This window comes from Poeciliopsis prolifica, unplaced genomic scaffold, assembly GCF_027474105.1.
Source record: "Poeciliopsis prolifica strain line A6 unplaced genomic scaffold, Auburn_PproV2 SCAFFOLD044, whole genome shotgun sequence".
NCBI lineage: Eukaryota > Metazoa > Chordata > Actinopteri > Cyprinodontiformes > Poeciliidae > Poeciliopsis > Poeciliopsis prolifica.
Window position 1 is genome coordinate 761,348 of NW_026562419.1, and position 72,089 is coordinate 833,436.

The following is a 72,089-nucleotide window of genomic DNA, read 5'->3' on the forward strand; positions in this document are numbered from 1 at the left end:
GATGGGGTCCTGTTGCTGCAGCTGCCTTCGTCACATATTCTCTTTTATTTATTTATTTTTTCAATCGGTTTTTGTTTTTCTTCCTGCAATTGGAGTTTCAGCAACTGATTCTCTAAATCCTTAGTGTCAGACTGTTCTTTTTTCTTATTTTTTTAACTTGTTCTGTGCCTTTAATCGGTAATGAAGAACGTGTCTCTCCCATCTCACATGTTCACACCTGTTCAGGGACACCTTTTACATTACAGTTAAGTTTGTGTGTGGGCCTTTAGGGTTAACTGTGGTTTGTTTGAGCCAGGTTTCTGCAGATTTATTTATCTGCAGAAACTCTTTGGGATCCATGTTACAATCCCATTCAAATTTAGTGATTAGGGTGATTGTTGCTAAGGAAACTGCTGTTTAATTGCTGGAGTCAAAGGTGTAATGACTAGGTGTACTGCAGTTGAATTATTTCCACTTCTCTCATGACCTGACATGCATCTGCTTATTATTGCTCTAAAATCACCCATAGCCAGAGTCATTCCTGATGTTAGCTGATCTAACTCTGCTCCCTCCTGCAGTGATACTGGGCTGGTTTTGACAGTGTCTCATCTGTTCAGCCTTATCACTCAAGTCCTGTAACCTCTGAGCAGACTTAAGAAAGGTGATGTTTAACTGTGACCAAACTATAGGGTCCTGTGCGGACATTCGAGGTTTGTCAGGGGTTTGATCTAATACCGTCCATTGTGGAGTTGTATTCACACTGGATGCGCCTGATGAGTCCTGCGAGGGGGCTGTCTCTGCCTCGACTGCCAAAGTCCCCTCTGTAATGTTAATTATGGCATATATGCCTCTTGGGGGCGAGTTACGTCTCCCGTGTATATGGGGGTGCAAGTGAAATCTGTGTATTCAGTCCGTGTTCAGAGCTGGTGGTAGCTTCCTGTTTTTTGTGTTCAAATGCATGAGAGATTCCCTGCCATGAAACTAATAGTTTTTCTCTCTGCCTGACCTCTGTCTCTGCTTTCTCTCTGTCTTTTTTGCAGCCTAGTCTAGTGAGAATTCCTGCTTCTGCTTCTTGCTGCATGGCTTCGATCAGTTTTCCCTTAGCATCATTTATCCCTTTTAGCAAGTATTTTCCCAATGGTTGTCTATCAAGTTTCCTCCTTTCTCCTGCACCAGAACTTCTATCCCTTTTTTCAGTTTTGCTTTTTCCTTCTTATTCTGATCTTCATTATGCTCCACCAAATAAGTTGTTAATGCGTCTGTTTGCTCACCGAGCGCAACCCAAGGCCCAGTGCCCCACTTTGAATCGTATTTCTCCTGTTCAAGCACACACTCCATTTTTTTTTTTTTTATTTTTTTAAGACTCAGAAATCACCTCTTTTCTCCTCCTTTTTTTTTTTTAACAATTCTGCTCGCACGGCAGCGAGAAAACCAACACAGCAGATAAAATCAAAAACCTTAACAAATCTCAATCTCTAAATGCCAACCATGGTTTCAAAACACATTGCAATGAACAGAAAACGCTACATTTAGAAGTGAAATGTCTGCTCAGTGGCAGAGGCTTACACACACAACAGACAGACACACACACAACTTCACATAGAAATGGATCCACGCTTTTACAGCTCTTATTTTTGCCCTCTTTTGTCAACCATTATTACTTTTTAACTTAACTTCATCTATAATACTTTAGAGGGTCAGATTGCGATCAACCTTAAACCTTTATCTTAAACCTTTATCTTAAACCTTTATCTTAAACCTTTATCTTAAACTTTTATCTTAAACTTTTATCTTAAACTTTTATCTGAAACCTTTATCTTAAACTTTTATCTTAAACCTTTGTCTTAAACTTTTATCTTAAACCTTTGTCTTAAACTTTTATCTTAAACCTTTATCTTAAACTTTTATCTTAAACCTTTGTCTTAAACTTTTATCTTAAACTTTTAAACAACTTTTAACTCAACTTCTATCTGAACTTTTAACTTAACTTTTCAACTTTAACTCAACTTTTTAATTAACTTTTATCTTCAACTTTTATCTTTAACTTTTATCTTCAACTTTTATCTTAACTTTTATCTTAACTTTTATCTTAACTTTTAACTTCAACTTTTATCTTCAACTTTTATCTTAACTTTTAACTTTTTTATCTTAACTTTTAACTTAACTTTTATCTTCAACTTTTATCTTCAACTTTTATCTTCAACTTTTATCTTCAACTTTTATCTTAACTTTTATCTTAACTTTTATCTTAACTTTTAACTTAACTTTTATCTTCAACTTTTATCTTCAACTTTTATCTTAACTTTTATCTTCAACTTTTATCTTAACTTTTATCTTCAACTTTTAAACTTAACTTTTATCTTCAACTTTTATCTTCAACTTTTATCTTAACTTTTATCTTAACTTTTATCTTAACTTTTAACTTAACTTTTATCTTCAACTTTTATCTTCAACTTTTATCTTAACTTTTAACTTAACTTTTATCTTCAACTTTTATCTTCAACTTTATCTTAACTTTTATCTTAACTTTTATCTTCAACTTTTATCTTCAACTTTTAACTTAACTTTTATCTTCAACTTTTATCTTCAACTTTTATCTTCAACTTTTAACTTAACTTTTATCTTCAACTTTTATCTTAACTTTTATCTTAACTTTTATCTTAACTTTTATCTTAACTTTTATCTTAACTTTTATCTTCAACTTTTATCTTCAACTTTTATCTTCAACTTTTAAACTTAACTTTTATCTTCAACTTTTATCTTAACTTTTATCTTCAACTTTTATCTTAACTTTTAACTTAACTTTTATCTTAACTTTTAACTTAACTTTTATCTTCAACTTTTATCTTAACTTTTATCTTAACTTTTATCTTCAACTTTTAAACTTAACTTTTATCTTCAACTTTTAACTTAACCTTTATCTTAACTTTTATCTTAACTTTTATCTTCAACTTTTATCTTAACTTTTAACTTATGCTGGACAGCTTTCACCGCTTCTTGCGTTTCTCAAGCTGACTCAGATTGGCTCACTGTTCTGTTTACGAGGGCAGTACTCCCCGGGGTAAAACCAGACAAAACCCAGCCTTTACCTTTGCCGCGTCCGGCAGAAGGGGGGACGGCCAGTTCCCACTGCTTCCAGCCAATCAACCTTTACATTCTTTCTTTTTTTATTTTCTTTTCTTATGCTCCTATGAATAATGAAACACTTTGACAAACCAGCGGAAAGCAGTACTATAATCAAATAACAACTTAGACAACTCAGTGAAAAGCAATATTGACAACGGCTGATAACTGGAATTTAGACAACCCAGGGAAACAGTACAATGGTGTGTATTAAGGAAAAAGCTTCCTCACCTTTTGTGGGCCCAACACCAGAGTACTTTATCCGGCAGGCTGCGCCCAAACGGCCAGTCCAATCTCTGCTCGTGTCTCAACACGCAACCATCCTCTGCTACCAATTGTTGTGAAAAACCATCATGTATTCTAAACCCGATAGACCAAAAGCGTGCAAGCGCACGAGCAGCAAATCAGCCAACACAAAGCAATCAGACTTTACGTTTTTTATTCTTTTTTAGCGCTAAAAAAAGAGACGCTTACCATCACAGACTAGAATTGAAAACCAGCGGCCCCGTGTCTATACAGAATGTGTTTAAAAACGGGAAGATTCGTTGCTTATGATCTAAGAACACGCCCAGTGGTCATCCGATGTCCTGCGTCACCTAAATCTCTATTTGCTTGGAGATGGGAGTGAGGAGATGATTCAGTTTCTGTATCTGTTACAAACACAAAGGCCTTTGTGTGAAAGTATGAGAGTGTAATGTGTGTAGAAGCATATGTGTGTATTTGACCTTGGTAAGCGCCTCAACACAATATATATTGTTGTTTAGTTGCCATGAGAGCGGGAGTTGATTCCAGATTTCAGGATCAGACTTCAATAGATATTCCAAATGTTTAATATTTTGTCAAATGTTTTTGAGATTGATTGATGTATTTTGTTGATGAATTATTCAGATCTTTTAGTGTTTTTTTTAAATCATAATCTATCTCTTCTGCCTTTGACCTTTCTCCTGATGATAACAAAATACATCAATCAATCTCAAAAACATCTGATAAAATATCAGTCAAATTCAAAAATACTCTTTTGACCCCAAATTGAAAATAAATGTTGAAGCTCATATGAATTCAAGTTTTTTAAAGAGTTATTGTTGTTTACATGTTGTCCATGTAAACCTATTCACACCAGTAGAGTCTAAAAAAATCAGCTTCAAAACATCAGGAAATGATGTAAAACACCACTAACGTGTATCTACATGTTTCAGTGGATCGGTGTAATAAATATCGACCTGAACAGGATAACTTATCTGCTCCTGCTGATTGGTTTAAAGGCTCACATTGATTTCCAATATCAGTCAGTGAGGCGGCGCACCTCGTTGTTTTGGTCTCAAACCGGATCCGGCTGCGTCTCTTCCATGTTTAAATTCTGCTCTGCTTTATCCTGCTGCTTTTTCTCCAGCAGTTTACCCCTTAATCCTCACATCTGACTCTCACGGTGGATTTCAATCCACAGTTTTCTCTCACTTTCCCCCTGATAAGGTTTGCTCAGCACTTTCACTTCAGTGCCGCTAAAATAGTGAACCATTTATAGTGAAACGATACACAGACCGGCAGCTTGTGCTCATTAAATGTGTGCAGCGATACGCTCCTATTTCATAAGATCTTGTTCTGTTTAGATATTTTGCATTTTAATTTATGCAATAAGTGAACCATTTATAGTGAAACGATACACAGATACAAAGAAGGCTGACAGGAATCTGCTAAGGAAAGACATTCAACAAATATTGTCTGGTCCGGGAATCAAACCCGTGACGGCCGTGTGGAGGATTGAAGGCCTCCAATCGTGGGTTGCGCTACTACAGCACGCCCCTGATGAAGAACATTTTCATTTTAGTTTTTGTTAAACTGAAGGGTTCATTGTGTGACCTCATATTTTGACTTTTTTGTCCAGATCTCCCACAATGCAGTGTGTGCAAAGAGGAGGAGGATCTAAATGAGCTCAGAAACCCGGAGAGAAACTTCACTTCAGATCAAGATCATCCAGAACCTCTGCAGATAAAACTGGAACAAGAGAAACCAGAACCACTGCAGATGAAACGAGAACAAGAGGAACCAGAACCTCTGCAGATGAAACGGGAACAAGAGGAACCAGAACCTCTGCAGATAAAACTGGAACAAGAGGAACCAGAACCTCTGCAGATGAAACGAGAACAAGAGGAACCAGAACCTCTGCAGATCAAAGAGGAAGAGGAGCAACTTTCCATCAGTCAGGATGAAGAGCATCTTGTGATGAAACAGGAAACTGATGACATTTTGAACAAACAGCAGAAAAACTCAACAGGGACTTCGGAACAAGAAACGAACATGAAAGCTCAACCAGACCAAAATCTATATTCTTGTAAAATTTGTGATGAAACCTTTTCTCAAAATAATTCCTTGATGAATCACATGAAAAGTCACACGGCTAAGAAACCTTTCAAATGTTCCACCTGTGGAAAAATTTACCCTTACAAGAGTCGTTTAAATGATCACATGAGAATTCATACAGGTGAAAAACCTTTCTCCTGTGAGACTTGTGGAAAAAGTTTCCAGAGGAAATCTCGGTTAGTTAATCACATCAGAATTCACACGGGTGAGAAACCTTTCTCATGTGAGACCTGTGGGAAAAGTTCCGGAGTAAACATAAATTAGTTAATCACATCAGAATTCACACGGGTGAGAAACCTTTCTCATGTGAGACCTGTGGAAAAAGTTTCACTCAAATGCAAAGTTTAACTGTTCACATGAGATCTCACACAGGTGAGAAACCTTTCTCATGTGGGATTTGTGGAAAAAGTTTCACTCAAAACACAACTTAACTTCTCACATCAGAATTCACACTGGTGAGAAGCCATTCTCCTGTGAGTCCTGTGGAAAATGTTTCCCTCATAAAGAAAGTTTAACTGTTCACATGAGATCTCACACGGGTGAGAAACCTTTCTCATGTGGGATTTGTGGAAAAAGTTTCACTCAAAAACAGTGCTTAACTTCTCACAACAGAATTCACACTGGTGAGAAGCCATTCTCATGTGTGATCTGTGGAAAACGTTTCACTCAAAAACAGCACTTAACTTCTCACAACAGAATTCACACTGGTGAGAAGTAGCTTGCATTGATTTATCAGCTGGCTGATTAATAAATGTTGATTTTAAATTTTGGGACATTGGTGAGCAGCAGATACATGCATGTGAAGCTGATCTGATTCCTCGATGTTATTGACCTCAGCCACTGTTCTGTTCTCCGCTGTGAGGTTTGACTATTAGACCAGCTCACCATGTCATGTCTGCACCCTTAGTGAAAAGCGAGGAAAATGTTTGTGTATAGATCCAGTTTAAGTCATCACATGAAGATTCACACGGGTTGGAAGCTTTTATTTTGTAGATTCGGTAGAAAAAGGTTCACTCTAAATAAATGTAACTGTTCACATGAGAACTTGCACAGGTTTGATGGCACAATGTGAACCTCAAGATTCTCAGTAAGTTGCTGTTTGGAAGTGGAGTAATTGCAACCGACTTAAATTCTTAAATGTAGCAGGTTTTGCTTACAAAGCATTTTAATCTGGATATTTAGCTGAAATTCTTAAAAATTTTATTCTGCCAGTTTTATATTTCCATTTTATTGAATGAGACTGAGGGAGAGATTGTCTAACAAACAATGAGTTTGAATGCTTTGAGATTTAGACTTCTGAAATTTTGGAGTCTTTATTGTGTTTTTATCCTTGTACATATTTTTATTTTAATGATTTGGAGAAATGGATGCATTTCTTTGACATGGTTTTAAATAAATTTTCTCCTTACAAAATGGTTTGATGATGTGGATTGAATTTCAGATAAAAAAAATCATTGAAACTTTTTCTATAATTTTAGATGATAAAGTATCATAATGATGGTCTTTTTCTATTTTTCTGTTTAGTCAAAGACTGTGACAGAATCGATTTACATAAACATAGAGACTGAAATAAAACCTGTTTGAAACAAATAGTAAATCAGGAAAACCTTCATATATAAACAGTTAACTTCTCACATGTCATTAATTTGATTTCAGCACCTCTGAGATCTAGAATTATAAGGCTGAGATATCAAGGTAAACAAAGAGAACCCAGTAGCTGCTGGTAGGGGCCCTCCAGACATTATTACAAAATATAAATAGAAACTGGTTTTATAACTTCAACATCAGACCTATGTTTTTATTCACAAGTGTACGTTAGAAAAATTAATTATTGCCCAAAATTTGACCGTTAGAGGTCACAGTTCAGCCCCGCTCTTCCTCGCCACGGACCCGGTGTCTGAACAACGTGGAGGCAGAAGGACTGGGAATCCTCATAATTAGACCAAGGGCAGCCAGACTCATTAGTTTTGCTAGGTGTTATATTTAGAGGCACAAGAAGGCCTCCTGACACAAAAGACTCAAGTTGAAAACAAAAATAAACTCAAAAAGGGCTCTGGGGGCATCAAGGGTAAAAGGGGCAGGGCTCAAGCCCTCTCCAGACCCCCTCTGCATGTGCCTGCATATGAATGCTTGTCTTTCTAAGTTACCATCCACTAAAATATCTGAAAATACAATTTAAATGATGTTAGAAAAGTGGCTCTGCAAACTCCGGCATTATTACTTCCTGCACCTCCTGGTTTTAGCTGTAGATTGTTGATCCACTTTTCTATTTTTTAGGTGAGTTTTTTCTAAATTAACTTCCTTGTGACCGACTACCTTCAAAACACAAAGATAAAGTTTTCTTTCTCTCTATTAGAATGGTTGGAACAACCACACATGGCACAGACTTAAGACATTTTGATGTTTAAGTCAAAATGCCTAAATGTGCTGCATTTACTTTCTGACCCCCACCTCCATGGTAAGGCATCGGTGCTACATCATCTGAAACCCAGCAATTTATGGGAAAAAGAATAATACACTGCTTTAAAATGTAAAATACTTTATTTCAAGTCATACATGTAAAAGTCAACAATGTAAAAGCTGAACTCAATAACTACATGACACAGAACTGCAAGACACCTGAAATCCACAGAAATTAAACCTTCCTGAAGACATTCCCCTCTTTAACTTCTGTATCTAATGGGACACTGATGGGAACCTTAAGTACAAATGTGACTGAGAAATAAAACAAAAAACTGATTTTAGAAAAACAAAGCTGGTAGACAAAAATGGACCTCAAGTCTATCTTAGTACAAGACATTCAGAGCATCGACTTGGCTTTGGATGAATGGATATTTTTGTGCAGAATTGGCATGGATTTAATTTATAAGTAAAGGTAAGATGGGGAAAAAAACATGTTTTTGTTTAGTTTTTTAATGAAATGTGCATTTTGTGGGCCACAGTCTGTATGTCTAAAGAATTCAGTAAAGTAGAAATGTTAGCTAATCTACCACAGCAATGATTTATTAATAAAACACTAAGACTAAAACAAACTACTGCAAAAAACTCAATGTTCTGTTCAGTGACCAAAATTCTATTTTTTTATGTTAAATCCTAAAACATGGCATTGTTATCAGTTGCTATTGCAACGAGTCTGCATGTAGCTTGGGTGATGCAGAGTGAGAAAGTGGTTTAGGTTTCTCCCTTTGCTGTGGATCATAACACGAAACAATACCTACATTTCTAAGTTTCACCTGGTTACTACAGCTATGGATGACGTGTAAAAGAACGGTCTTTCTGCCCTCCAGCGTTGTATGCATGAGCAAAATTTCTGAGTAACCAATAACATACATGGTGTCTGTATTTATACATCGTAAAGTCTCACCGCACGTCACTGTTTCACATCCATGAATCTTTATGTGTCTAAGTAATTGTTGTTTCATCCTGAAACTCTTTCCACAGGTCCCACATGAGAAAGGCTTCTCACCTGTATGAATTAAACCAGATTAAACCATGTTTTTGACTGTAACTTTTCCCACAGGTTGAACAAGTGAAAGGTTTTACTCCTGTGTGAATTCTCATGTGTCTTCAAATTACTGTTTAGAGAAAAGGTTTTATCACAAATTTTACAAGAATATATTTTTTGCCCTCTGTGAGTTTTCTTCTGCGGTTTTTGTTTTTCAGCATCAGTTCTGTCTTTCTGCTGTTTGGTTTTCTCATATCTCTCCTTTGGTTTCTGTTCTTCCTTTCTCTTTTCTCCTGGGTCTTCAGAATTGCTTCCTTCCTGATCCTGGTTCTCAGTTTCTGCAGAGCCATGAGAGATGAGTTGGTTCCTCTGTGGTTTTGTGTCATTGAGAATCTCCTCTTCTTCACACACACAACATTGTGGAAGATCTGGGAAATAGACAAAAAAAAAGTTTTTTAAATGTCAATCAAACAAGAAATCCACTTTGATGCCCTCAAACTCTTCTTCAAACGACCGTCTAACAAAGGAAAAGCTAAAGCGAGCCCGTGTGCTCTGTTTTCATCTTCCCCGCCTTCTTCTTCTTCTTCTTCGAGTGAGAGGAGGGGTGAGGAGGAGCGGAGGAAGAGTGAAAGCAAGAGTGATTGTATATCTTTTCTTTATCTTTTTCTTACTGTTTTTCTGGGTGTTTGGTTTACTTGTTTAATTGTTTTTTCTTGTGTTTAGTTTTATCACGTTTTAAGGGTTTTTGTTCGTTTGTTTGGGTGTGGCCGTCGGGCGTGCCTGGCTTGCCGGCGTCTGACGGCAACAATGGTGGGTGTTGTCGGTGGTGGGTCTTTTTCCACGCTGACACGGAAGAACGGCATCAAGGTGGGTGCTGGTTCTCCGTGCAGCGTGGAGGAAGTTTGTTTGGCGGTGGGTGAGATCATTGGGCACGGGAATATAAGTCGGCTGCACGTATGAATGGGCAGTGGTGTTGTTTGTGGAGAAGGTGGAACATGCACAGCAGGTGGTGGAAAAGGGTGTTTCGGTGAATGGGTTGTTTTTACAAGTTTCACCGCTCACGTTACCATCCACTAAGATAATGTTGTCAAACGTACCTCCTTTCATCAGTGATGAATTTTTGATTAAAGAACTGTCGAGACACGGAAAGGTGGTGTCGCCGGTGAAAAAAGTCCTTTCCGGGTGTAAATCACCGCTATTGAAACATGTTGTTTCTCACCGTAGACAGTTATTTATGATACTGAACAGAAAGGATGAGGAAATGAATTTGCGTTTCCACGTTAGAGTGGATGATTTTGACTATGTTTTGTTTGCCACATCAGGGCAGATGAAATGTTTTGGTTGTGGGCAGGAGGGCCACATCATAAAGATGTGCCCTGATAAGGCAGAACTGGCCAAGCCGGACTTGGCAAAGCAGCAGCCTGTTGCCGCTGAGCAGGGTAAAAAAAACAAATAGTGAGGAGGATGTTGTGGAGGGAGACACTGCTAATGTTGCGGCGGGAGAACCCGCCGCTGCTGCTGCTGGCGCGACTGCCGCTGCGGGGGAACCAGCGGTGGTAGAGGAGGATGTGACAGGAAACATTGTTAAAGAGGCGGTGGAGGACGGTGGTAATGGTGCGAGTATAGGAGAGGATGAGAGCACGGTGGTGTGTGGTGACGGGCTGAATGGTGGTGTGGGTGGAAGTGTAGGGAAGGAGAGTGATGGTGTGCAGAAAGAACAGGAGGATGTGAGGGGTGATGAGGAGCATCGAGTGTGTGGAGATCAGAGCGAGGGGGGAGAGGTTCAGGGGGAGAAACAGGTACAAAGAAAAGACGGTGTGGAGTCGTTATAGTGGCTGGAGTGGAGGGAGAAACAGGTGAGGTGGAGGAGGAAATGGAGCTGGAAGCTTGTGTTCCGGTGAAACGGCGCAGCAAGAGGAAAATGGGGCTGCTGTGCAGGCCCAGTAAGAAGGAAAGTAAGTCGGTTGTGGAGAAGAGAGAGGTATCGGACAGCAGTGATGAAGAGAGTTATTTCTCAGATACCAGTGAAGCTTCCGTATCTCAGACGAGTAGAGAACCGAGATACCCGGTTGAAACATTTAGAACCTTTTTAAAACAAACAAAAGGTCTCAGAGGGATAAAACTTGAGAGCTATTTCCCAAATTTAAGACTTTTCTATTTTCCGCAAGGCATCACATTAGACATAAAGAGGACTCAGGTTTCACAGACACAGAAATTTTTAGGTTAAAGAAAATAATGTCTAAAGCCAGAAAACAATTTTTATGATGTACAGTAGTTTTTTAATATCTATTTTAATGTTTCGGTGTGTTTGTTTTAGCCTTTTACCTAAGATGGATTCATTTAAAATAGCATCCTTGAATCTAAATGGGGGGAGGAGGCTGAAAAACGGGCATTGATTTATCAGATGATGAAACAAAAGAAAATTGATATCGTCTATCTACAGGAGACACATAGTGATTGTACAATAGAAACAGACTGGGGCAAGGAGTGGGAGGGAGAGGTGATTTTAAGTCATGGCACCTCCAAGAGTGCAGGGGTGGGTTTTCTTTTTCAAAAGCTTTCACCCCACTTTCTATAGAAATTGAACATGTGGTGCAAGGGAGATGTCTTTTAGAAGACAAAATTTGATTGTTTAAACATGTTTTTTATTAATATCTATGCTCCGATAGCCAATGCAGAGAAGAAATGTTTTTATGAGAAAATTGGGGAGAGGCTGGGTGATTGCGGGACCGAGAATTATGTTTTATAGGTGGGGATTTTAATTGTACTGAGAACGAGTTTTTAGATCGCAATCACGCAGAGCCACATCCGGCGGCCCAACGGGTCTTGAAGCAACTGGTCTCGTCTCATGGCCTGGTGGACGTATGGAGGAGGATGCATGCAGGCGCCAGGCAGTATACATGGTCCCACATTGTTGATAGTAAAATCTCTTTAGCTCGTTAGATCGTTTTTATTGTTTTAAACACCATTTTAACGTGTTTAAAACATGCCAGATTTTACCAGTGGCTTTCACAGACCATTCGTTGCTTTTAGGTAGTGTTTTTATCAGAAACATTTTACCTAGAAGCGCGTACTGGCATTTTAATTCTGCTTTAACTTATGATCAGAGCTTTAAGGAGGTTTTAACTTATTTTTCCACTGGTTTTAGGGAAAGGAAAGCTGATTTAGCTCTCTTAGACAGTGGTGGGACTATGGAAAGGTTCAAATAAAATGCTGAGTCAACAGCACACTGTCAATGTCACTCGTGACATTGCCGGATCTATCAGAGATCTGGAGATGAGTATAGTGGAATTAGAACGACTTAGTGACTCCACAGGAATCGAGAGTATTTTGAAGCTCTCAAAGCTAAAAAGCTAACTTTAGCAAACCTGCTGGAAAATAAAGTCCAAGGCGCATTGGTCAGATCCCGGATACAGGACATCACAGAGATGGATGCTCCCTCTGGCTTTTTCTTCAGCCTGGAGAGGAAACACGGACAGAGGAAAAATGATCCACTCCTTGCTGTCGGACACGGGGCAGCATTTGAGCGAACCGGGGCAGATAAGGAGGAGGGTGGAATTTTACCGTTCTCTGTTCCGCAGCGAACACAGAGAGAACGACGAACTGTTGGAGAGTTCTGTGAGGAACTACCTCAGGTCTCTGCGGAGACCAACCTGGAGTTGGAACGGCCTCTGAGCCTGCAGGAACTACACACAGCCCCTCCTTGGCATGAAGGGTCGGAAGTCTCCAGGCGTTGACGGGCTCACGGTCGAGTTCTACAAGGCCTATTGGGAGCTTCTGGCCCAAGACCGTGCTCGACGTATTCAACGAGAGTCTGTCTACCGGTTCGCTCCCCTTGTCTTGCCGCAGGGCAGTTATCACCCTGCTGCCTAAGAAGGGAAACTTGCAAGAGATTAAGAACTGGCGCCCCGTGTCCCTCCTTTGTACAGATTATAAAATCCTCTCCAAGGCCCTGGCCACTAGGCTAGGGAAAGCCATGGAGCAGGTCATCCACCGGGATCAGACCTATTGCGTCCCCGGCAGGTCCATGGTGGACAATGTCTACCTAATTCGGGATATTTGGAAGTCTCCGGTTCATTGGGTCTACAGACAGGCTTGATTTCATTAGATCAAGAAAAGGCTTTTGACCGCGTTGAACACGACTTCCTCTGGGAAATAATGAGGAGGTTTGGGTTCAGCGAGGGTCTTATCGCCAAGATCCAGGTGTTGTACGGTGACATTGAGAGTGTGCTGAAGATCAATGGCAGCCTGTGTGCTCCCTTTTAGAGTGTGTAGAGGCGTTCGACAGGGCGCGCTCTCGGGAATGCTCTATGCACTCTCCCTGGAACCCCTTTTAAAGAAGATGCGATCAGACATTCACGGCTTGGTTTTACCCGGTTTTAAAGACAAATTGGTTTTATCTGCTATGCTGACGATCTCGTGGTTTTTATTAAAGATCAAAGAGACGTCAGCGTTTTAACAGAAATCATAAGAAAGTTCTCCATGCTGTCTGCCGCCAAAGTAAATTGGGGAAAAGTGAAGCCCTGGCTGTTGGCGAGTGGCCGACGGACTCCCGGCTCTCCCCAAAGGCATGACCTGAGAAAAAGATGGCCTAAAATATAGGCGTGTATTTAGGCGAGAAAAGTTTTGTTGAAAAAAACTGGGAAAACCTAGAACAAAAAATATCAAACAAACTTGCGAAATGGAAATGGTTGCATGAAAAAATGTCGTACAGAGGAAGAGTGTTAGTGCTTAATAATCTGGTCGCATCACAACTCTGGCACAAGCTCATTGTACTAGATCCACCGTCAGGGCTGCTGGCAAGAATACAGACGGAAATGGTTAATTTTTTCTGGAACAATCGTCACTGGGTGCCACAGTCGTGCTGTTTTTATCCAGAGAAGAGGGGGGCCAGGGCCTTGTCCACCTGGCCGGTAGAGTCACTGTGTTAGGATACAGTTTTTACAAAAGTACCTGATAGGATCTCCTGTGTGGAAGGATGTAGGCAGTTGCATTCTAAGACGCGTGAATTCCTTGGGATTGATGCTGCTCTGTTTTTAACAAATTTTAGTCTTCTAAGGTTTAAAGGAACTCCGCAATTTTATCAGAGCGTTTTTAAATCATGTGCTTTTTAGATTGCGTAGTAGCGGAAATGACTGATTTCTGCATTGGCTATTAGAAGAACCCTTGGTGTACGGAGCAAGACTGGATGTTGAAGAGGACACGTTTCCTGGGGCTAACAGAGACGCTGTCTAGAGCCGGAATGGTGACCTTAAAGAGGCTGATTCGAGCGTCAGGAGCAGACTTTGGCGATGCCCAGAAGGTCGCTGCCGCACTGAAAGTAAGGTCTACAAGAATGATGGAACGTGTCCTGATGAGAATAAGAGAAAGATTGACTGGAAAAGAGAAGAGTTTTATTGCAGGCATAAGGATTGGAGAATGCCTGCCAAAAGAAACAGATCCTTTTCCTAAGGTTCTTCTGAGTCCAAGCTTTGAAGAGGACAGCGGTCCTCTGCTAAAGACCATGGACTCAGAAATGGATTTGTGCAAAGTGGCACCAAAGACTTTATATAAAAACTGTGTGAAAATTCTAAACAAGAGAACGCTTCGAAAGAGGGACGTCAGCGTGTGGGTTGAAAGACTGAAAGGACAACCAATCCACTGGAGGACAATGTACAAACGCCGATTAGAAAAAGATTGGCGACCTCCAGTGGAGGATACTCCATGGCGCTATAGCCACCAACGCGTTTTATCGGCGATTAGTCCTGGTTTTATAAATGAGTGTCCATTTTGTAGGTTGTCAGAGAGTGTTTTTCATGTTTTTATAGATTGCACACGTTTGATAGTCTTTTTAGTTTTATATCGACTGTTTTTAGTCTTTTTAAAATGATTTTTACCGATGCACTATTTATTAACGGAGTACGTCATAGTAAAGCGACTAGTCTTAAGTCAAGGCTTTTAAATTATTTATTAGCCGAGGCAAAATTAGCTATATATATAACTCGAAGAGACAAGATGCAGGATGGACCTCAAGTTGATGTTGTGGCTCTGTGGAAGGTAAACATCAAGGCGAGGCTGAAGTTGGAGTTTGCTTTCCACAGAGCCACTGGGAATGTGCAGGGGTTTTTAGAGTTATGGGGATGTGACAAAGTGTTGGCATCATTTCAGAAAATAATGAACTAATTTATACTGATGTTTTATTATAATGTATTTGTTTGACATAGGATTATTGTAAAACAACAAAAAAGGAAATGTTTTATTATTATTGTAAATAAATGTTTGGTAAAAAAAAAAAATAAAAAATCTTCTTCTTCTTCTTCTTCTTCTTCTTCTTCTTTTTTTCATGGCGGTTGGCAAGAAAACTTATTGATGTGAATTACCGCCATCTACTGGAATGGAGTGTGAAACGGGATGCTACATAAATATTCTCCCGCACCCAAATTATTATTATTATTATTAATATTATTATTATTATTATTAAAATATTCTTTCTACCAATTTCGTTTCTTAAGGTGATTTATTAAAGAACAAATATATTCAGAAATCTTCCCCGTGTTTCACTGGAACTGTACTGAAGAAACTGTGAACGATTCAAAAGTTCCGCTTTAATATACCACATTTTCTTTCATATTTTAATTTATTGAGCATGATTAGATCTGTTTAATTAGAACAAAGCACGTACAGTTATTATATCGACACATGAGGTTTTAGTTTGTAGGTTCTGATTCATTTTAAAGTTAAACAGATGAAGCCACATGTGGTTTAGAGTAATGTATTCAACTTGAACATTTGAAAATAAAATTAAAAAAACGTCTCACAATAGATAACTGACTTCAAACACATGTAACCGGATCCGATCTGCGTTGTTCTGGTTTTAATGATCAGGCCGTGGTTCACCTTTAAAAGGTTTATTCTGACAAGAATAACAGATAGAAAATAACCGTGTTACAGGCTGCCCGCTCCAAGCCCTACATAAACAAAAGTACATAACAGAAATTAACTTAATAAATTTATAATAAACTGGATGTATTTAGATACAAAATAAATAATACACACCTCTCCCACAGGACAACATGACAAAAGGATAGGGTCTAAGGGACACAAACATTTTAAAGACAATACCACAGAGGAAGAAACAAAGGGGAGGGGCTTCTGTTCTTAAAGTAACACAGTTAAAACAATAACAGAGATTTTCAGTCAGGTAGGAACCCATAAAATAACCAAAGAAAAAACATTTTGAGCAATTGTGACTTCCTCCCCAATACACAGCACACAGCGGAGACCAGTTGGGTAAATTTCTGTAATGAGTGTCAACAATAACAAAAACACAGTAAGCCTCCCTACTGGTTCGCCAAACTCTGGGTACACAGTGGAGTTCCTGACAGACTGTGTCCTACAATAATCATTACAAATGCATTTTTATAACAGGTGATCGTATAGTGGATTTTCATTGATAACAAAACTTTCAATAAAATTATACAATATTTCTCTTATAAATCAATAAAATCAGACAAATAAACATAGGCAGCAGTCAAATTTAACTAATTAACTATTTAACAGTAACTTCCAACTGAAACAGAGAACAAACAAAACTGACAGACAGGCAAATACAACAAACTGACAACATAATAAACACTGACAAACTTAACTGAAAAATAACTGACAACATAAATTTCTGACATTTAACATAATATAATTACCTGTAATGAGTGTCAACAATAACAAAAACACAGTAAACCTCCTACTGGTTCGCCAACTCTGGGTACTGCAACAAAACTCCACGTTAGTCTCAGAGCACAACCACCACTACTGTTCAGAAAGGAACTTGACTTGATGACCTACCACAGTGGAGTTCCTGACAGACTGTGTGGAATCTGCAGTTCTTCCTCCTTTTATAGGCAACCAGTAGGGGGCGACAAAAAAAAAACACTAATCACAGGACAACCATAAAACCCATACTAGCAGAATTTAAACTGAACCATTTCAACTATGTTACACAATTATAACAACAGACAAATTCAACCAGGTTACACACACGTTTATGAAATACAACTTTTTTGTTGTTGGTCTGATTCCATGTTATTGAACATGACTGTTTAAACATACTCCTGCATATGAAATCCATGGAAATGAATTCAGTCGCACAAACTGTAGAAAAATAGCTCTATGTAGGTGTAGTACCAGGTTCTTGTCATTAGGTGGCAGCATAAAGGGGCTTCTTGTGTCATATTTCTGATTTATAATGTTTTCATCATACATTGATAGTTTAAAAAAATATTCCACATATAAAAAAAATAGTAAATGTGTTAAAAAAACATAAAACTTAATAATTAATTAAAAAGACTTGAAAAAATTATACTGTGTTTCACTCGGGTCAACTGAGGAACTGAATGAATAGTAATGGAAAAAAGGAAATGAATAGAAAGAATTTACTCTAATTTGCTATCACTCTTAGTTACCAAGGTAATCAAACAGTTATTGTCATCATCAGTGTTTTTCCAGACTGATCTGAGCTGATCGTTCATCTCTTCCTCCATCTTAATGTTGATTTATTTCCACTCTGTGGATGTTTTTCTTCAGCAGGAGATCTGACTAAACCACAGGAGTCAAACTCCAGTCCTCAAGGTGACCTGCAGTGTTTAGATGAGCCACAGGTACAAAACACTGCAATGAAATCACCATAATTACCTCCTCCTTGTGTGGATCAGATCTGCAGAGCCTTAATGACCTAATTACTCTATTCAGGTGGTGCAGCAGAGGCTCAGCTAAAGGTTTCAGGGCATCAGCCCTCCAGGACTTTAAAAGAAGAGACTCAGCAGAAAATTTAAAGCCAAAACTAATAATCACTTCCAGTTTCTTCAGCACAGCAACAGTGAAACACGTGAACATAAAAACAGAGCAAATGTCTGGCTTTACTTTTCCTCTTGAAGACTATTTTTGTAGTTTAGTTAAATATTTCTGTCTTTCAGTGAAAATGTCTTCAGTTCAGCTCAGAGAGTTTATCAAGCAGCAGGAAACTCCTGCTGAAGAAACATTCACAGAGTGGAAAGAAATCACGTTAAGATGGAGGAAGAGATGGACGATCAGCGCAGACTGATGGATTTTACCCGGATACCCTAGATCATCTTGCAGCGGATGTACGAAACAGCTGCAGTAGCTGTCATTATTTTAATTGATTGTATACATTGATATTAATTTAATTGGTGAATCAATAAAACCAGAGCACACAGAGCATGCTCATTGCTCTGTGATAGTTCTGTGCTGCCTGGCTTCATGCAGCAGGAGAAAAAAGTGAGAACTGTCACAGTGTTTGGTTATTTCTGCTTGTTGCTCCTTGGTCTGTGTTCATGATGGAGCGTTGTTTACCACTAGTGCATTGCCTTAATTGCTATGTTTAATAGTGCAGACAGTGGTGGTTTCTGACATGAGAAATATGGGCAACCGCCCAGGGTGTTATCTTTTAGGGTTGGCATGAGACTTCCATAGATTGTAGCACAGAGCAAAGTAGAACAAAGAGTGTGAATTTATAATATTGGTTAAAATTGATTTGTTTTTATGGGAATGTGGATCTTTCAGACCAATTTGATTAGCACTTTTGCTAATATTTCACATTTTATTGTCATGTGGCGGCTGGTCTTGGTCTCTGCTTAGATGGTCTTGACTATAACACTATGTAAAGCTATTTAAAGGGCCGTTTCATTTAACTAAAAAGAAATGTCATAATACTAATGGTCAGATATTGACTTAGCAAGCAGAGTTAATAGAGATGGTTCAGTTTAAATATTTAGTACTTTACTGTAAGTTACAGTGTGGGACCATTATTTGATAAGCGCCATCATATTCTGTGTCCATAAGAATAGCAAAGTATGATGTAAACCTGCAACAGCGCCTCCTACAGTCACAATGTGCAGTGGTCACAGAATATGGTGTAACGTCCCTGTTGGTGAGAAGCGAATCTTGAAGGGAGTTAACGTCAGCTAGCCAGACTGCATATTTCCAAATGTTGGCACATTTGACGGCACTAAAGTTTAATTGACGGTAAATTTATTAACCACATACAGACATTGTTTATTCTAAATAAGGTAAATAATCTCTCTGAAAGACATTGGAAGAGATTTCATTTTGTAATGTTTGCTGATATATATATATATATTTTCCTCTCTTGGGTTTCTGTGGGCTCTAGTGTCCCTTATAAGAAAGAAGGCTGACAGGAATGTAGTAAGGAAAGACATGCGGCAAATATCGTCGGGTCCGGAAATCAAACCCGTGACGGCCGTGTGGAGGATTGAAGGCTCCAATCGTGGGTTGCGCTACTACAGCACGCCCCCTGATGAAGAATATTTTCATTTAGTTTTAATTAAAGGGTTCATTGTGTGACCTCACATTTGACTTTTTGTCCAGATCTCCCACAATGCAGTGTGTGCAAAGAGGAGGAGGATCTAATGAGCTCAGAAACCCAGAGAGAACTTCACTTCAGATCAAGATCATCCAGAACCTCTGCAGATAAAACTGGAACAAGAGGAACCAGAACCTCTGCATATGAAACTGGAACAAGAGGAACCAGAACCTCTGCAGATGAAACTGGATCAAGAAGAACCAGAACCTCTGCAGATAAAACTGGAAAAAGAGGAACCAGAACCTCTGCAGATAAAACTGGAACAAGAGGAACCAGAACCTCTGCAGATGAAACTGGATCAAGAAGAACCAGAACCTCTGCAGATAAAACTGGAAACAAGAGGAACCAGAACCTCTGCAGATGAAACTGGAACAAGAGAACCAGAACCTCTGCAGATGAAACTGGAACAAGAGGAACCAGAACCTCTGCAGATAAAACGGGATCAAGAGGAACCAGAACTTCTGCAGATCAAAGAGGAAGAGGAGCAACTTTGCATCAGTCAGGATGAAGAGCATCTTGTGATGAAACAGGAAACTGATGACATTTTGAACAAACAGCAGAAAAAACTCAACAGAGACTTCAGAACAAGAAACGCACATGAAAGCTCAACCAGACCAAAATCTATATTCTTGTCAAATTTGTGATAAAACCTTTTCTAGAAATAATTCTTTGATGAATCACAAGAAACTCACACGGATAAGAAACGTTTTAAATGTTCCACCTGTGGAAAACTTTACCCTCAAAAGAGTCGTTTAAATGATCACATGAGAACTCATACAGGTGAAAAACCGTTCACTTGTGCAGCTTGTGGAAAATGTTTCCATCTAACGACTCTTTAAACAGACACAAGAGAATTTTCTTTGGTGAGAATCTTACACATGCACAATCTGTGGAAAAAATGTTGTGTCTAAATGTCAGTTACTTGCTCATATGACGATTCATACAGGTGAGAAACCTTTCTCCTGTGAGACTTGTGGAAAAAGTTTCCAGAGGAAATCTCGGTTAGTTAGTCACATCAGAATTCACACGGGTGAGAAACCTTTCTCATGTGAGACCTGTGGGAAAAGTTTCCGGAGTAAACATAAAATAGTTGATCACATCAAATTCACACAGGTGAGAAACCTTTCTCATGTGAGACCTGTGGAAAAAGTTTCTCTCAAAAGCAAAATTTAACTGTTCACGTGAGATCTCACACAGGTGAGAAACCTTTCTCATGTGGGATTTGTGGAAGAAGTTTCACTCAAAAAAACAACTTAACTTCTCACAACAGAATTCCACACAGGTGAGAAGCCATTCTCATGTGAGGCCTGCGGAAAATGTTTCCCTCATAAAAACAGTTTAACTGTTCACATGAGATCTCACACAGGTGAGAAACCTTTCTCATGTGGGATTTGTGGAAAAGGTTTCACTCACAAACACAACTTAACTTCTCACAACAGAATTCACACAGGTGAGAAGCCATTCTCATGTGAGACCTGTGGAAAATGTTTCCTCATAAAAAAAGTTTAACGGTCACATGAGATCTCACACAGGTGAGAAACCTTTCTCATGTGGGATTTGTGGAAAAGGTTTCACTCACAAACAGAGCTTAACTTCTCACAACAGAATTCACACAGGTGAGAAGCCATTCTCATGTGAGGCCTGTGGAAAATGTTTCCCTCATAAAAAAGTTTAACTGTTCACATGAGATCTCACACAGGTGAGAACCTTTCTCATGTGGGATTTGTGGAAAAAGTTTCACTCAAAAACAGTGCTTAACATCTCACAACAGAATTCACACGGTGAGAAGTAGCTTGCATTGATTTATCAGCTGGCTGATTAATAAATGTTGATTTCCTTAATTTTGGGACATTGGTGAGCAGCAGATACATGCATGTGAAGCTGATCTGATTCCTCAATGTTATTGACCTCAGCCACTGTTCTGTTCTCCGCTGTGAGGTTTGACTATTAGACCAGCTCACCATGTCATGTCTGCACCCTTAGTGAAAAGCGAGGAAAATGTTTTGTGTATAGATCCAGTTTAAGTCATCACATGAAGATTCCACGGGTTGGAAGCTTTATTTTGTAGATTCATTAGAAAAAGGTTCACTCAAAACAAATGTAACTGTTCACATGAGAACTTGCACAGGTTTGATGGCACAATGTGAACCTCAAGATTCTCAGTAAGTTGCTGTTTGGAAGTGGAGTAATTGCAACCGACTTGGATTTTATTCTGGCAGTTTTATATTTCTATTTTATTTAATCAGACTGAGGGAGAGATTGTCTCTAAAGAAACGATGACTTTAAAGGATTTTAGAGTTAGACTTCTAAAATGTTGGAAACTTTATTGTGTTTTTATTCATTTGTAATAATTTATTTTATTTCAATGATTTGGAGAAATGGATGCATTTCTTTGACATGGTTTTAATTTTCCTGCTTAGAAAATGTATTGATGAGATGAATTGAATTTCAGATTGAAACTATTTATATAATATTAGAAAATAAACTATTATAATGATGATATTTTTCTTTTTTCCTGTTTAGTAGAAAACTGTGTGAAAGACTAGATTTACATAATTATAGAGGCTGGAATAAAACCTGTTTAAAACAAAAAGTAAATCAGGAAAACCTTCATATACATAAACAGCAGCAGTCCACAGAGATCATCTCTTCCTCAACGTTGCATACATTCTAATAAAGTCGATATTCTTTTCATTCAACACTTAACAGACTGAGTTCTATATTTATACAAATAAGAGAGAAAACAAAATGAGCCATAATTTAACAAAGAATGAACCTAAATAATCAAAACTTTAAAATTCAAAGCAAGTACAATTAATCATTTTAAACAACCTTCAGTACTTAAACTGGTGAGTTAGAAGTGAAGGAGTCATGGAACATAAACTATATTTTGATCTTATATAATAGTAAAGGTCAGGGTTTATCATTCTATTTATTTAATATTCCAGCTGGAACAATGTTCTTCCTGTGTATTTTCTTCTGAAGTATTTGGTGCATTACTGAGTAAGTGATCATAACACCTAATTCAATATTCAGTGTCTCCTCAGACTGACAAAAGTATAACAGTTATGTGAATATTCTGGTATTTTAAAGAGTATTACTGAAATTATTGATACCAATAAGGAGTTTGGTTTAGAGGCCAAATTTACCACAAGGGCCAATGTGATCGGTTTCATGACGACACTTAAAAAAGAATGAAACAAAACGACAGATCAATATTTATAATTTGATATAATTAATGAGCCAAAGAGCCTCTTGAGTCTCCAGAGATCCAGGTTGCAGAAACCTGGCAGATTGAACAGCAGCTAAAAGTGCAGCAATTTATTAAAGTAAAATTAGGAAGGTTAAATAAATCTACCTCTAAATATTAACTAAAGGCTTTAAATTTAAACCAACAGAACAATAAAAGCATCCTGGTTAACTTTATACTTATCTGAAATATCTTTATAAAAATAGACAATATATATGTTACTTTCACAGAATCAGGATTTTATTAGTTATTGCAAGAACAACAAAACATCATCAGTGTTTTCTCCAGACTGATCTATTGTAACTAAACCACAGGAGTCAAACTCCAGTCCTCAAGGTGACCTGCAGTGTTTAGATGAGCCACAGGTACAAAACACTGCAATGAAATCACCATAATTACCTCCTCCTTGTGTGGATCAGATCTGCAGAGCCTTAATGACCTAATTACTCTATTCAGGTGGTGCAGCAGAGGCTCAGCTAAAGGTTTCAGGGCATCAGCCCTCCAGGACTTTAAAAGAAGAGACTCAGCAGAAAATTTAAAGCCAAACTAATAATCACTTCCAGTTTCTTCAGCACAGCAACAGTGAAACACGTGAAAAATAAAAACAGAGCAAATGTCTGGCTTTACTTTTCCTCTTGAAGACTGTTTTGCAGTTTAGTTAAATATTTCTGTGTTTTCAGTAAAAATGTCTTCAGTTCAGCCTCAGAGAGTTTATCAAGCAGCAGGAAACTCCTGCTGAAGAAACATTCACAGAGTGGAAAGAAATCAACGTTAAGATGGAGGAAGAGATGGACGATCAGCGCAGACTGATGGATTTTACCCGGATACCCAAGATCATCTTGCACCGGATAGGTACGAAACAGCTGCAGTAGCTGTCATTATTTTAATTGATTGTATACATTGATATTGATTTAATTGGTGAATCAATAAAACCAGAGCACACAGAGCATGCTCATTGCTCTGTGATAGTTCTGTGCTGCCTGGCTTCATGCAGGAGGAGAAAAACTGAGAACTGTCACAGTGTTGGTTATTTCTGCTTGTTGCTCCTTGGTCTGTGTTCATGATGGAGCGTTGTTTACCACTAGTGCATTGTCTTAATTGCTATGTTTAACCTCCTGAGACCTGGGATTTTGTTTGATGTGCATTTTTTATGTCTCCTTACTATTTGGGATTAGTCTGACCTAATTTTAGTTGAAATTACATTTTAGCTTTCTATGTGCTCTTGAACTATGTCAAAACCATATGAGGACAATGGGTCTGTTTTTTGCATATAAATTTTTTCCTTTACCATTTGGGATCAAAAGGACCCAATTAGCCTAAAAATGAAATTTTAGCTTTCTACAATAAGTGGTTATCTCAAAACCAAATGTCCTCATACGAGGACATCGGTCTATCTGTGTGACGATAAGACCATTAAATCAATGTCATTATTTACATCTGTGTTTCACAGGATGTACATTTACGCTGCTTTCTGTCCAGACTTTCACAATGAAGACACCATTGGTTAACAAAGTACAAAGGTTTATTTTATACTGTCAAACACAAAAGTGCAGATAAAAGTGCAAAGTCTATGATCTTCATTATGAACATGTCATAGCGAACTCATCATTCTGTCTGATAAGTCTACCCCACCCGTCTTTGCATTGTACTCCTGTACAATATTTGGTCGTCTGATGGTTAAGTAGCATTTGTCCTACTTGGACCATCGCTGGCAGGTGTCCTCTGGCTCCTTAGCGTGGACAGCAGAGAGCATCAGGACAGGCTTGTTGTCAAACCATTTCACTACATTCAGTTTCCCATCTCCCCTGACAACTGATGCGGAGGACCGGAGGTACATCTGCCTTGCTGCTTCATGATCTTGTCACTTGGAAGCTTCTGCATTGGTTTTGGGATCCTGTTCTTCATGACTGTACCAGTTAGGTTCACCTAAAAACAAAACCAATTAGATCATCTCAAAGTGATGTAGCAAGGACAATTTTTTATGGCAGCCATCTTGACAGAAAACAGGGAAAACCTGCACCATTTTTGGAGGATGAGTCTTATTTTAAGTGTAATAAGACTTATTTTAAGTGTAATAAGACTTATTTTCACTAGAATTAGACATTTTGACTAGAAAAAACACAAATGCTCTTGGAAACATTTTACGTTTTTGCACTGAAGCTAGACTTGATGTCCTCAAACAAGTACGTCATGTTTACAGACGTTGTAGCTTGCTAATATTACTCAAATATCAAAATTAGCATGCCAGGTGGAGCTACAGACATTATTGTGCACAAATAAACTAGTTTCAATCATAAAATTAGATTAGGATTTTTACCTTGTCCATGTTTCTGTCGGGAGCTGCCGTAGAAGAAATTGGCCGTCATCCCCGCCATGCTGGTTTGTTTGTTTTTTTCAAATGAGTGTAATTTCATTGTGAGGCCACTAGGTGGTGCGGTCATGCCGCCCAGATGAGGACAATTGGTCAAAATTTGCATAAATTATGGTGCAGAACAGCAAAATGTAATGTCCTCATATGAGGATGCGGGGTCTGAGGAGGTTAAATATGGGAATCCTTTCCTCTTTCATCCAGTTTTCACTCTGCGCCGTTGTTGTTTTTTTTATTTTTAACCAGTGTTGTGAAAAACCATCATGCATTCTAAACCGATAGACCAAAAACGTGCAAGCGCACGAGCACAAATCAGCCAACACAAAGCAATCAGACTTTACGTTTTTTATTCTTTTTTAGCGCTAAAAAAAAAGAGACGCTTACCATCACAGACTAGAATTGAAAACCAGCGGCCCCGTGTCTATACAGAATGTTTAAAAACGGGAAGATTCGTTGCTTATGATCTAAGAACACGCCAGTGGTCATCCGATGTCCTGCGTCACCTAAATCTCTTTTGCTTGGAGATGGGAGTGAGGAGATGATTCAGTTTCTGTATCTGTTACAAATACAAAGGCCTTTGTGTGAAAGTATGAGAGTGTAATGTGTGTAGAAGCATATGTGTGTATTTGACCTTGGTAAGCGCCTCAACAACTCCCCCTTTCGGTCTCAAAGAGACCACACAAATTAAGAGGGCTCTCCATCCTGAGTAGACATTGCCCCTAAACATCCCCCGAGGCTCATTACCGATGTTGACCCGTCTTCAAACTTTGCTGTTGTCTTTCATGCCATTTCATTGTTGGGGGTAAAACAGATAGGGCTCCCCACGCCTCCGAAGGCGGCGGATCGAAATCACAATGTCCCTCTTACAGGCTAAACAATAACATTAAAAAATATAAATAAAATGTTAAAGGACGTTTAATTGTTAGAAGAAAATGTGAGTGTTAATGAACTATAAATGAGTGCATTTTTTTCAAATAATATGTGAATGTTAATAAACTGTGACATTAATAAAATGTTAAAAATGAGTAATAGTTATATAATTTAAAATCTATTAGTAAAATGTTAAAGAATGATAAATGTACAGTGACGAAATGTTAAGGTAATACTGTAAATCTCAACAAAATATAAGCCGAATAATAGTTACAAAAATGCAAAATGCCTAAAGTGTTAGGTAATAGATTCAATGAACCAAAAGTTAATAAGATAAACTTTAATATGAAGAAATGTTAGACAATACTTAAAAAGAGAAAATGCAAACAACGAAATGTGAAGATCTCAGGCTTCAGTATGGCGTTTCACATGTAAATTGGTACATCAATCACGCAAGGCTCCTACAGTCTCACATTTCGGCACACCCAGAAAAGATTAGACTTTATTCACTAAACACTGGAAAGTTGAAGTTCCACGGTCGTTTTACGTCCAGGGGGTCGGACTCCCCGGACTGCTCCTGCATGGTTTTTACTCAGGGCCTTGAGTCCTTCCAGCGTCTTGGTCACCGTTCCATCAGGCGCTGTGTGATTTGGGACAAAGACGCAACAGCGACCTCCAAAAATAGCACAAACCTTCAATTGCATCTGTAGTTAAATTACTTAAGCTCAGCACATTATAATGAATATAATTGATTCTGTCTACATGTTTGTTGGATGGTATCCATAGGAAAATACTCTCAAAACCTTCAACAACCTGGTCCCTAGTTTGTATTGGTCTGGAACTCCCCGGGGAACACCAATGCTGTCAATATAAGTGGATGAATTTGTGGTAAAATCAAATGCGCTGCGCTTTACTCGTGAGGAGATGCTGTCAATCAGGGGTTGTTGTTCTCCTACCATTATGGCATGGGCTCAAAGTCTGACCATAGCACAAACGCACAAACCCCAAACATCAGATCGAATCAAAGGAGCGGGCTCAGTATACATTCTAGGTCGTCCAGCTGCGCAGGCCACACAATTAGACATTTGGTATTGTTGCACTGTTGCAGTTAACCAGTTTAATCACAAATTGGTTCCTGTATAACCTGTTGCTAACATGATCACATCAGCAGGAGTCAATTTAAAGTAGTCAAAAGTTAGTACACCCCCAGTCTTTTTATCTAAAAAGGCAGTCCCAATTTCAGGTTCATTGTTTGGTTTTGTCAGGAGGTTTAATTTGAATCACTTTTAGGGGGTCTTCCCGGCTTGCCTCAGGTCCGAGCACAATGCTAGGGTTGCCATCATGTAGTGACTTCTGCACACCATGCAGTGATAAAAGGAGTGGATTCTCTGTGGGTGTTCTGGGACCTGGAAAGCTTTGTCCGGTGGTGAGCTCAAATGGTGTCAGTCCCGTTCTGGAGTTGATTGAACACCTGATGGACATCAGAGCCAGAGGTAATGCATCAACCTAATTCAATTTTGTTTGTGCACAAACCTTAGCCAATTTTGTTTTCCAGTTCTGGTTCATTGTTTCTGCTTTTCCTTGAGATTGTGGGCGGTACACTGTTCCAAACCTGTGTTTTAGACCGAGGTGGGCCTCCACTGTTTGCAGGTCCTTGTTTTTAAAGTGGGTTCCATTGTCCAACCTGATTTTCTCTGGGAAAGCCGTGCCTGGGATGTAATGGTTAATTAGACATTTTATCACTGCCTTCTGTCCTCCTTTGCTGCTGGCCAGGCTTCTGGCCACCCTGTGAAAGCAACACAACTCAAACCAGCAAATATCTTTTGCCTTACACTGTGTTCACCATGTCTGTGAAATCCAACACAATCTCTTTCCCTGCACATGTAAGTAGAGGAGACTGTCCCTGTTGGGGATATAAAGTTTTTTTAGGGTTGAACTGTGCACACATTACACAATTTTTCACAAAATGTTTCACCATGTCAAGCATGTAGGGTGCCACCATTCTTTAAGGTTGTGCATCATCTGTTTAGTCCCCACATGTCCAACAGCTCCTGTTTTTTTCCCAGGGGGCAGAATTAGCCTGCCAACTGGGCCCCTTCAGCATCTATTTGTTTCAGTGACGCCCCTGTGCTTCCACATGTTTTTCTCTTCAAGTGACGCCCCCTTTTGGCATCTTTTCACCTCTTCCAGTGTCAATTTGTCTTTTAATTCCTCCTCTGAGGAACACACCATGGCCAAATCTGTGTGTCTGAAACAACTGTCTCACCTCTGGTCCCATCAGAGGAGCTGCTTCCAGGTCTGGTCTTACCTTCTCTGTCTTTGCCACCAGCTCTGCACACTCGTGTGGTTCTCCTTCTGCAAAACAGTCTGCCATGTTTATGCCTGCATGTGTGAATGAAATGTTTGGAGCTTGGCTATCCCAACTGCATGTTGTGTGCAAGGGTGATGCCTTTTTCCCATGTCGTCCATCAGTACTTTTCTCTCTCCCCCTTTTTTCTGGAACAAAACTCCGTTAACAGCCAGTTTTGTTACAGAAACATCAAGGAAAAACAGCAAGGTGTAGTCCGGGAGGGACTACACCTGTATTTACAGTATTTACCGTACCTTTTTTCTCCACTGGGAGAATGGGAGTGTTCCAAACAGACTGTGAGGGTTCCAGCACGCCAGCCTCAATTAGCCCTGTTATTGTTTCTGTGATGCCCTGTTCAGCTGCGGGTTTGTGTGGATACTGAGGAATCCAGAGGGGTCTCTCAGAGTCCACCTGAAATGGAATAGGAGAACAGGAAACAAGCCCAACATCCGTAGGCGATTCTGCCCAGAGAGAAGCAGGCAGAGATGTTATCATTTGTTTTGCTAAAGGGTGTTCAAATTTTCTTTCTACCATGACGTCTGAAAGCTTGTTCATGATGGAGCTCTACTGTTTCAGACATTGAAAAACTGATCTTGTATGTGTCAAGAGAGGGGGAGAAAAACAAATCTAGCGCTGCGGTGACAATTCAGTCTGTGGCTGCCAGTGACCGTTTAACCACGCCGCCCAGTTCTTTAGCTTGATGCTCAGGGTGCAAAGAGAGAGATGTGAGGCACAGCTTCTTCAGACATTTGATACCACTCTGATTGTGTTCTGTAAGACAGGCAGCAGGAGCCACAAAAATATCTGAAATTTTTACCTCCCAGGTCGTTTTCCCCAAGAGGAAAAGAAAGCTTCCTGGTACCACTCGGAGTTGTCCCTGTCGTAGAAAAGGGTGACACGAGGGGGGCCAGGCGGTGAGACATAGGGACGTAGAGCCAGGATCCAGGGCTTCCAGGTCATGAACGTTGACATCAGGCTGCTGGAGGGTAAGGTCGTTAGGAGGCCCCAGTAGAGGTCAGCACAGTCAGACACCACTGGTTGAATGAGAAACTGTCCATCAGTGTGGAAATTTCCACCAGGAAGGGAGGTGCCATCCGGAAAAGCAACATTTAGTCCATCAGCAGAACACATGACTGTGGCTCGCATCTTTATCAGCAAGTCTCTCCCTAGCAAATTGATAGGAGCTAACAAAAAATGTTTCATTTGTTGCTTGCCCAACCTGAAGGTCAGAGGCGTAGTGAATGGCAGACTCTGTTCAGTCCCTGAGAAACCTGTTAAAGATACAGTTTGTGATGTCAGACAAAAAAGAGGGACGGAGTTCAGTGTGGAATGTGTGGCTCCGGTGTCAACAGTGCCCACGCTGTCCCTGGGGTTCTCAGGGGTGTGTCAGTAGGCACCCTGTGTGGGCTCCATGTCCCACTGAGAGTACTGTACGGGTCCATTTGGTGCGGGAATGACACCTGGATTGTGAAGTATAACACCTGGTTGACCTTGTGGTATGCCCCAGCATTGCCGGGCCCAATGTCCAGGGCAGCCACAGGAGTAACATACGTCATGCCCTTTAGACCATCCACCCCTTGCTCCACGGCCTCGTCCCAAGCCTCTCCGTCCACGACCAACCCCACGCCACCCTTCTCCATGAGGGGGTCCTCCATGCCTGTTTTGAGGATACATAAAAGGATAGAGAGAGAGAGGAGCAGGTCCTCCCACATATTGATTAGTGTTTTGCATGTAATTTGGAACCCCTCCCTGAATATGTGTACCTTGTGATGGGGGTCCTGTTGCTGCAGCTGCCTTCGTCACATATTCTCTTTTATTATTTATTTTTCAATCGGTTTTTGTTTTTCTTCCTGCAATTGGAGTTTCAGCAACTGATTCTCTAAATCCTTAGTGTCAGACTGTTCTTTTTTCTTATTTTTTTAACTTGTTCTGTGTGCCTTTAATCGGTAATGAAGAACGTGTCTCTCCCATCTGACATGTTCACACCTGTTCAGGGACACCTTTTACATTACAGTTAAGTTTGTGTGTGGGCCTTTAGGGTTAACTGTGGTTTGTTTGAGCCAGGTTTCTGCAGATTTATTTATCTGCAGAAACTCTTTGGGATCCATGTTACAATCCCATTCAAATTTAGTGATTAGGGTGATTGTTGCTAAGGAAACTGCTGTTTAATTGCTGGAGTCAAAGGTGTAATGACTAGGTGTACTGCAGTTGAATTATTTCCACTTCTCTCAGGACCTGACATGCATCTGCTTATTATTGCTCTAAAATCACCCATAGCCAGAGTCATTCCTGATGTTAGCTGATCTAACTCTGCTCCCTCCTGCAGTGATACTGGGCTGGTTTTGACAGTGTCTCATCTGTTCAGCCTTATCACTCAAGTCCTGTAACCTCTGAGCAGACTTAAGAAAGGTGATGTTTAACTGTGACCAAACTATAGGGTCCTGTGCGGACATTCGAGGTTTGTCAGGGGTTTGATCTAATACCGTCCATTGTGGAGTTGTATTCACACTGGATGCGCCTGATGAGTCCTGCGAGGGGCTGTCTCTGCCTCGACTGCCAAAGTCCCCTCTGTAATGTTAATTATGGCATATATGCCTCTTGGGGGCGAGTTACGTCTCCCGTGTATATGGGGGTGCAAGTGAAATCTGTGTATTCAGTCCGTGTTCAGAGCTGGTGGTAGCTTCCTGTTTTTTGTGTTCAAATGCATGAGAGATTCCCTGCCATGAAACTAATAGTTTTTCTCTCTGCCTGACCTCTGTCTCTGCTTTCTCTCTGTCTTTTTGCAGCCTAGTCTAGTGAGAATTCTGCTTCTGCTTCTTGCTGCATGGCTTCGATCAGTTTTTCCCTTAGCATCATTTATCCCTTTTAGCAAGTATTTTCCCAATGGTTGTCTATCAAGTTTCCTCCTTTCTCCTGCACCAGAACTTCTATCCCTTTTTTCAGTTTTGCTTTTTCCTTCTTATTCTGATCTTCATTATGCTCCACCAAATAAGTTGTTAATGCGTCTGTTTGCTCACCGAGCGCAACCCAAGGCCCAGTGCCCCACTTTGAATCGTATTTCTCCTGTTCAAGCACACACTCCATTTTTTTTTATTTTTATTTTTTTAAGACTCAGAAATCACCTCTTTTCTCCTCCTTTTTTTTTTTTAACAATTCTGCTCGCACGGCAGCGAGAAAACCAACACAGCAGATAAAATCAAAAACCTTAACAAATCTCAATCTCTAAATGCCAACCATGGTTTCAAAACACATTGCAATGAACAGAAAACGCTACATTTAGAAGTGAAATGTCTGCTCAGCGGCAGAGGCTTACACACACAACAGACAGACACACACACAACTTCACATAGAAATGGATCCACGCTTTTACAGCTCTTATTTTTGCCCTCTTTTGTCAACCATTATTACTTTTTAACTTAACTTCATCTATAATACTTTAGAGGGTCAGATTGCGATCAACCTTAAACCTTTATCTTAAACCTTTATCTTAAACCTTTATCTTAAACTTTTATCTTAAACTTTTATCTTAAACTTTTATCTGAAACCTTTATCTTAAACTTTTATCTTAAACTTTTAACTCAACTTTTAACTCAACTTTTATCTTGAACTTCTATCTGAACTTTTAACTTAACTTTTCAACTTTTAACTCAACTTTTTAATTAACTTTTATCTTCAACTTTTAACTTCAACTTTTATCTTCAACTTTTATCTTAACTTTTATCTTAACTTTTATCTTCAACTTTTATCTTCAACTTTTATCTTCAACTTTTATCTTCAACTTTTATCTTAACTTTTATCTTAACTTTTATCTTCAACTTTTATCTTCAACTTTTATCTTCAACTTTTATCTGAAACCTTTATCTTAAACTTTTATCTTAAACCTTTGTCTTAAACTTTTATCTTAAACCTTTATCTTAAACTTTTATCTTAAACCTTTGTCTTAAACTTTTATCTTAAACTTTTAAATCAACTTTTAACTCAACTTTTATCTTGAACTTCTATCTGAACTTTTAACTTAACTTTTCAACTTTTAACTCAACTTTTTAATTAACTTTTATCTTCAACTTTTAACTTCAACTTTTATCTTCAACTTTTATCTTAACTTTTATCTTAACTTTTATCTTCAACTTTTATCTTCAACTTTTATCTTCAACTTTTATCTTCAACTTTTATCTTCAACTTTTATCTTCAACTTTTATCTTAACTTTTATCTTCAACTTTTATCTTCAACTTTTATCTTCAACTTTTATCTTAACTTTTATCTTAACTTTTATCTTAACTTTTATCTTAACTTTTATCTTCAACTTTTAACTTAACTTTTATCTTCAACTTTTAACTTAACTTTTATCTTCAACTTTTAACTTAACTTTTAACTTAACTTTTATCTTCAACTTTTAACTTAACTTTTAACTTAACTTTTAACTTAACTTTTAACTTAACTTTTATCTTCAACTTTTATCTTAACATTTATCTTAACATTTATCTTAACTTTTATCTTCAACTTTTAAACTTAACTTTTATCTTCAACTTTTATCTTAACATTTATCTTAACTTTTATCTTAACATTTATCTTAACTTTTATCTTAACTTTTATCTTAACTTTTATCTTCAACTTTTATCTTAACTTTTATCTTAACTTTTAACTTTTTTATCTTAACTTTTAACTCAACTTTTAACTTAACTTTTAACTTAACTTTTATCTTCAACTTTTATCTTCAACTTTTAAACTTAACTTTTATCTTCAACTTTTAACTTAACCTTTATCTTAACTTTTAACTTAACTTTTATCTTCAACTTTTATCTTAACTTTTAACTTATGCTGGACAGCTTTCACCGCTTCTTGTGTTTCTCAAGCTGACTCAGATTGGCTCACTGTTCTGTTTACGAGGGCAGTACTCCCCGGGGTAAAACCAGACAAAACCCAGCCTTTACCTTTGCCGTGTCCGGCAGAAGGGGGGACGGCCAGTTCCCACTGCTTCCAGCCAATCAACCTTTACTTTCTTTCTTTTTTATTTTCTTTTTTTATGCTCCTATGAATAATGAAACACTTTGACAAACCAGCGGAAAGCAGTACTATAATCAAATAACAACTTAGACAACTCAGTGAAAAGCAATATTGACAACGGCTGATAACTGGAATTTAGACAACCCAGGGAAACAGTACAATGGTGTGTATTAAGGAAAAAGCTTCCTCACCTTTTGTGGGCCCAACACCAGAGTACTTTATCCGGCAGGCTGCGCCCAAACGGCCAGTCCAATCTCTGCTCGTGTCTCAACACGCAACCATCCTCTGCTACCAATTGTTGTGAAAAACCATCATGTATTCTAAACCCGATAGACCAAAAGCGTGCAAGCGCACGAGCAGCAAATCAGCCAACACAAAGCAATCAGACTTTACGTTTTTTATTCTTTTTTAGCGCTAAAAAAAGAGACGCTTACCATCACAGACTAGAATTGAAAACCAGCGGCCCCGTGTCTATACAGAATGTGTTTAAAAACAGGAACATTCGTTGCTTATGATCTAAGAACACGCCCAGTGGTCATCCGATGTCCTGCGTCACCTAAATCTCTATTTGCTTGGAGATGGGAGTGAGGAGATGATTCAGTTTCTGTATCTGTTACAAATACAAAGGCCTTTGTGTGAAAGTATGAGAGTGTAATGTGTGTAGAAGCATATGTGTGTATTTGACCTTGGTAAGCGCCTCAACACAATATATATTGTTGTTTAGTTGCCATGAGAGAGGGAGTTGATTCCAGATTTCAGGATCAGAGTTCAATAGATATTCCAAATGTTTAATATTTTATCAAATGTTTTTGAGATTGATTGATGTATTTTGTTGATGATTATTCAGATCTTTTAGTGTTTTTTTATCATAATCTATCTTCTGCCTTTGACCTTTCTCCTGATGATAACAAAATACATCAATCAATCTCAAAAACATCTGATAAAATATCAGTCAAATTCAAAAATACTCTTTTGACCCCAAATTGAAATTAAATGTTGAAGCTCATATGAATTCAGATTTTTTAAAGAGTTATTGTTGTTTAATGTTGTCCATGTAAACCTATTCACACCAGTAGAGTCTAAAAAAATCAACTTCAAAACATCAGGAAATGATGTAAAACACCACTAATGTGTATCTACATGTTTCAGTGGATCGGTGTAATAAATCGACCTGAACAGGATAACTTATCTGCTCCTGCTGATTGGTTTAAAGGCTCACATTGATTTCCAATATCAGTCAGTGAGGCGGCGCACCTCGTTGTTTGGGTCTCAAACCGGATCCGGCTGCATCTCTTCCATGTTTAAATTCTGCTCTGCTTTATCCTGCTGCTTTTTCTCCAGCAGTTTACCCCTTAATCCTCACATCTGACTCTCACGGTGGATTTCAATCCACAGTTTTCTCTCACTTTCCCCCTGATAAGGTTTGCTCAGCACTTTCACTTCAGTGCCGCTAAATAGTGAACCATTTATAGTGAAACGATACACAGACCGGCAGCTTGTGCTCATTAAATGTGTGCAGCGATACGCTCCTATTTCATAAGATCTTGTTCTGTTTAGATTTTTTGCATTTTAATTTATGCAATAAGTGAACCATTTATAGTGAAACAATACACAGATACAAAGAAGGCTGACAGGAATCTGCTAAGGAAAGACATTCAACAAATATCGTCGGGTCCGGGAATCAAACCCCTGACGGCCGTGTGGAGGATTGAAGGCCTCCAAACGTGGGTTGCGCTACTACAGCACGACCCCTGATGAAGAACATTTTCATTTTAGTTTTGTTAAACTGAAGGGTTCATTGTGTGACCTCATATTTTGACTTTTTTGTCCAGATCTCCCACAATGCAGTGTGTGCAAAGAGGAGGAGGATCTAAATGAGCTCAGAAACCCGGAGAGAAACTTCACTTCAGATCAAGATCATCCAGAACCTCTGCAGATAAAACTGGATCAAGAGGAACCAGAACCTCTGCAGATAAAACTGGAACAAGAGGAACCAGAACCTCTGCAGATAAAACTGGAACAAGAGGAACCAGAACCTCTGCAGATAAAACTGGAACAAGAGGAACCAGAACCTCTGCAGATGAAAGTGGATCAAGAGGAACCAGAACCAGAACCTCTGCAGATGAAACGGGAACAAGAGGAACCAGAACCTCTGCAGATAAAATGGGATCAAGAGCAACCAGAACCTCTGCAGATGAAACTGGATCAAGAGGAACCAGAACCTCTGCAGATAAAACAGGAACAAGAGGAACCAGAACCTCTGCAGATGAAATGGGAACAACAGGAACCAGAACCTCTGCAGATGAAACTGGATCAAGAGGAGCCAGAACCTCTGCAGATGAAACAGGAACAAGAGGAGCCAGAACCTCTGCAGATGAAATGGGAACAACAGGAACCAGAACCTCTGCAGATGAAACTGGATCAAGAGGAACCAGAACCTCTGCAGATGAAACTGGATCAAGAGGAACCAGAACCTCTGCAGATTAAACAGGAACAAGAGGAACCAGAACCTCTGCAGATCAAAGAGGAAGAGGAGCAACTTTCCATCAGTCAGATGAAGAGAATCTTGTGATGAAACAGGAAACTGATGACATTTTGAACAAACAGCAGAAAAACTCAACAGAGACTTCAGAACAAGAAACGCACATGAAAGCTCAACCAGACCAAAATCTATATTCTTGTAAAATTTGTGATGAAACCTTTTCTCAAAATAGTTCCTTGATGAATCACAAGAAAACTCACACGGCTAAGAAACATTTCAAATGTTCCACCTGTGGAAAAAGTTACCCTTACAAGAGTCGTTTAAATGATCACATGAGAATTCATACAGGTGAAAAACCGTTCACTTGTCCAGATTGTGGAAAAGGTTTCCGTCTAAACGACTCTTTAAACAGACACAAGAGAATTCACTCGGGTGAGAAACCTTACACCTGCAAAACCTGTGGGAAAAGTTTTTTGTTTAAATCTCAGTTACTTGCTCATATGACGATTCATACAGGTGAGAAACCTTTCTCATGCGAGACCTGTGGAAGAAGATTTCTGAGGAAATCTCAGTTAGTTAATCACATCAGAATTCACACAGGTGAGAAACCTTTCTCATGTGAGACCTGTGAAAAAAGTTTCACTCAAAAGCAAAGCTTAACTGCTCACATGAGATCTCACACGGGTGAGAAGCCTTTCTCATGTGGGATTTGTGGAAAAAGTTTCACTCAAAAACAGCACTTAACTTCTCACAACAGAATTCACACTGGTGAGAAGCCATTCTCATGTGAGGCCTGTGGAAAATGTTTCCCTCATAAAAAAAGTTTAACTGTTCACATGAGATCTCACACAGGTGAGAAACCTTTCTCATGTGGGATTTGTGGAAAAAGTTTCACTCAAAACAGAGCTTAACTTCTCACATGAGAATTCACACTGGTGAGAAGCCATTCTCATGTGAGGCCTGTGGAAAATGTTTCCCTCATAAAAAAAGTTTAACTGTTCACATGAGATCTCACACAGGTGAGAAACCTTTCTCATGTGGGATTGTGGAAAAGGTTTCTCTCACAAACACAACTTAACTTCTCACATCAGAATTCACACAGGTGAGAAGTAGCTTGCATTGATTTATCAGCTGGCTGATTCATAAATGTTGATTTCCTTAATTTTGGGACATTGGTGAGCAGCAGATACATGCATGTGAAGCTGATCTGATTCCTCAACGTTATTGACCTCAGCCACTGTTCTGTTCTCCGCTGTGAGGTTTGACTATTAGACCAGCTCACCATGTCATGTCTGCACCCTTAGTGAAAAGCGAGCAAAATGTTTTGTGTATAGATCCAGTTTAAGTCATCACATGAAGATTCACACGGGTTGGAAGCTTTTATTTTGTAGATTCAGTAGAAAAAGGTTCACTCTAAATAAATGTAACTGTTCACATGAGAACTTGCACAGGTTTGATGGCACAATGTGAACCTCAAGATTCTCAGTAAGTTGCTGTTTGGAAGTGGAGTAATTGCAACCGACTTAAATTCTTAAATGTAGCAGGTTTTGCTTACAAAGCATTTTAATCTGGATATTTAGCTGAAATTCTAAAAAATTAATTTTATTCTTCCAGTTTTATATTTCCATTTTACTGAATGAGACTGAGGGAGAGATCGTCTAACAAACAATGAGTTTGAATGCTTTGAGATTTAGACTTCTGAAATTTTGGAGTCTTTATTGTGTTTTTATCCTTTGTACATATTTTTATTTTAATGATTTGGAGAAATGGATGCATTTCTTTGACATGGTTTTAAATAAATTTTCTGCTTACAAAATGGTTTGATGATGTGGATTGAATTTCAGATAAAAAAAATCATTGAAACTTTTCTATAATTTTAGATGATAAAGTATCATAATGATGGTCTTTTTCTATTTTTCTGTTTAGTCAAAGACTGTGACAGAATCGATTTACATAAACATAGAGACTGAAATAAAACCTGTTTGAAACAAATAGTAAATCAGGAAAACCTTCATATATAAACAGTTAACTTCTCACATGTCATTAATTTGATTTCAGCACCTCTGAGATCTAGAATTATAAGGCTGAGATATCAAGGTAAACAAAGAGAACCCAGTAGCTGCTGGTAGGGGCCCTCCAGACATTATTACAAATATAAATAGAAACTGGTTTTATAACTTCAACATCAGACCTATGTTTTTATTCACAAGTGTACGTTAGAAAAAAATGAATTATTGCCCAAAATTTGACCGTTAGAGGTCACAGTTCAGCCCCGCTCTTCCTCGCCACGGACCCGGTGTCTGAACAACGTGGAGGCAGAAGGACTGGGAATCCTCATAATTAGACCAAGGGCAGCCAGACTCATTAGTTTTGCTAGGTGTTATATTTAGAGGCACAAGAAGGCCTCCTGACACAAAAGACTCAAGTTGAAAACAAAATAAACCCAAAAAGGGCTCTGGGGGCATCAAGGGTAAAAGGGGCAGGGCTCAAGCCCTCTCCAGACCCCCTCTGCATGTGCCTGCATATGAATGCTTGTCTTTCTAAGTTACCATCCAATAAAATATCTGAAAATACAATTTAAACGATGTTAGAAAAGTGGCTCTGCAAACTCCCGCATTATTACTTCCTGCACCTCCTGGTTTTAGCTGTAGATTGTTGATCCACTTTTCTATTTTTTAGGTGTTTTTTTCTAAATTAACTTCCTTGTGACCGACTACCTTCAAAACACAAAGATAAAGTTTTTCTTTCTCTCTTTTAGAATGGTTGGAACAACCACACATGGCACAGACTTAAGACATTTTGATGTTTAAGTCAAAATGCCTAAATGTGCTGCATTTACTTTCTGACCCCCACCTCCATGGTAAGGCATCGGTGCTACATCATCTGAAACCCAGCAATTTATGGGAAAAAAGAATAATACACTGCTTTAAAATGTAAAATACTTTATTTCAAGTCATACATGTAAAAGTCAACAATGTAAAAGCTGAACTCAATAACTACATGACACAGAACTGCAAGACACCTGAAATCCACAGAAATTAAACCTTCCTGAAGACATTCCCCTCTTTAACTTCAGTATCTAATGGGACACTGATGGGAACCTTAAGTACAAATGTGACTGAGAAATAAAACAAAAAACTGATTTTAGAAAAACAAAGCTGGTAGACAAAAATGGACCTCAAGTCTATCTTAGTACAAGACATTCAGAGCATCGACTTGGCTTTGGATGAACCGATATTTTTGTGCAGAATTGTTATGGATTTAATTATAAGTAAAGGTAAGATGGGAAAAACATGTTTTTGTTTAGTTTTTTTTAAAGAAATGTGCATTTTGTGGGCCACAGTCTGTATGTCTAAAGAATTCAGTAAAGTAGAAATGTTAGCTAATCTACCACAGCAATGATTTATTAATAAAACACTAAGACTAAAACAAACTACTGCAAAAAACTCAATGTTCTGTTCTGTGACCAAAATTCTTTATTTTTTATGTTAAATCCTAAAACATGGCATTGTTATCAGTTGCTATTGCAACGAGTCTGCATGTAGCTTGGGTGATGCAGAGTGAGAAAGTGGTTTAGGTTTCTCCCTTTGCTGTGGATCATAACACGAAACAATACCTACATTTCTAAGTTTCACCTGGTTACTACAGCTATGGATGACGTGTAAAAGAACGGTCTTTCTGCCCTCCAGCGTTGTATGCATGAGCAAAATTTCTGAGTAACCAATAACATACATGGTGTCTGTATTTATACATCGTAAAGTCTCACCGCACGTCACTGTTTTGCATCCATATGAATCTTTGTGTTTAAGTAATTGTTGTTTCATCCTGAAACTCTTTCCACAGGTCCCACATGAGAAAGGCTTCTCACCTGTATGAATTCTCATATGCCGAGTTAAAGTCCCTCTGACACTGAAACTCTTTCCACAGGTCTCACACCAGAAAGGCTTCTCACCTGTGTGACTTCTCATATGCCGAGTTAAAGTAACTCTGTCACTGAAACTCTTTCCACAGGTTGAACAAATGAAAGGCTTCTCACCTGTGTGAATTCTCATATGCCTAGTTAAAGTCGTTTTTTGTCTGTAACTCTTTCCACAAGTCCCACATGAGAAAGGCTTCTCACCTGTATGAATTCTCATATGCGCAGTTAAATTCGCTTTTACACTGAAACTCTTTCCACAGGTTGAACAAGTGAAAGGCTTCTCACCTGTGTGAATTCTCATATGCCTAGTTAAAGTCGTTTTTTGTCTGTAACTCTTTCCACAAGTCCCACATGAGAAAGGATTTTCACCTGTGTGATTATCATATGCTGAGTTAAAGCCGTTTTCATTGAAACTCTTTCCACAGGTCCCACAAGTGAAAGGCTTCTCACCTGTGTGAATTCTCATATGTTTAGTTAAAGTCCCTCTTTCATTGAAACTCTTTCCACAGGTTGAACAAGTGAAAGGTTTTACTCCTGTGTGAATTCTCATGTGTGTCTTCAAGTTACTGTTTCCAGAAAAGGTTTTATCACAAATTTTACAAGAATGTATTTTTTGCCCTTTGTGAGTTTTCTTCTGCGGTTTTTGTTTTTCAGCATCAGTTCTGTCTTTCTGCTGTTTGGTTTTCTCATATCTCTCCTTTGGTTTCTGTTCTTCCATTCTCTTTTTTGGGTCTTCAGAATTGCTTCCTTCCTGATCCTGGTTCTCAGTTTCTGCAGAGCCATGAGAGATGAGTTGGTTCCTCTGTGGTTTTGTGTCATTGAGAATCTCCTCTTCTTCACACACACAACATTGTGGAAGATCTGGGAAATAGACAAAAAAAAAAAAAGTTTTTTAAATGTCAATCAAACAAGAAATCCACTTTGATGCCTTCATGTATCGAAACAGGATTTTCTTAGGTTATTCTAAAATTACAATCTTACAAGAATGAACATTAACTCAACTAAGAAGTTAATGTTCTATGTTCTAGAACATAGGATGTTCTAGAATGGAACTATGACCAGAACTAGTTTCATTCTGGTCATTGCTCCATTCTAATGACCAGACTGGAACTAGACCTGAGTGAAAATGATGAATCTCCAGGTGAGCAAATAAGATGGCAATAGCTTAATCTAGTAGCTTCCTGACAAATATTACATAAAATCTTCTTCCTCCATGTAGAGAGAGGAAGAAGACGCCTACATGGAGGACGAGTCAGATGTTCAGGTCACCTGACTTTTGGACGTGTACCCTGACCACACACACGGTGTCGCAATCCGACTGGGAGATTGTGGACCAACGCTGGTGGTGATGCGGGCTGTGTGCCTGTAATGGGCGCAGGGGAAGTGCACCCATTATATGTCACCAGATATATATCACATTAAAGAGTGACATAAAATGCCTAAAGGGAAACCATAAAGTAATTTTTAATCTCACCCGCTGATATTGTCAGACATTGCTCCGCTCACACACTCAACACAAACGTTCAAAAGCACAACTAAATCTCAGCCTTTACTTTCCTGGATTCACAGCAGAATTGGTAGCATTGGGTGATTGTTGTTAATCGCACACATGCAGAAAATAATGGCAAAATGAACCAATGGAAAATATTTAGACTTAGAGAGTCTTAGACTTAGACTTGACTTTATTGATCCCTTGGGAAGACTCCCTCAGGAAATTATAGTTACCAGCATGAATATTGGACAATTTGGAAGATTAAATATGAAAGATGAAAATGTACAATGATAAAATTATTTAACGAGTTTATTTAAGACACAAGTTAGTTAATAAGTCATTTACTAAGTTTACATTATGAAAATGGAAATTTAGCAGCCAGACAAGACAGTTACTAAATATGCTTTTGATTGTTGTGATCATTATTATCACCTGGATCCACTTCCTGTCGTGTCACCATAAAATAATTCCCCAATGAAAGTGGAGGGCGGGGCTTTGGGCAGGTCTAACACTGACCTTCTTTAACTTAAATTTGAGCCGTTATTCTGTCAGAATAGCTGACATGCATTGAGTACAAATGAGCATTAAGAGGCGCTGTCAGCTCAGCATATGTGACAAGATACAAGAGAAAGTCAATAAATATTTTCTAGTGATAACTGGATGGATAGTAGCGTTGCTGTAAACAACTATTTCAGTAATTGAGTAATCTATTAATTATTCTTATGATTAATCAACTAATCAGATTAAAAATGTATAAAATAAAATTGGTAAATCTGCTATAACACCAGTGTTAATATCAGATATCAATATCAATCCAATTTTTCATATTGGAGCATCCCTAACAGTCATTTCTTTGTAGTTTAGAAAACTGACCTGTAACAATAACATCAAATAACATAACATTGGAAGATGCACATTCTAGGCTAAACAATCACAGAGAAGTTTGATAGGGGAATTAAAAAACTGTGTCGGCGATATTCAGGGTGCACAGTGGGTCAGGAGAGGAACCGCAGACCCGTCAGAACCTAAAGAACCAACATCAGTCTCTTCATCCCTCAGTGATAGAGACTGAGAAATAATATGAATGGCAATTTACAGAACAAATCATACAAATAGGTTAATAAATATTGCGAAGAGAAACCGACTCAGAGACAGTGCAATAATATTAGCCTGCATGATCTTTTCCTCTCAGGTTAGGGCTCTGCTTTGCTGCACAAGCATCAGCCTTTTCCCTGAAATAAGCTTCTAGCTATTTTTATTACTTATTAGCCATGTTTAGGACCCTGAATGCAGGAAGTCAATGTAAGACCACATTGTAATGATGCCCCACATGCTACTAGCAGCATTTAGGCTAACATTAGCATTTTGGCTCATTTTAGATTATACACTAATTTTAACAAACTGAATGGAGGAAGTCCATATTAGTCAACATGTTTGTGACTTTCCACAGGCTATTGACTATAATTCAGTTTAGCTTAGTATTGATGCTGATTGTTAGAATCAGAGCGCTGGGTCCAAACTGGGGCCACACTTTAGCAGGCCCTGGTTACATTTCTCCAGGGATTTTCTATTTTTACTTAATTTACTTTAAATACGTTTACAAACACAACGATTATTTATCTGTAAAAACTCTCTTTAACCTCACTAATCAGTAAACCGTGAAGCTGTTTCGTACCTATCCGGTGCAAGATGATCTTGGGTATCCGGGTAAAATCCATCAGTCTGCGCTGATCGTCCATCTCTTCCTCCATCTTAACGTTGATTTCTTTCCACTCTGTGAATGTTTCTTCAGCAGGAGTTTCCTGCTGCTTGATAAACTCTCTGAGGCTGAACTGAAGACATTTTTACATTAAACACGGAAAAAATTAGCTAAACCTCAAACTCTTCTCCAAACGACCGTCTAACAAAGGAAAAGCTAAAGCGAGCCCGCGTGCTCTGTTTTCATCTTCCCCGCCTTCTTCTTCTTCTTCTTCTTTTTTTCATGGCGGTTGGCAAGAAACTTATTGATGTGAATTACCGCCATCTACTGGAATAGAGTGTGAAACGGGATGCTACATAAATATTCTCCCGCACCCAAATTATTATTATTATTATTATTATTATTATTATTATTATTATTATTATTATTATTATTATTATTATTAAAATATTCTTTCTACCAATTTCGTTTTCTTAAGGTGATTTATTAAAGAACAAAATATTCAGAAATCTTCCCCGTGTTTCACTGGAGCTGTACTGAAGAAACTGTGAACGATTCAAAAGTTCCTCTTTAATATACCACATTTTCTTTCATATTTTAATTTATTGAGCATGATTAGATCTGTTTAATTAGAACAAAGCACGTACAGTTATTATATCGACACATGAGGTTTTAGTTTGTAGGTTCTGATTCATTTTTAAAGTTAAACAGTATGAAGCCACATGTGGTTTAGAGTAATGTATTCAACTTGAACATTTGAAATAAAATTAAAAAAACGTCTCACAATAGATAACTGACTTCAAACACATGTAACCGGATCCGATCTGCGTTGTTCTGGTTTTAAATGATCAGGCCGTGGTTCACCTTTAAAAGGGTTTATTCTGACAAGAATAACAGATAGAAAATAACCGTGTTACAGGCTGCCGCTCCAAGCCCTACATAAACAAAAGTACATAACAGAAATTAACTTAATAAATTTATAAATAAACTGGATGTATTTAGATACAAAATAAATAATACACACCTCTCCACAGGACAACATGACAAAAGGATAGGGTCTAAGGGACACAAACATTTTAAAGACAATACCACAGAGGAAGAAACAAAAGGGGAGGGGCTTCTGTTCTTAAAGTAACACAGTTAAAACAATAACAGAGATTTTCAGTCAGGTAGGAACCCATACAAATAACCAAAGAAAAACATTTTGAGTAATTATAACAACAGATAAATTCAACCAGGAAACACAAACATTTTTGAAATACAACTTTTTTGTTGTTGGTCTGATTCCATGTTATTGAACATGACTGTTTAAACATACTCCTGCATATGAAATCCATTGAAATGAATTCAGTCGCACAGACCGTAGAAAAATAGCTCTTTGAAGGTGTAGTACCAGGTTCTTGTCAGTAGGTGGCAGCATAAAGGGGCTTCTGTGACATATTTCTGATTTAAAATGTTTTTATCATACATTGAAAGTTTAAAAAAAATATTCCACAAATTAAAAAAAACCTTTAGTAATGTGTTAAAAAAACATTAAAACTTAATAATTAATTAAAAAGACTTGAAAAAATTATACTGTGTTTCACTCGGATCAACTGAGGAACTGAATGAATAGTAATGGAAAAAAGGAAATGAATCAGAAAGAATTTACTCTAATTTGCTATCACTCTTAGTTACCAAGGTAATCAAACAGTTATTGTCATCATCAGTGTTTTTCCAGACTGATCTGAGCTGATCGTTCATCTCTTCCTCCATCTTAACGTTGATTTATTTCCACTCTGTGGATGTTTCTTCAGCAGGAGTTCTGACTAAACCACAGGAGTCAAACTCCAGTCCTCAAGGTGACCTGCAGTGTTTAGATGAGCACAGGTACAAAACACTGCAATGAAATCACCATAATTACCTCCTCCTTGTGTGGATCAGATCTGCAGAGCCTTAATGACCTAATTACTCTATTCAGGTGGTGCAGCAGAGGCTCAGCTAAAGGTTTCAGGGCATCAGCCCTCCAGGACTTTAAAAGAAGAGACTCAGCAGAAATTTAAAGCCAAACTAATAATCACTTCCAGTTTCTTCAGCACAACAACAGTGAAACTCGTGAAACATAAAACAGAGCAAATATCTGGTTTTACTTTTCCTCTTAAAGACTGTTTTGCAGTTTAGTTAAATGTTTCTGTGTTTTCAGTAAAAATGTCTTCAGTTCAGCCCCACAGAGTTTATCAAGCAGCAGGAAACTCCTGCTGAAGAAACATTCACAGAGTGGAAAGAATCAACGTTAAGATGGAGGAAGAGATGGACGATCAGCGCAGACTGATGGATTTTACCCGGATACCCAAGATCATCTTGCAGCGGATAGGTACGAAACAGCTGCAGTAGCTGTCATTATTTTAATTGATTGTATACATTGATATTAATTTAATTGGTGAATCAATAAAACCAGAGCACACAGAGCATGCTCATTGCTCTGTGATAGTTCTGTGCTGCCTGGCTTCATGCAGCAGGAGAAAAAGTGAGAACTGTCACAGTGTTTGGTTATTTCTGCTTGTTGCTCCTTGGTCTGTGTTCATGATGGAGCGTTGTTTACCACTAGTGCATTGCCTTAATTGCTATGTTTAAATATGGGAACCCTTTCCTCTTTCACCCAGTTTTCACTCTGCGCCGTTGTTTTTTATTTTTAACCAGTTAGGAAAAGTGGTGAAACTTTAAACTGCGACTGTCAGTTGCTCAACGGATCTCGTTGCTAGGTAACCAGAGTGTTTTTTTTAACTTTATTTCAAACAAATAACATGAACATACATACAGATGTTAATTCAAACGTTATAATTAAATCAAATCAAGAATAATTACAGATATTGAAGGTGTTGATTTTAAACTCTAGAAAGTTAAATAAATATATATACATTGGCAAAATAAAATATGTACTTTTTACTATATTGTACCAAAAGTTAAAGTTTTTACCAATTTCTTATTGTTAAAGTTTTTCAACAGAGCCAATATACAAACGGATTGTTCGTACTCGGCTGGAGTCCAGTTTAAAAACCATCTTACTGGCTCCTCACCTGGGATTTTTTTCACTGCGCCTGTTTTCTCTATTTTTCAGTCTAAACTTTTGGTTTTTACTTTTCTCCGTCTCATCGGCTGCATTTCCTGCAATGAATTACTGCTTCTTTTACTCTTGCCTTGTCTGGGTAACCGCTCTCAACCGTCCTCACTTTGACGCCATCTTTAACGTTCGGTTCGTTCCAGAATCGCATCAGCGAGCCGAGCTGCATTCAGTCGTAAAGTTTGTTTTTATTCAAACTTCAGCAGTTTTCTTGTGTCCTTCTGAGGTGGTGACATCAGTTTGTGACATCACAGAATTTGATGTCACAAAGAGTGATGCACCCTTTGTGGAGAGACAATGCATCACTTCTGAATCTACGGTCATAGCTATTGCAGCAGTTGGAGAGAAAGCACAAGGATTGTATTATTCGCGTGTTAGTACAGTTAGTACATTTTCTGATCGATTTTAAAATTTGTCCTGAGAGAAAGAGTTAAAAATGAATAAGAGCAGTAAGATGAATAAGTCTACTGATTGCAAAGACAAGGAATTGCAACGGATCATAGCGAGACAGACGCAGCAGCTCAATGACATTTTGAAACAAGTCAGCATGATGTCCATCGAGCGAAAGTCTCTGCTGAAAGCCAATGAGGAGCTGAACATCCAAGTTCTCAACGTGAAAAAAGCTGCACTTGAAGTAGACGCTCTCCTTCGGCAGAAAGACGACGACTTGAAAAAAAACAGTTGGAGGCAAATAAAACGTTAAAGGAAGATATCGCCGATGTAGAGAAGAAACAGGCCACCTTGGAGGAGAAATATACTGCCTTAAAGATCGAAAAGACTGCCTTGGAGGAGAGAAACACAGCGTTAGAGACAAAACACCATCTGGAGAAGAAGAAGGACGCTATGGAGAAAAAATATATTGCAATGGGTCAGAAAAACGCAGCCTTAGAGATCGAAAAGAGAGCTTTGGAGGAGAAAAACTCTGCCTTGGAGAAAATGAAGAGCACTCTGGAGAAAAAAAGCATCGCCTTGGAGCTAAAGAACACCGCCATGGAGAAGGAAAAGACCGCTCTGGTGCAAGAAAGTACCGCGCTGGAGCAGGCAAACACTTCCCTGCAGAAGGTAAACACCGCCTTGAAGCAGAAAAGCACCGCTCTGGAGCAGAAAAGCACCTTCTTGGATGAGAAATCAATACCTTTGGAGCAGCAAAAACGGGCCCTGGAGCAGAAAACCACTGCCTTGGCACAAATAAATACCACCTTAAGCAAGAAAAACCACCCTGGGGCAGAAAAACACCGCTTTGGAGGAGGTTAAAATCTCTCTGGAGAATGAAAACACCGGCCTGAAGCTGAAAGCTTCGCTCTGGAGAAAAGAAGCGCTGCCTTGGTGAAAATGAGCACCGCCCTGCAGCTGAAAAGCTTGGCCCTGGAGCAGAAAACCATCGCCTTGGAGAATATAAACACCGCCTATGAACAGGAAAACACCGACCTGAAGCTGAGAAGTCGCGGAAATGTCTCGGAAGAGGAAAAGCAGACCAAAAAGACGAGGGACAGAGTAGAACAGCAGAACCGGCAGCCACCTGAAGAGGAAACCCACGAAGACAGCCAGTCGGTTTCAGACCAGCCACAGGAGCAGCGGTCAGTAATCGCACGTCTGATCGGAGGGATCTCCAATTCTATTCTGCACACATACCGAGCAGGTACTGCGAAGTACTGGGTTGAATTCTAATTAGAAAGGACTGCAGTGTCAAGGGAGCTTGACACTTAGGGGCTGATGGCAGAAGATGCTGGCAGGAGAGCTTGGGCCCGCAGGACTGCGGTGCCATGGGAACTTGAGGCCTCGAGTTCCCAGACCATCAGATTCTAATCTCCTTGTCGCCAGTCATCAGATACTCTCCGGCTGACCTCCGGGCTTCATGCCGAGTCTTTTTGCACGAATATTGCATGTTCTCCCCTTGCTTGTGTGGGTTCTCTCCGGGTACTCCGGCTTCCTCCCAAAGTCCAAAAGCATGACTGATAGGTTTATTGATTCCTCTAAACCCATCCTGAGGTGTGGATCTAATGTTTTGTTTACTGATGCTGATCAAGTCTATCGCAATATATATTGTTGTTTAGTTGCCATGAGAGAGGGAGTTGATTCCAGATTTCAGGATCAGAGTTCAATAGATATTCAAATGTTTAATATTTAATCAGATGTTTTGAGATTGATTGATGTTTTTTGTTATTGATGAATTATTCAGATCTTTGTGTTTTTTTATCATAATCTATCTCTTCTGCCTTTGACCTTTCTCTGATGATAACAAAATACATCAATCAATCTCAAAAACATCTGATAAAATATCAGTCAAATTCAAAAATACTCTTTTGACCCCAAATTGAAAATAAATGTTGAAGCTCATATGAATTCAAGTTTTTTTAAAGAGTTATTGTTGTTTACATGTTGTCCATGTAAACCTATTCACACCAGTGGAGTCTGAAAAAATCAGCTTCAAACATCAGGAAATGATGTAAAACACCACTAACGTGTATCTACATGTTTCAGTGGATCGGTAATAAATATCGACCTGAACAGGATAACTTATCTGCTCCTGCTGATTGGTTTAAAGGCTCACATTGATTTCCAATATCAGTCAGTGAGGCGGCGCACCTCGTTGTTTTGGTCTCAAACCGGATCCGGCTGCGTCTCTTCCATGTTTAAATTCTGCTCTGCTTTATCCTGCTGCTTTTTCTCAGCAGTTTACCCCTTAATCCTCACATCTGACTCTCACGGTGGATTTCAATCCACCGTTTTCTCTCACTTTCCCCCTGATAAGGTTTGCTCAGCACTTTCACTTCAGTGCCGCTAAATAGTGAACCATTTAGTGAAACGATACACAGACCGGCAGCTTGTGCTCATTAAATGTGTGGCAGCGATACGCTCCTATTTCATAAGATCTTGTTCTGTTTAGATTTTTTGCATTTAATTTATGCAATAAGTGAACCATTTATAGTGAAACAATACACAGATACAAAGAAGGCTGACAGGAATGTAGTAAGGAAAGACATTTAACAAATATTGTGTGGTCCGGGAATCAAACCCGTGACAGCCGTGTGGAGGATTGAAGGCCTCCAACGTGGGTTGCGCTACCACAACACACCCCCTGATGAAGAACATTTTCATTTTAATTTTTGTTAAAGTGAAGAATTTATTGTGTGACCTCACATTTTGACTTTTTTGTCCAGATCTCCCACAATGCAGTGTGTGCAAAGAGGAGGAGGATCTAAAATGAGCTCAGAAACCCAAAGAGAAAACTTCACTCAGATCAAGATTATCCAGAACCTCTGCAGATAAAACTGGAACAAGAGGAACCAGAACCTCTGCAGATGAAACTGGAACAAGAGGAACCAGAACCTCTGCAGATGAAACTAGAACAAGAGGAACCAGAACCTCTGCAGATGAAACTGGAACAAGAGGAACCAGAACCTCTGCAGATAAAACGGGAACAAGAGGAAACCAGAACTCTGCAGATGAAACTAGAACAAGAGGAACCAGAACCTCTGCAGATGAAACTGGAACAAGAGGAACCAGAACCTCTGCAGATAAAATGGGATCAAGAGGAACCAGAACCTCTGCAGATGAAACTAGAACAAGAGGAACCAGAACCTCTGCAGATGAAACTGAAAAAGAGGAACCAGAACCTCTGCAGATGAAACTGGATCAAGAGGAACCAGAACCTCTGCAGATCAAAGAGGAAGAGGAGCAACTTTCCATCAGTCAGGATGAAGACATCTTGATGAAACAGGAAACCGATGACATTTTGAACAAACAGCAGAAAAACTCAACAGAGACTTCAGAACAAGAAACACACATGAAAGCTCAACCAGACCAAAATCTATATTCTTGTAAAATTGTGATGAAACCTTTTCTCGAAATAGTCCTTGATGAATCACAAGAAAACTCACATGGCTAAAAACCATTCACTTGTCCAGCTTGTGGAAAACGTTTCCGTCTAAACGACTCTTTAAACAGACACAAGAGAAATTCACTCGGGTGAGAAACCTTACACCTGCACAACCTGTGGGAAAAGTTTTTTTGTTTAAATCTCATTTACTTGCTCATATTGAGATTCATACAGGTGAGAATCTTTCTCTTGTGAGACCTGTGGGAAAAGTTTCACTCGAAAGCAAAGTTTAACTGTTCACATGAGATGTCACACGGGTGAGAAGGTTTCTCAATTGTGGCACTTGTGGAAGAAATTGTTGACTAGATCTCATTTAGTTCAACACATGAGATCTCACACAGGTGAGAAACCTTCTCATGTGAGAACTGTGGAAAAAGTTTCACTCGAAAGGAAAGCTTAACTGTTCACATGAGATGTCACACGGGTGAGAAGGTTCTCAATTGTGGCACTTGTGGAAGAAATTGTTTGACTAGATCTCATTTAGTTCAACACATGAGATCTCACACAGGTGAGAAACCTTTCTCATGTGGGATTTGTGGAAAAAGTTTCACTCAAAAACAGAACATAACTTTTCACAACAGAATTCACACAGGTGAGAAGCCTTTCTCATGTGGGGCCTGTGGAAAATGTTTCACTTATAAAAAAAGTTTAAAACTTCACGTGAGAATTCACACTGGTGAGAAGCCTTTCTCATGCGAGATTTGTAGAAAAAAGTTTCACTCATAAAACCAGCTTAACTGCTCACATGGTAACTCATACAGGTGAGAAGCCTTTCTTATGTGGGATTTGTGAAAAGGGTTTCAGTCAAAAACAACACTTAACTTCTCACATGGAACTCACACAGGGGAGAAGCCTTTCTCATGTGGGATTTGTGAAAAGGGTTTCAGTCAAAAACAACACTTAACTTCTCACAACAGAATTCACACAGGTGAGAGCCTTTCTCATGTGTGATTTGTGGGAAAAGTTTCCCTTATAAAAAAAGTGTAGAACGTCACAGGAGAATTCACACTGGTGAGAAGCCTTTCTCATGTGGGATTGTGGAAAAAGTTTCAGTCAAAAACAGCACTTAACATCTCACAACAAAATTCACACTGGTGAGAAGTAGCTGTGATTGATTTATCAGCTGGCTGATTCATAAATGTTAATTTCCTTAATTTTGGGACATTGGTGAGCAGCAGATACATGCATGTGAAGCTGATCTGATTCCTCAACGTTATTGACCTCAGCCACTGTTTCTGTTCTCGCTGTGAGGTTTGACTATTAGATAACCCTCACCATGTCATGTCTGCACCCTTAGTGAAAAGTGAGGAAAATGTTTTGTGTATAGATCCAGTTTAGTCATCACATGAAGATTCACACGGGTTGGAAGCTTTTATTTGTAGATTCATTAGAAAAAGGTCACTCAAAACAAATGTAACTGTTCACATGAGAACTTGCACAGGTTTGATGCACAATGTGAACCTCAAGATTCTCAGTAAGTTGCTGTTTGGAAGTGGGAGTAATTGCAACCGACTTGGATTTTATTCTGGCAGTTTTATATTTCTATTTTATTTAATCAGACTCAGGGAGAGATTGTCTCTAAAGAACGATGACTTTAAATGATTTGAGATTTAGACTTCTAAAATGTTGGAAACTTTATTGTGTTTTTATTCTTTGTACTTATTTATTTTATTTCAATAATTTGGAGAAATGGATGCATTTCTTTGACATGGTTTTAATAATTTTCCTGCTTAGAAAATGTATTGATGAGATGAATTGAATTTCAGATTGAAACTATTAATGTAATTTTAAAAAATAAACTACTATAATGCTGATCTTTTTCTTTTTCCTGTTTAGTAGAAAACTGTGTGAAAGACTAGATTTACATAATTATAGAGGCTGAATAAAACCTGTTTAAAACAAAAAGTAAATCAGGAAACGTTCATATACATAAACAGCAGCAGTCCACAGAGATCATCTCTTCCTCAACGTTGCATACATTCTAATAAAGTCGATATTCTTTTCATTCAACACTTAACAGACTGAGTTCTATATTATACAAATAAGAGATAAACAAAATGAGCCATAATTTAACAAAGAATGAACCTAATAATCAAAACTTTAAATTCAAAGCAAGTACAATTAATCATTTTAAACAACCTTCAGTACTTAAACTGGTGAGTTAGAAGTGAAGGAGTCATGGAACATAAACTATATTTTGATCTTATATAATAGTAAAGGTCAGGGTTTATCATTCTATTTATTTAATATTCCTGCTGGAACAATGTTCTTCCTCTGTATTTTCTTTTGAAGTATTTGGTGAATTACTGAGTAAATGATCATAACACCTAATTCAATATTCAGTGTCTCCTCAGACTGACAAAAGTATAACAGTTATGTGAATATTCTGGTATTTTAAAGAGAATTTCTGAAAATATTGATACCAATAAGGAGTTTGGTTTAGAGGCCAAATTTACCACAAGGGCCAATGTGATTGGTTTCATGACGACACTTAAAAAAGAATGAAACAAAACAACAGATCAATATTTAATAATTTGATATAAAAATGAGCCAAAGAGCCTCTTGAGTCACCAGAGAGATCCAGGTTGCAGAAACCTGGCAGATTGAACAGCAGCTAAAAGTGCAGCAATTTATTAAAGTAAAATTAGGAAGGTTAAATAAATCTACCTCTAAATATTAACAAAATGCTTTATATTTAAACCAACAGAACAATAAAAGCATCCTGGTTAACTTCACACTTATCTGAAATATCTTTATAAAAATAGACAATATATATGTGACTTTCACAGAATCAGGATTTTATTAGTTATTGCAAGAACAACAAAACATCATCAGTGTTTTCTCCAGACTGATCTATTGTAACTAAACCACAGGTGTCAAACTCCAGTCCTCAAGGTGACCTGCAGTGTTTAGATGAGCACAGGTACAAAACTGCAATGAAATCACCATAATTACCTCCTCCTTGTGTGGATCAGATCTGCAGAGCCTTACTGACCTATTACTCTATTCAGGTGGTGCAGCAGAGAGCTCAGCTAAAGGTTTCAGGGCATCAGCCCTCCAGGACTTTAAAGAGAGACTCAGCAGAAAATTTAAAGCCAAACTAATAATCACTTCCAGTTTCTTCAGCACAGCAACAGTGAAACACGTGGAAACATAAAAACAGAGCAAATGTCTGGCTTTACTTTTCCTCTTGAAGACTATTTTGCAGTTTAGTTAAATATTTCTGTGTTTAATGTAAAAATGTCTTCAGTTCAGCCTCAGAGAGTTTATCAAGCAGCAGGAAACTCCTGCTGAAGAAACATTCACAGAGTGGAAAGAAATCAACGTTAAGATGGAGGCAGAGATGGACGATCAGCGCAGACTGATGGATTTTACCCGGATACCCAAGATCATCTTGCACCGGATAGGTACGAAACAGCTGCAGTAGCTTATCATTATTTAATTGATTGTATACATTGATATTAATTTAATTGGTGAATCAATAAAACCAGAGCACACAGAGCATGCTCATTGCTCTGTGATAGTTCTGTGCTGCCTGGCTTCATGCAGCAGGAGAAAAGTGAGAACTGTCACAGTGTTTGGTTATTTCTGCTTGTTGCTCCTTGGTCTGTGTTCATGATGGAGCGTTGTTTACCACTAGTGCATTGCCTTAATTGCTATGTTTAATAGTGCAGACAATGGTGGTTTCTGACATGAGAAATATGGGCAACCGCCCAGGGCGTTAACTTTTAGGGTTGGCATGAGACTTCCATGGATTGTAGCACAGAGCAAAGTAGAACAAAGAGTTTGAATTGATAATATTGGTTAAATTGATTTGTTTTTATGGGAATGTGGATCTTTCAGACCAATTTGATTAGCACTTTTGCTAATTTTCACATTTTATTGTCTGTGGCGGCTGGTCTTGGTCCTGCTTAGATGGTCTTGACTATAACACTATGTAAAGCTATTTAAAGGGCCGTTTCATTTAACTAAAAAGAAATGTCATAATACTAATGGTCAGATATTGACTTATCAAGCAGAGTTAACAGAGACGGTTCAGTTTAAATATTTAGTACTTTACTGTAAGTTACAGTGTGGGACCATTATTTGATAAGCGCCATCACATTCTGTGTCCATAAGAATAGCAAAGTATGATGTAAACCTGCAACAAGCGCCTCCTACAGTCACAATGTGCAGTGGTCACAGAATATGGTGTAACGTCCCTGTTGGCGAGAAGCGAATCTTGAAGGGGAGTTAACGTCAGCTAGCCAGGCTGCATATTTCCAAATGTTGGCACATTTGACGGCATTAAGTTTAATTGCTGGTAAAATTATTAACCACATGCAGACATTGTTTTTCTAAATAAGGTAAATAACAATCTCTCTGAAAGACGATGGAAAGAGATTTCATTTTGTAATGTTTGCTGATATATATATATTTTTTCCTCTCTTGGGGGTTTCTGTGGGATCTAGTGTCCCTTATAAGAAAGAAGGCTGACAGGAATGTAGTAAGGAAAGACATGCGGCAATATCGTCTGGTCCGGAAATCAAACCCGTGACGGCCATGTGGAGGACTGAAGGCCTCCAATCGTGGGTTGCGCTACCACAGCACGCCCCCTGATGAAGAATATTTTCATTTTAGTTTTTAATAAACTGATGGGTTCATTGTGTGACCTCATATTTTGACTTTTTTTTCCAGATTTCCCACAATGCAGTGTGTGCAAAGAGGAGGAGGATCTAAATGAGCTCAGAAACCAGAGAGAAAACTTCACTTCAGATCAAGATCATCCAGAACCTCTGCAGATGAAACTGGAACAAGAGGAACCAGAACCTCTGCAGATGAAACTGGATCAAGAGGAACCAGAACCTCTGCAGATCAAACGGGAACAAGAGGAACCAGAACCAGAGCCTCTGCAGATGAAACTGGAACAAGAGGAACCAGAACCTCTGCATATCAAACGGGAACAAGAGGAACCAGAACCAGACCTCTGCAGATGAAACTGGAACAAGAGGAACCAGAACCAGAACCTCTGCAGATGAAACTGGATCAAGAGGAAACCAGAACCTCTGCAGATGAAACTGGATCAAGAGGAACCAGAACCTCTGCAGATCAAACGGGAACAAGAGGAACCAGAACCAGAACCTCTGCAGATGAAACTGGAACAAGAGGAACCAGAACCAGAACCTCTGCAGATAAACAGGAAAGAGAACCAGAACTCGGCAGATCAAGAGGAAGAGGAGCAACTTTGCATCAGTCAGGATGAAGAGCATCTTGTGATGAAACAGGAAACTGATGACTTTTGAACAAACAGCAGAAAAACTCAAAAGAGACTCAGAACAAGAAACACACATGAAAGCTCAACCAGACCAAAATCTATATTCTTGTAAAATTTGTGATGAAACCTTTTCTCGAAATAGTTCCTTGATGAATCACAAGAAAACTCACACGGCTAAGAAACATTTCAAATGTTCCACCTGTGGAAACGTTACCCTTACAAGAGCGTTTAAAGGATCACATGAGAATTTATACAGGTGAAAAACCGTTCACTTGTCCAGCTTGTGGAAAAGGTTTCCGTCTAAACGACTCTTTTAAACAGACACAAGAGAATTCACTCGGGTGAGAAACCTTACACCTGCACAACCTGTGGGAAAAGTTTTTTTGTCTAAATCTCGGTTACTTGCTCATATTGAGCTTCATACAGGTGAGAAACCTTTTCCTTGTGAGACTGTGGGAAAAGTTTCTGGAGGAAATCTAAGTTAGTTAATCACATCAGAATTCACACGGGTAGAACCTTTCTCATGTGAGACCTGTGGAAAAAGTTTCACTCAAAGCAAAGTTTTAACTGTTCACATGAGATTTCACACGGGTGAGAAGGTTATCACTTGTGCACTGTGGAGAAATTGTTTGACTAGATCTCAATGTTCATCACATGAGATCTCACACAGGTGAGAAACCTTTCTCAGTGGGATCTGTGGAAAAAGTTTTACTCAAAAACACAACTTAATTTCTCACACAGAATTCACACAGGTGAGAAGCCTTTCTCATGTGGGATTTGTGGAAAAAGTTTTACTCAAAAACAGAACTTAACTTCTCACAACATAATTCACACTGTGAGAAGCCATTCTCATGTGAGGCCTGTGGAAAAATGTTTTCCTCATAAAAGAAGTTTAACTGTTCACATGAGATCTCACACAGGTGAGAAACCTTTCTCATGTGGATTTGTGGAAAAGGTTTCACTCACAAAATACAACTTAATTTCTCACAACAGAATTCACACAGGTTAGAGCCTTTCTCATGTGGGATTTGTGGAAAAAGTTTCACTCAAAAACAGCACTTAACTTCTCACAACAGAATTCACACTGGTGAGAAGTAGCTGTGCATTGATTTATCAGCTGGCTGATTAATAAATGTGATTTCCTTAATTTTGGGACATTGGTGAGCAGCAGATACATGCATGTGAAGCTGATCTGGTTCCTCAACGTTATTGACCTCAGCCACTGTTGTTCTCCGCTGTGAGGTTTGACTATTAGCCAGCTCAACCATGTCATGTCTGCACCCTTAGTGAAAAGCGAGGAAAATGTTTTGTGTATAGATCCAGTTTAAGTCATCACATGAAGATTCACACGGGTTGGAAGCTTTTATTTGTAGATTCGGTAGATAAAGGTTCACTCAAAACAAATGTAACTGTTCACATGAGAACTCGCACAGGTTTGATGGCACAATGTGAACCTCAAGATTCTCAGTAAGTTGCTGTTTGGAAGTGGAGTAATTGCAAACCGACTTGGATTCTTAAATGTAGAGGTTTTGCTTACAAAGCATTTTAATTTGGATATTTAGCTGAAATTCTAAAAATTAATTTTATTCTGCCAGTTTTATATTTCCATTTTATTGAATGAGACTGAGGGAGAGATTGTCTAACAAACAATGAGTTGAATGCTTTGAGATTTAGACTTCTGAAATTTTGGAGTCTTTATTGTATTTTTATCCTTTGTACATATTTTTATTTTAATGATTTGGAGAAATGGATGCATTTCTTTGACATGGTTTTAAATAAATTTTCTGCTTACAAAATGGCTTGACGATGTGGATTGAATTTCAGATAGAAAAATCATTGAAACTTTTTCTATAATTTTAGATGATAAAGTATAATAATGATGGTCTTTTTCTATTTTTCTGTTTAGTCAAAGACTGTGACAGAATCGATTTTTACATAAACATAGAGACTGAAATAAACCTGTTTGAAACAAATAGTAAATCAGAAAAACCTTCATATATAAACAGTTTAACTTCTCACATGTTATTAATTTGATTTCAGCACCTCTGAGATCTAGAATTATAAGGCTGAGATATCAAGGTAAACAAAGAGAACCCAGTAGCTGCTGGTAGGGGCCCTCCAGACATTATTACAGAATATAAATAGAAACTGGTTTTATAACTTCAACATCAGACCTACGTTTTTATTCACAAGTGTACGTTAGAAAAATTAATTATTGCCCAAAATTTGACCGTTAGAGGTCACAGTTCAGCCCCGCTCTTCCTCGCCACGGACCCGGTGTCTGAACAACGTGGAGGCAGAAGGACTGGGAATCCTCATAATTAGACCAAGGGCAGCCAGACTCATTAGTTTTGCTAGGTGTTATATTTAGAGGCACAAGAAGGCCTCCTGACACAAAAGACTCAAGTTGAAAACAAAAATAAACTCAAAAAGGGCTCTGGGGCATCAAGGGTAAAAGGGGCAGGGCTCAAGCCCTCTCCAGACCCCCTCTGCATGTGCCTGCATATGAATGCTTGTCTTTCTAAGTTACCATCCAATAAAATATCTGAAAATACAATTTAACGATGTTAGAAAAATGGCTCTGCAAACTCCGGCATTATTACTTCCTGCACCTCCTGGTTTTAGCTGTAGATTGTTGATCCACTTTTCTATTTTTAGGTGAGTTTTTTCTAAATTAACTTCCTTGTGACCGACTACCTTCAAAACACAAAGATACAGTTTTTCTTTCTCTCTATTAGAACGGTTGGAACAACCACACATGGCACAGACTTAAGACATTTTGATGTTTAAGTCAAAATGCCTAAATGTGCTGCATTTACTTTCTGACCCCCACCTCCATGGTAAGGCATCGGTGCTACATCATCTGAAACCCAGCAATTTATGGGAAAAAAGAATAATACACTGCTTTAAAATGTAAAATACTTTATTTCAAGTCATACATGTAAAAGTCAACAATGTAAAAGCTGAACTCAATAACTACATGACACAGAACTGCAAGACACCTGAAATCCACAGAAATTAAACCTTCCTGAAGACATTCCCCTCTTTAACTTCAGTATCTAATGGGACACTGATGGGAACCTTAAGTACAAATGTGACTGAGAAATAAAACAAAAAACTGATTTTAGAAAAACAAAGCTGGTAGACAAAAATGGACCTCAAGTCTAATTTAGTACAAGACATTCAGAGCATCAACTTGGCTTTGGATGAATGGATATTTTTGTGCAGAATTGGCATGGATTTAATTTATAAGTAAAGGTAAGATGGGAAAAAACATGTTTTTGTTTAGTTTTTTAATGAAATGTGCATTTTGTGGGCCACAGTCTGTATGTCTAAAGAATTCAGTAAAGTAGAAATGTTAGCTAATCTACCACAGCAATGATTTATTAATAAAACACTAAGAATAAAACAAACTACTGCAAAAAACTCAATGTTCTGTTCTGTGACCAAAATTCTTTCTTTTTTTATGTTAAATCCTAAAACATGGCATTGTTATCAGTTGCTATTGCAACGAGTCTGCATGTAGCTTGGGTGATGCAGAGTGAGAAAGTGGTTTAGGTTTCTCCCTTTGCTGTGGATCATAACACGAAACAATACTACATTTCTAAGTTTCACCTGGTTACTACAGCTATGGATGACGTGTAAAAGAACGGTCTTTCTGCCCTCCAGCGTTGTATGCATGAGCAAAATTTCTGAGTAACCAATAACATACACGGTGTGTATTTATACATCGTAAAGCCTCACCGCACGTCACTGTTTTGCATCCATATGAATCTTTATGTGTTTAAGTAATTGTTGTTTCATCCTGAAACTCTTTCCACAGGTCCCACAAGTGAAAGGCTTCTCACCTGTATGAATTCTCATATGCTGAGTTAAAGTCCCTCTGTCACTGAAACTCTTTCCAAAGGTTGAACAAGTGAAAGGCTTTACTCCTGTGTGAGTTCTCATGTGTGTCTTCAAGTTACTGTTTAGAGAAAAGGTTTTATCAGAAATTTTACAAGAATATATGTTTTGCCCTCTATGAGTTTTCTTCTGCGGTTTTTGTTTTTCAGCATCAGTTCTGTCTTTCTGCTGTTTGGTTTTCTCATAGCTCTCCTTTGGTTTATGTTCTTCCTTTCTCTTTTTTCCTGGGTCTTCAGAATTGCTTCCTTCCTGATCCTGGTTCTCAGTTTCTGCAGAGCCATGAGAGATGAGTTGGTTCCTCTGTGGTTTTCTGTCATTGAGAATCTCCTTTTCTTCACACACACAACATTGTGGAAGATCTGGGAATAGACAAAAAAAAAAGTTTTTTAAATGTCAATCAAACAAGAAATCCACTTTGATGCCTTCATGTATAGAAACAGAATTTTCTTAGGTTATTCGAAAATTACAATCTTACAAGAATGAACATTAACTCAACTAAGAAGTTAATGTTCTATGTTCTAGAACATTGGATGTTCTAGAATGGAACTATGATCAGAACTAGTTTCATTCTGGTCATTGCTCCATTCTAATGACCAGACTGGAACTAGACTTGAGTCAAAATATGATATTAAGAATCTCCAGGTGAGCAAATAAGATGGCAATCGCTTAATCTAGTAGCTTCCTGACAAATATTACATAAAATCTTCTTCCTCCATGTAGAGAGAGGAAGAAGACGCCTACATGGAGGAGGAGTCAGATGTTCAGGTCACCTGACTTTTGGACGTGTACCCTGACCACACACACGGTGTCGCAATCCGACTGGGAGATTGTGGACCAACGCTGGTGGTGATGCGGGCTGTGTGCCTGTAATGGGCGCAGGGGAAGTGCACCCATTATATGTCACCAGATATATATCACATTAAAGAGTGACATAAAATGCCTAAAGGGAAACCATAAAGTAATTTTTAATCTCACCCGCTGATATTGTCAGACATTGCTCCGCTCACACACTCAACACAAACGTTCAAAAGCACAACTAAATCTCAGCCTTTACTTTCCTGGGATTCACAGCAGAATTGGTAGCAGTGGGTGATTGTTGTTAATCGCACACATGCAGAAAATAATGGCAAAATGAACCAATGGAAAATATTTGACATGAATATTGGACAATTTGGAAGATTAAATATGAAAGGTGAAAATGTACAATGATAAAATTATTTAACGAGTTTATTTAAGACACAATTTAGTTAATAAGTCATTTACTATGTTTACATTATGAAAATGGAAATTTAGCAGCCAGACAAGACAATTATTAAATATGCTTTTGATTGTTGTGATCATTATTATCACCTGGTTGCAGTTCCTGTCGTGTCACCATAAAATAATTCCCCAATGAAAGTGGAGGGCGGGGCTTTGGGCAGGTCTAACACTGACCTTCTTTAACTTAAATTTGAGCCGTTATTCTGTCAGAATAGCTGACATGCATTGAGTACAAATGAGCATTAAGAGGCGCTGTCAGCTCAGCATATGTGACAAGATACAAGAGAAAGTCAATAAATATTTTCTAGTGATAACTGGATGGATAGTAGCGTTGCTGTAAACAACTATTTCAGTAACTGAGTAATCTATTAATTATTCTTATGATTAATCAACTAATCGGATTAAAAACATATAAAATAAAATATTGGTAAATCTGCTATAACACCAGTGTTACTATCAGATATCAATATCAATCCAATTTTTCATATTGGAGCATCCCTAACAGTGATTTCTTTGTAGTTTAGAAAACTGACCTGTAACAATAACATCAAATAACATAACATTGGAAGATGCACATTCTAGGCTAAACAATCACAGAGAAGTTTGATAGGGGAATTAAAAACTGTGTCGGCGATATTCAGGGTGCACAGTGGGTCAGGAGAGGAACCGCAGACCCGTCAAACCTAAAGAACCAGACATCAGTCTCTTCATCCCTCAGTGATAAAGAATGAGAAAGAATATGAATGGCAATTTAAAGAACAAATCATACAAATAGGTTAATAAATATTGCGAAGAGAAACCGACTCAGAGACAGTGCAATAATATTAGCCTGCATGATCTTTTCCTCTCAGGTTAGGGCTCTGCTTTGCTGCACAAGCATCAGACTTTTCCCTGCAATAAGCTTCTAGCTATTTTTATTACTTATTAGCCAAGTTTAGGACCCTGAATGCAGGAAGTCAATGTAAGACAACATTGTAATGATGCCCCACATGCTACTAGCAGCATTTAGGCTAACATTAGCATTTTGGCTCATTTTAGATTATACACTAATTTTAACAAACTGAATGGAGGAAGTCCATGTTAGTCAACATGCTTGTGACTTTCCACAGGCTATTGACTATAATTCAGCTTAGCTTAGGATTGATGTTAATTGTTAGCATCAGAGCGCTGGGTCCAAACTGGGGACACACTTTAGCAGGCCCTGGTTAAATTTCTCCAGGGATTATCTGTTTAATTAGAACAAAGCACGTACAGTTATTATATCGACACAGGAGGTTTTAGTTTGTAGGTTCTGATTCATTTTTAAAGTTAAACAGTATGAAGCCACATGTGGTTTAGAGTAATGTATTCAACTTGAACATTTGAAATAAAATTAAAAAAACGTCTCACAATAGATAACTGACTTCAAACACACATTTATAAAATACAACTATTTTTGTTGTTGGTCTGATTCCATGTTATTGAACATGACTGTTTAAACATACTCCTGCATATGAATCCATAGAAATGAATTCAGTCGCACAAACTGTAGAAAAATAGCTCTTTGTAGGTGTAGTATCAGGTTCTTGTCAGTAGGTGGCAGCATAAAGGGGCTTCTGTGTCATATTTCTGATTTAAAATGTTTTTATCATACATTGAAAGTTTAAAAAAAATTCCACAAATTAAAAAAAACCTTTAGTAAATGTGTTTAAAAAACATTAAAACTTAATAATTAATTAAAATGACTTGAAAAAAATCATACTGTGCTTCACTCGGGTCAACTGAGGAACTGAATGAATAGTAATGGAAAAAAGGAAATGAAATAGAAAGAATTTACTCTAATTTGCTATCACTCTTAGTTACCAAGGTAATCAAACAGTTATTGTCATCATCAGTGTTTTTCCAGACTGATCTGAGCTGATCGTTCATCTCTTCCTCCATCTTGACGTTGATTTATTTCCACTCTGTGGATGTTTCTTCAGCAGGAGTTCTGACTAAACCACAGGTGTCAAACTCCAGTCCTCAAGGTGACCTGCAGTGTTTAGATGAGCCACAGGTACAAAACACTGCAATGAAATCACCATAATTACCTCCTCCTTGTGTGGATCAGATCTGCAGAGCCTTAATGACCTAATTACTCTATTCAGGTGGTGCAGCAGAGGCTCAGCTAAAGGTTTCAGGGCATCAGCCCTCCAGGACTTTAAAAGAAGAGACTCAGCAGAAAATTTAAAGCCAAACTAATAATCACTTCCAGTTTCTTCAGCAGAGCAACAGTGAAACACGTGAAAAATAAAAACAGAGCAAATGTCTGGCTTTACTTTTCCTCTTGAAGACTGTTTTGCAGTTTAGTTAAATATTTCTGTGTTTTCAGTGAAAATGTCTTCAGTTCAGCCTCAGAGAGTTTATCAAGCAGCAGGAAACTCCTGCTGAAGAAACATTCACAGAGTGGAAAGAAATCAACGTTAAGATGGAGGAAGAGATGGACGATCAGTGCAGACTGATGGATTTTACCCGGATACCCAAGATCATCTTGCACCGGATAGGTACGAAACATCTGCAGTAGCTGTCATTATTTTAATTGATTGTATACATTGATATTGATTTAATTGGTGAATCAATAAAACCAGAGCACACAGAGCATGCTCATTGCTCTGTGATAGTTCTGTGCTGCCTGGCTTCATGCAGCAGGAGAAAAAGTGAGAACTGTCACAGTGTTTGGTTATTTCTGCTTGTTGCTCCTTGGTCTGTGTTCATGATGGAGCGTTGTTTACCACTAGTGCATTGCCTTAATTGCTATGTTTAACCTCCTGAGACCTGGGCTTTTGTTTGATGTGCATTTCTTATGTCTCCTTACTATTTGGGATTAGTCTGACCTAATTTTAGTTGAAATTACATTTTGGCTTTCTATGTGCTCTTGAACTATGTCAAAACCATATGAGGACAATGGGTCTGTTTTTGCATATAATTTTTTTCCTTTACCATTTGGGATCAAAAGGACCCAATTAGCCTAAAATGAAATTTTAGCTTTCTACAATAAGTGGTTATCTCAAAACCAAATGTCCTCATACGAGGACATCGGGTCTATCTGTGTGACGATAAGACCATTAAATCAATGTCATTATTTACATCTGTGTTTCACAGCATGTACATTTACGCTGCTTTCTGTCCAGCCTTTCACAATGAAGACACCCTTGGTTAACAAAGTACAAAGGTTTATTTTATACTGTCAAACACAAAAGTGCAGATAAAAGTGCAAAGTCTATGATCTTCATTATGAACATGTCATAGCGAACTCATCATTCTGTCTGATAAGTCTACCCCACCCGTCTTTGCATTGTACTCCTGTACAATATTTGGTCGTCTGATGGTTAAGTAGCATTTGTCCTACTTGGACCACCGCTGGCAGGTGTCCTCTGGCTCCTTAGCGTGGACAGCAGAGAGCATCAGGACCGGCTTGTTGTCAAACCATTTCACTACATTCAGTTTCCCATCTCCCCTGACAACTGATGCGGAGGACCGGAGGTACATCTGCCTTGCTGCTTCATGATCTTGTCACTTGGAAGCTTCTGTTTTGGTTTTGGGATCCTGTTCTTCATGACTGTACCAGTTAGGTTCACCTAAAAACAAAACCAATTAGATCATCTCAAAGTGATGTAGCAAGGACAATTTTTTATGGCAGCCATCTTGACAGAAAACAGGGAAAACCTGCACCATTTTTGGAGGATGAGTCTTATTTTAAGAGTAATAAGATTTATTTTAAGTGTAATAAGACTTATTTTCACTAGAAATTAGACATTTTGACTAGAAATAAACACAAATGCTCTTGAGAACATTTTACATTTTTGCACTGAAGCTAGACTTGATGTCCTCAAACAAGTACGTCATGTTTACAGACGTTGTAGCTTGCTAATATTACTCAAATATATCAAATTAGCATGCCAGGTGGAGCTACAGACATTATTGTGCATAAATAAACTAGTTTCAATCATAAAATTAGATTAGGATTTTTACCTTGTCCATGTTTCTGTCGGGAGCTGCCGTAGAAGAAATTGGCCGTCATCCCCGCCATGCTGGTTTGTTTTGTTTTTTTCAAATGAGTGTAATTTCATTGTGAGGCCACTAGGTGGTGCGGTCATGCCGCCCAGATGAGGACAATTGGTCAAAATTTGCACAAATTAAGGATCATGGTGCAGAACAGCAAAATGTAATGTCCTCATATGAGGATGCGGGGTCTGAGGAGGTTAAATATGGGAATCCTTTCCTCTTTCATCCAGTTTTCACTCTGCGCCGTTGTTGTTTTTTTATTTTTAACCAGTGTTGTAAAAAACCATCATGTATTCTAAACCCGATAGACCAAAAACGTGCAAGCGCACGAGCAGCAAATCAGCCAACACAAAGCAATCAGACTTTACGTTTTTTATTCTTTTTTAGCGTTAAAAAAAGAGACGCTTACCATCACAGACTAGAATTGAAAAGCGCCCCGTGTCTATACAGAATGTGTTTAAAAACGGGAAGATTCGTTGCTTATGATCTAAGAACACGCCCAGTGGTCATCCGATGTCCTGCGTCACCTAAATCTCTATTTGCTTGGAGATGGGAGTGAGGAGATGATTCAGTTTCTGTATCTGTTACAAATACAAAGGCCTTTGTGTGAAAGTATGAGAGTGTAATGTGTGTAGAAGCATATGTGTGTATTTGACCTTGGTAAGCGCCTCAACACAATATATATTGTTGTTTAGTTGCCATGAGAGAGGGAGTTGATTCCAGATTTCAGGATCAGAGTTCAATAGATATTCCAAATGTTTAATATTTTGTCAAATGTTTTTGAGATTGATTGATGTATTTGTTGATGAATTATTCAGATCTTTTAGTGTTTTTTTATCATAATCTATCTCTTCTGCCTTTGACCTTTCTCCTAATGATAACAAAATACATCAATCAATCTCAAAAACTACTGATAAAATATCAGTCAAATTCAAAAATACTCTTTTGACCTCAAAATGAAATAAATGTTGAAGCTCATATGATTCAAGTTTTTTAAAGAGTTATTTTTGTTTACATTTTGTCCATGTAAACCTATTCACACCAGTGGAGTCTAAAAAAAATCAGCTTCAAAACATCAGGAAATGATGTAAAACACCACTAACGTGTATCTACATGTTTCAGTGGATCGGTGTAATAAATATCGACCTGAACAGGATAACTTATCTGCTCCTGCTGATTGGTTTAAAGGCTCACATTGATTTCCAATATCAGTCAGTGAGGCGGCGCACCTCGTTGTTTTGGTCTCAAACCGGATCCGGCTGCGTCTCTTCCATGTTTAAATTCTGCTCTGCTTTATCCTGCTGCTTTTTCTCCAGCAGTTTACCCCTTAATCCTCACATCTGACTCTCACGGTGGATTTCAATCCACCGTTTTCTCTCACTTTCCCCCTGATAAGGTTTGCTCAGCACTTTCACTTCAGTGCCGCTAAATAGTGAACCATTTATAGTGAAACGATACACAGACCGGCAGCTTGTGCTCATTAAATGTGTGCAGCGATACGCTCCTATTTCATAAGATCTTGTTCTGTTTAGATATTTTGCATTTTAATTTATGCAATAAGTGAACCATTTATAGTGAAACGATACACAGATACAAAGAAGGCTGACAGGAATGTAGTAAGGAAAGACATTTAACAAATATTGTCTGGTCCGGGAATCAAACCCGTGACGGCCGTGTGGAGGATTGAAGGCCTCCAAACGTGGGTTGCGCTACCACAGCACGACCCCTGATGAAGAACATTTTCATTTTAGTTTTTGTTAAACTGAAGGGTTCATTGTGTGACCTCATATTTTGACTTTTTTTGTCCAGATCTCCCACAATGCAGTGTGTGCAAAGAGGAGGAGGATCTAAATGAGCTCAGAAACCCGGAGAGAAACTTCACTTCAGATCAAGATCATCCAGAACCTCTGCAGATAAAACTGGAACAACAGGAACCAGAACCTCTGCAGATGAAACGGGATCAAGAGGAACCAGAACCTCTGCAGATGAAACGGGATCAAGAGGAACCAGAACCTCTGCAGATGAAACGGGAACAAGAGGAACCAGAACCTCTGCAGATAAAACTGGAACAAGAGGAACCAGAACCTCTGCAGATGAAACGAGAACAAGAGGAACCAGAACCTCTGCAGATCAAAGAGGAAGAGGAGCAACTTTCCATCAGTCAGGATGAAGAGCATCTTGTGATGAAACAGGAAACTGATGACATTTTGAACAAACAGCAGAAAAACTCAACAGGGACTTCGGAACAAGAAACGAACATGAAAGCTCAACCAGATCAAAATCTATATTCTGTAAAATTTGTGATGAAACCTTTTCTCAAAATAATTCCTTGATGAATCACATGAAAAGTCACACGGCTAAGAAACCTTTCAAATGTTCCACCTGTGGAAAAATTTACCCTTACAAGAGTCGTTTAAATGATCACATGAGAATTCATACAGGTGAAAAACCTTTCTCCTGTGAGACTTGTGGAAAAAGTTTCCAGAGAAATCTCGGTTAGTTAATCACATCAGAATTCACACGGGTGAGAACCTTTCTCATGTGAGACCTGTGGGAAAAGTTTCCGGAGTAAACATAAATTAGTTAATCACATCAGAATTCACACGGGTGAGAAACTTTTCTCATGTGAGACCTGTGGAAAAAGTTTCACTCAAATGCAAAGTTTAACTGTTCACATTAGATCTCACACAGGTGAGAAACCTTTCTCATGTGGGATTTGTGGAAAAAGTTTCACTCAAAAACACAACTTAACTTCTCACAACAGAATTCACACAGGTGAGAAGCCATTCTCATGTGAGTCCTGTGGAAAATGTTTCCCTCATAAAAAAAGTTTAACTGTTCACATGAGATCTCACACAGGTGAGAAACCTTTCTCATGTGGGATTTGTGGAAAAAGTTTCACTCAAAAACAGTGCTTAACTTCTCACAACAGAATTCACACAGGTGAGAAGTAGCTTACATTGATTTATCAGCTGGCTGATTAATAAATGTTGATTTCCTTAATTGTGGGACATTGGTGAGCAGCAGAGACATGCATGTGAAGCTGATCTGATTCCTCAACGTTATTGACCTCAGCCACTGTTTCTGTTCTCCGCTGTGAGGTTTGACTATTAGACCAGCTCACCATGTCATGTCTGCACCCTTAGTGAAAAGTGAGGAAAATGTTTTGTGTATAGATCCAGTTTAAGTCATCACATGAAGATTCACACGGGTTGGAAGCTTTTATTTTGTAGATTCAGTAGAAAAAGGTTCACTCTAAATAAATGTAACTGTTCACATGAGAACTCGCAGAGGTTTGATGGCACAATGTGAACCTCAAGATTCTCAGTAAGTTGCTGTTTGGAAGTGGAGTAATTGCAACCGACTTAAATTCTTAAATGTAGCAGGTTTTGCTTACAAAGCATTTTAATCTGGATATTTAGCTGAAATTCTTAAAAATTTTATTCTTCCAGTTTTATATTTCCATTTTACTGAATGAGACTGAGGGAGAGATTGTCTAACAACAATGAGTTTGAATGCTTTGAGATTTAGACTTCTGAAATTTTGGAGTCTTTATTGTGTTTTTATCCTTTGTACATATTTTTATTTTAATGATTTGGAGAAATGGATGCATTTCTTTAACATGGTTTTAAATAAATTTTCTCCTTACAAAATGGTTTGATGATGTGGATTGAATTTCAGATAAAAGTCATTGAAACTTTTTCTATAATTTAGATGATAAAGTATCATAATGATGGTCTTTTTCTATTTTTCTGTTTACTCAAAGACTGTGACTGGATCGATTTACATAAACATAGAGACTGAAATAAAACCTGTTTGAAACAAAAAGTAAATCAGGAAAAACCTTCATATATAAACAGTTAACTTCTCACATGTCATTAATTTGATTTCAGCACCTCTGAGATCTAGAATTATAAGGCTGAGATATCAAGGTAAACAAAGAGAACCCAGTAGCTGCTGGTAGGGGCCCTCCAGACATTATTACAGAATATAAATAGAAACTGGTTTTTATAACTTCAACATCAGACCTATGTTTTTATTCACAAGTGTACGTTAGAAAAATTAATTATTGCCCAAAATTTGACCGTTAGAGGTCACAGTTCAGCCCCGCTCTTCCTCGCCACGGACCCGGTGTCTGAACAACGTGGAGGCAGAAGGACTGGGAATCCTCATAATTAGACCAAGGGCAGCCAGACTCATTAGTTTTGCTAGGTGTTATATTTAGAGGCACAAGAAGGCCTCCTGACACAAAAGACTCAAGTTGAAAACAAAAATAAACTCAAAAAGGGCTCTGGGGGCATCAAGGGTAAAAGGGGCAGGGCTCAAGCCCTCTCCAGACCCCCTCTGCATGTGCCTGCATATGAATGCTTGTCTTTCTAAGTTACCATCCAATAAAATATCTGAAAATACAATTTAAACGATGTTAGAAAAATGGCTCTGCAAACTCCGGCATTATTACTTCCTGCACCTCCTGGTTTTAGCTGTAGATTGTTGATCCACTTTTCTCTTTGTTAGGTGAGTTTTTTCTAAATTAACTTCCTTGTGACCGACTACCTTCAAAACAAGAAGATAAAGTTTTTCTTTCTCTCTTTTAGAATGGTTGGAACAACCACACATGGCACAGACTTAAGACATTTTGATGCTTAAGTCAAAATGCCTAAATGTGCTGCATTTACTTTCTGACCCCCACCTCCATGGTAAGGCATCGGTGCTACATCATCTGAAACCCAGCAATTTATGGGAAAAAAGAATAATACACTGCTTTAAAATGTAAAATACTTTATTTCAAGTCATACATGTAAAAGTCAACAATGTAAAAGCTGAACTCAATAACTACATGACACAGAACTGCAAGACACCTGAATCCACAGAAATTAAAGCTTCCTGAAGACATTCCCCTCTTTAACTTCAGTATCTAATGGGACACTGATGGGAACCTTAAGTACAAATGTGACTGAGAAATAAAACAAAAAAACTGATTTTAGAAAAACAAAGCTGGTAGACAAAAATGGACCTCAAGTCTATCTTAGTACAAGACATTCAGAGCATCGACTTGGCTTTGGATGAATGGATAATTTTGTGCAGAATTGGCATGGATTTAATTTATAAGTAAAGGTAAGATGGGAAAAAACATGTTTTTGTTTAGTTTTTTAATGAAATGTGCATTTGTGGGCCACAGTCTGTATGTCTAAAGAATTCAGTAAAGTAGAAATGTTAGCTAATCTACCACGCAATGATTTATTAATAAAACACTAAGACTAAAACAAACTACTGCAAAAAACTCAATGTTCTGTTCTGTGACCAAAATTCTTTATTTTTTTATGTTAAATCCTAAAACATGGCATTGTTATCAGTTGCTATTGCAACGAGTCTGCATGTAGCTTGGGTGATGCAGAGTGAGAAAGTGGTTTAGGTTTCTCCCTTTGCTGTGGATCATAACACAAAACAATACCTACATTTCTAAGTTTCACCTGGTTACTACAGCTATGGATGACGTGTAAAAGAACGGTCTTTCTGCCCTCCAGCGTTGTATGCATGAGCAAAATTTCTGAGTAACCAATAACATACATGGTGTCTGTATTTATACATCGTAAAGCCTCACCGCACGTCACTGTTTTGCATCCATATGAATCTTTATGTGTTTAAGTAATTGTTGTTTCATCCTGAAACTCTTTCCACAGGTCCCACATGAGAAAGGCTTCTCACCTGTATGAATTCTCATATGCCGAGTTAAAGTCCCTCTGACACTGAAACTCTTTCCACAGGTCTCACACCAGAAAGGCTTCTCACCTGTGTGACTTCTCATATGCCGAGTTAAAGTAACTCTGTCACTGAAACTCTTTCCACAGGTTGAACAAATGAAAGGCTTCTCACCTGTGTGAATTCTCATATGCCTAGTTAAAGTCGTTTTTGTCTGTAACTCTTTCCACAAGTCCCACATGAGAAAGGCTTCTCACCTGTATGAATTCTCATATGCACAGTTAAATTCGCTTTTACACTGAAACTCTTTCCACAGGTTGAACAAGTGAAAGGCTTCTCACCTGTGTGAATTCTCATATGCCTAGTTAAAGTCATTTTTTGTCTGTAACTCTTTCCACAAGTCCCACATGAGAAAGGATTTTCACCTGTGTGAATTATCATATGCTGAGTTAAAGCCGTTTTTTTTTACATTGAAACTCTTTCCACAGGTCCCACAAGTGAAAGGCTTCTCACCTGTGTGAATTCTCATATGCTCAGTTAAAGCCACTTTTTGTCTGTAACTCTTTCCACAAGTCCCACATGAGAAAGGCTTCTCACCTGTGTGAATTCTCATATGTTTAGTTAAAGTCCCTCTTTCATTGAAACTCTTTTCCACAGGTTGAACAAGTGAAAGGTTTTACTCCTGTGTGAATTCTCATGTGTGTCTTCAAGTTACTGTTTCCAGAAAAGGTTTTATCACAAATTTTACAAGAATGTATTTTTTTGCCCTTTGTGAGTTTTCTTCTGCGGTTTTTGTTTTTCAGCATCAGTTCTGTCTTTCTGCTGTTTGGTTTTCTCATATCTCTCCTTTGGTTTCTGTTCTTCCTTTCTCTTTTTTCCTGGTTCTTCAGAATTGCTTCCTTCCTGATCCTGGTTCTCAGTTTCTGCAGAGCCATGAGAGATGAGTTGGTTCCTCTGTGGTTTTGTGTCATTGAGAATCTCCTCTTCTTCACACACAACATTGTGGAAGATCTGGAAATAGACAAAAAAAAAAAAAGTTTTTTAAATGTCAATCAAACAAGAAATCCACTTTGATGCCTTCATGTATCGAAACAGGATTTTCTTAGGTTATTCTAAAATTACAATCTTACAAGAATGAACATTAACTCAACTAAGAAGTTAATGTTCTATGTTCTAGAACACTGGATGTTCTAGACTGGAACTAGACCTGAGTGAAAATATGATATTAAGAATCTCCAGGTGAGCAAATAAGATGGCAATAGCTTAATCTAGTAGCTTCCTGACAAATATTACATAAAATCTTCTTCCTCCATGTAGAGAGAGGAAGAAGACGCCTACATGGAGGAGGAGTCAGATGTTCAGGTCACCTGACTTTTGGACGTGTACCCTGACCACACACACGGTGTCGCAATCCGACTGGGAGATTGTGGACCAACGCTGGTGGTGATGCGGGCTGTGTGCCTGTAATGGGCGCAGGGGAAGTGCACCCATTATATGTCACCAGATATATATCACATTAAAGAGTGGCATAAAATGCCTAAAGGGAAACCATAAAGTAATTTTTAACCTCACCGCTGATATTGTCAGACATTGCTCCGCTCACACACTCAACACAAACGTTCAAAAGCACAACTAAATCTCAGCCTTTACTTTCCTGGGATTCACAGCAGAATTGGTAGCAGTGGGTGATTGTTGTTAATCGCACACATGCAGAAAATAATGGCAAAATGAACCAATGGAAAATATTTAGACTTAGAGAGTCTTAGACTTAGACTTGACTTTATTGATCCCTTGGGAAGACTCCCTCAGGAAATTATAGTTACCAGCATGAATATTGGACAATTTGGAAGATTAAATATGAAAGGTGAAAATGTACAATGATAAAATTATTTAACGAGTTTATTTAAGACACAAGTTAGTTAATAAGTCATTTACTAAGTTTACATTATGAAAATGGAAATTTAGCAGCCAGACAAGACAGTTACTAAATATGCTTTTGATTGTTGTGATCATTATTATCACCTGGTTGCAGTTCCTGTCAGTCACCATAAAATAATTCCCCAATGAAGTGGAGGGCGGGGCTTTGGGCGGTCTAACACTGACCTTCTTTAACTTAAATTTGAGCCGTTATTCTGTCAGAATAGCTGACATGCATTGAGTACAAATGAGCATTAAGAGGCGCTGTCAGCTCAGCATATGTGACAAGATAAAAGAGAAAGTCAATAAATATTTTCTAGTGATAACTGGATGGATA

At 38.4% G+C, this 72,089-nt stretch overlaps 1 protein-coding gene and 4 pseudogenes across 1 annotated transcript; 3 read left to right on the top strand and 2 right to left on the bottom strand.

Moving 5' to 3' along the window:
• Positions 1-5,397: 5,397 nt before the first annotated feature.
• On the top strand, positions 5,398-10,737 carry LOC129376453 (gastrula zinc finger protein XlCGF8.2DB-like; annotated as a pseudogene).
• Positions 10,738-10,778: 41 nt separating this feature from the next.
• Positions 10,779-20,850, top strand: LOC129376455 (gastrula zinc finger protein XlCGF8.2DB-like; annotated as a pseudogene).
• A 14,979-nt stretch (positions 20,851-35,829) lies between these two features.
• Positions 35,830-36,569, top strand: LOC129376553 (gastrula zinc finger protein XlCGF8.2DB-like; annotated as a pseudogene).
• Positions 36,570-39,195: 2,626 nt separating this feature from the next.
• Positions 39,196-40,110, bottom strand: LOC129376550 (gastrula zinc finger protein XlCGF8.2DB-like; the record flags this gene model as incomplete). Its single annotated transcript, XM_055056152.1, has 1 exon — positions 39,196-40,110. A coding segment is annotated over one exon (915 nt), but the record flags the coding sequence as incomplete, so codon positions are not given.
• Positions 40,111-69,971: 29,861 nt separating this feature from the next.
• LOC129376562 (gastrula zinc finger protein XlCGF57.1-like) lies at positions 69,972-70,533 on the bottom strand (annotated as a pseudogene).
• Positions 70,534-72,089: the final 1,556 nt, after the last annotated feature.